The 72,089-nt window shown below is 44.5% G+C and overlaps 1 protein-coding gene and 2 long non-coding RNA genes across 3 annotated transcripts; 1 reads left to right on the top strand and 2 right to left on the bottom strand.

Moving 5' to 3' along the window:
• Positions 1–22,194: 22,194 nt before the first annotated feature.
• LOC116653848 lies at positions 22,195–41,375 on the bottom strand. Its single transcript, XR_004308412.1, has 4 exons — positions 40,843–41,375; positions 34,527–34,615; positions 32,548–32,697; positions 22,195–24,382 (listed from the first exon to the last, which is right to left on the bottom strand). It is a non-coding gene; the product is annotated as an uncharacterized LOC116653848 (long non-coding RNA).
• On the top strand, positions 37,263–38,015 carry LOC116653846. Its single transcript, XR_004308409.1, has 2 exons — positions 37,263–37,397; positions 37,835–38,015. It is a non-coding gene; the product is annotated as an uncharacterized LOC116653846 (long non-coding RNA).
• A 17,053-nt stretch (positions 41,376–58,428) lies between the features above and the next one.
• On the bottom strand, positions 58,429–61,965 carry CDKN1B (cyclin dependent kinase inhibitor 1B). Its single transcript, XM_015871020.2, has 3 exons — positions 60,966–61,965; positions 60,429–60,559; positions 58,429–59,614 (listed from the first exon to the last, which is right to left on the bottom strand). Exons 1-2 carry the CDS (start codon positions 61,438–61,440, stop codon positions 60,438–60,440), a joined length of 597 nt encoding a protein of 198 aa, XP_015726506.1. The 5' UTR covers positions 61,441–61,965; the 3' UTR covers positions 58,429–59,614; positions 60,429–60,437.
• Between the last annotated feature and the right edge of the window lie 10,124 nt (positions 61,966–72,089).

The raw sequence follows: 72,089 nt of genomic DNA, 5'->3' as shown, positions 1-72,089 counted from the left end.
ATGCAGCAAAGGCTGGAAGCAGAGGAAACTTTAGGGTCTTGGGGGAGAATGCATAGGTGATGGTGAGCTCAGACAGGGACCTCAACAAGAGAATGGATGTTCAGTGGAATGAGCTGGGAGTCCTGTTGGTTTGGATGTGCTGATCTGGGGTGTTGTGTTTGGATGCAGTGGAACAGATGGCCATGGCAGCTCTAGCCCTAGCTGTTGCCCATTTTGCAGTGCCATTGCAAAATATCGTGTAGTAATGTCTCTCTTGCAGAGACTCTGGGGATGCCCTTGATCGCCTCCTGCATCCACTGTTCTTTTGTGGCTCCAGGTCATCCATGCTTAGGTTTGCAGTTCGCAAATGAGGGCTGTGTGCTGGGAACAGAAAGCAGGGAAATCCTGTGGTGCTTCCAGTAGCACTGCATGGTGCTCAGCAGCATCTATTCCAGTCCTCCATCTCTATGACATTTTGACTGGTAACACAAACTGGACCATCTTCTTTCCCCTCCTCCATTTTGTGCTGCCTGCCTGGTAACAGCAACCTAGGCACTTTGCATGTAAGCTGTGCAACTCAGCCGTTTTGATCAGCTGGTGTAGAACCACTGTAGGCAGGGAGAGAGTAGAGGTTTAGAAAGGTGATAGCAACTTCATTTGATTTATGGAGTTTAGCTTTTGGTACGAAGCTCCACCAACTCAGCAAACATGTTTGTGGGTTTGCAGATTTACTTCAGTGCTCTAGCAGACGATCTTTCCCTTCTGCTACTCCTCTGGAAATACTTCAAGTCAGCATGTTGTGCGCATAATTGATAGCTGCTTTCCAGCCTCCAAAACAGTATTAAAAAGATAAGCACAACCTGGGGGTGGGAGGTTAAAGGGGGGATTTTCTGGCTTAAAGTGCGAAGATTTGAAGAGATCATGTGCCTGCTCCTAGTTTCATACACACGTATTTTGTTTATAGTGCACATGTGCAAAAACAAGTCAAAGAGCTCTCGGGGGAGTTAGGAATCTGTCCAGCATGTGGCAAATCCTTAGCACGAGACAATCCTCCACACGGCTGCCATTCCGAGGGTCCCCCTTCAACACAAGGCATTTCTGCTGCAGGAGTTCAAGGGATTATTTAGAAAAGGGGTTGAGAATGAGAACCAGCTCCCACAAGCAGAGGTTTATAAAGCAACGACGATTCAAAAGCTAGGCTGGTGTTCAAGGTTAACAGCAGGGACTTGCTGTGTCCCTGAGGGTGACTATCCCAGTTCCCCTTCAGGGCTTGTGGCTCACTGAGCTTTCTGCAAGGAGTTTTCTTTGTCCTGCATGTCACCATGTAATCCAGCCCCTTTCCGGGGGGGCCAAGGGGAGGGGGGTGGGGATGTAAACATTTCAACACCCGTTCAGCTCACCTCATAGCCCCAATAAAAACTGTAATATTTTAAACTGCTTTTGCTGTCTCCTTTCTACAGGGCAGTTGAAAGGATATAAAAGCATTCTAACAATTTTATAGGTCGTCTCTGGAGCTCTTTTGTGATGTAGGAGAACAGGAGTTTTGTTGCCATTTGCCCATGGACAGCTGCCAAACTCACCTGTCTCCAAGGAGCCTGCGAGGGACATATCACATCGCTCTGGAAACTCGGGGCTGGGCGGGATGGCTTCTCACTTTACTCAGCTGAGAAACATGTTGCACAATTTAACCCCTTACCGAGCACCAGCTTGGCTCTGCTACTGAAAACCAGCAGTTCATCCCATTCGCAGTAAGATTTAAGGAAAGCAGAAGCTGCCGGATGGCTGGAGAGAAATCTAAAACCAGACCTTTTTCTCTGAAAAGCCCTTACCCGTGTGAGAAGGCTTTCAGTCCTGCCAGTCATCCTACTGACTTCCGTGAAGCCTTTAAACGTCCACAGCTCTTTTGCCACTCTTTAATCTTGGTAACAAGCCTCCAGAGTTGAACTCTTTTTAGACAGGCTCCAATTTGACAAGGTTCGTAAGAATTTGTCTGCCTAACTGAAGTTTTGCCGGCTTAGTTGCATGTTCAAAGTTAGGCATACGTTAAAGTATCTGAAGCCAGAAATTGGTGGCTTGATCCTGTGTGTAAAATGTAAAAGCTATGGATTAGAAGACCTCTGCCACTGACCACATCTCCTTACAGGTCACTTCGTGTGCAGGATCCCGCTTCTAATCTCAGCAATGACAATTAAACCCCTTCCGTCTATCTGGCTGGCACAGGAGAGATGTGCAGCTCCGTCTGTTGTAAAAACATTTGCAAGTCCTTGCATGGAGGGTCTGACAGAAGCGTAGTGTGATCTACTCCCTGTGTATGAATCTTTTTTTCTCCCTACAAATGAATATTTACAATCTCCAACCTCCTCCTCTTCTGGAAAGAAAAGCACATAGAATTGTTCTCAATCAAGTTCTTTTACTGAGTTGGCGGAGAAATGCAGAAAGTTTAAATTAGATGGAATACATAGGCATAATTTATTAAAAGTTCAAGCACAAAGATCAAAATCTACAAAGTTTTACAAAAGAAAGCCCCAAAAGATCTTTCATCTTTCTGATTTCATTTCCCTGCCTACATCTCTTTTACACTACTATAATGTATTTGTTCAGCTTTAGTTTCTGCTCTGTGCAACGTTTCTGCTTAAGAAAGATTCTGTTGAGTCATTACCAGCCTCAGCCAAACAGGCTTTTCAAGAATGGAGGAGAAAATAAAGGCTGTGGTTTTTAAATTAATTCCATGCTGTTTAACCCTTCAGCCACTAGTGACTTCCAGACTTCCAACCAAATTAATACCTAGAAGATTAGGCTGCTGGTGCACCTGAGAAAACGATGCTTCAGTCAGTGACCATGCTAGGGAGGGTGATGACTGCCACAGCATCACCAACTCTGCCAGCAGGTCATGAGATAAGGGAGAAGACAAAGTTGCCACTGGTGTCACAGGGTCAGGCAGACCAGAAGGCAGATGCCTGTTATCAGGATCTCTTCCCACAACCAAGGAAAATAAAGTAGCTGTGAGAGGAAAACTGAAATCCAGAATGAGAGACGAGCACACCTCCCTTTGTGAGTAGGAGAGTCTCCACTCCTCCTTCCTCCACCTGGCATCAGGTTTTGTATAGGAGAGTAGTTGCCAAGATGATATAGCTTGAATGAGCTTCTGGTAGCTTGAGGTTTGAGAGGCCCCCCCAGTGAGCAGAAGCTTAGAGTGAGAAAAAGCAGAAGAAGGGAAAGTGGATAAGGTGATCTTCTTTGCACTGGTTTTTGAGGCAGTCTCACTCTGCTATACTTTCAGTCCGTGCTGCCAATGGCTATTTCTGTTATCTTTGCACAGAAAAAGGTTGCAATCCTTCTTGCTCTCATTCTCTCTCCCTGGTTAATAAAAGCTCAGTTTAGATCTGATATCGCTCTAAAGGCTCTGCTATCAAAGTTTATTAGACCCACTGGGACAGATCATAGTTTTCAGAGGCTCAGACTTTCACAGGAGATAACTGTAAAATGAACCATCCAATGTTCTTAAAAATGCTCATTTTTTCTTGGGCTCATCTGTTACACAAAGCTGCACTGTATTCAAGCATAATTATAAGCAATCTCAATGGCCTACAAGCTGCTGGCCACAATTTTGCCGTTAAGTAAACTACAGTCATCAGCAGTCCACAGCCTGTCGTGCTGGCTGACATGAAGCCGAGCAGGATGCCATCTGTGGTGAATGCAGGCTTTATCACAGCAATGGGATAATGCCTCTCTTGGGCTCCTAGATATAGGTCATGATTATAAAAAAGTAGTAGGAAGGAATCCAGAGTTGCTTTTCCCTTTTTCTGTCTAGAGACTGCTTGAGCAGATTCATCTGGAGAGCAATGAAGTGAGAATTTGCATATCAGGCCTTCTATACAACAGTTGTTCTTTCTTTGTAATGAAGTCATTGGTATTATTACATGGTTTTCAGTAGGCTACCCTCCTAGCAATGCATGGGAATAAACATAGTACCTGTAGGATCTCTAACTGTATCACAGAGGTATCTATTTACAGTGTGATAGGAGGAGAGCAATTCAGCAATTTAACAACATGGTAATGAAAAGCATAATGTCCTAAAAGTAATGATGTTGATGATTTGGTAAAGGTAGTGAGAGGGGGAAAAAAAGAAAAGAAAGGGAGGGGAAGGGGAAAAGGAAGGGAGAGGGGAAAGGGAAGGGAAGGAGAGGAAAGGGAAAGGGAAAGGAAAGGGAAAGGGAAAGGGAAAGGGAAAGGAAAGGGAAAGGGAAAGGGAAAGGGAAAGGGAAAGGGAAAGGGAAAGGGAAAGGGAAAGGGAAAGGAAACACCTCTCAGGATAAGCCAAAGAGAGAAAGGGAGTTTCAGGGCACTCATTTGAAAGATGCATCATCATTGAGCTGACAACACTGGAATATAGTGCTGGGAGACAAAATGGCTGACAGAGCTAGTCTAGCGCCAGGACCAGCAATGTCCTGCTCTTCTGCTTCTACATAACATTGCTTCACTCCCTTACATGTGACTTCATGGCATTGCTTGGTTTTTGTGTTAGCGATGGAGGCCAGCTAGAGAAAAGTGGAAGAGCTCTTGATTCTGGAAGACTGCAGAGGCCAGCTTTCCCTGTCATGGTTTTCACCAGTGACTGCCTCTCACCAATAGCATGTGTAGCCATTTGACAGTTCATCTGCTTTCTGATTCCTTAACAGGTCATACAGATGGACCAGAAGCTAGATGACATCCTGACCGCACTCCAGGCTCAGTTCAGGGATCAGCCACAAGCACAGATGTCAGGGCCAGCCGCTCCACCTGTCAGACAGCTACAGACAGCCTCAGATTCCTCCCCACTGAACCGGAAAATTTAAAAGCCAGAGGACAGCCACATGCCACCCTCTCATTCTTTTACATCTGGTTATTTTTAAGTCTTGGTGTCTCAGGATTCAGCTGTGTTGTTGGTGAAATGGAATATGCTGCTGTAGTAGATTAAATGAAAAAGAAAGAGAAGCAGCAGCAAAAAGCCAGTCATGCCCCTAGGAGAGCGCATAAGTTTTGCACCTGTTTTATTAGCCACCGTTAGCTAACCTATGTCAGCCTGTGGCAGTCCTTCTCAGCCAACCCCATTTAGGCTGTGGGCACACACACAGACCACTCTGGTAAGGTAAGCACCCAAGCAAGGGTCAGGATGACCCATTCATGGACAAAGGGGAAGAAGGACTGTGTTTTTGGCATCTAAGCACTAAATTTAATTCTCACAGCTTGCCCCAAAGGGGAAAAGAGCCAGCATTTGAACATGAAACAAATGGAAATCAGTGAACAGGAAAATTAAACAGCATGTTTTGACTTCTACCAAGCAGTGAGGATCATAAGAAGGGCAGATTTATATGTTAGTGTGAATGACAATGTAAAGACAACAGGCTACTGATTAAAAATATGGAAGTGTACACAGGCTGGTTGACATATGAAAGAAGCAAAGACTTCAGCTAATTAAAGCTAAGGGTTGCAAATGAGATGAGATGCATGTTGGAACAGACAGGCAAGAGAGATAGTATCTGCGTAGGCTTACTGCACAAGAACGCTCTAATAGCTATCAGCTACACTAATGACTGTTGTGAAAACCGTTCTCAAGCTTTTACCTTCATTCAGCAGTGGTTGTTGAGTCCAGTCGCCTTAACTTTAACATAAGAAGCCTGTACAATTATCAGCTTTGAAATATCTATAAAGCTCAGCTCAAGTCTTTGAGTAACAGTGCTGCAGGAGGGCTGCAGCTATGACTGAGAATGGAAGGGTATCTTAAAGAAAACAAAAACGTGCATACTGATGATGAAAGCTAATCACTGCTTAAATAAACTGCTGCATATAATTTTAAATGCTTGGGGTTTATTTTCCTTGCAATCTGGTTGTAGATGAAATGCATATGCCAGCTGATATACTGTTACTGTGAAGTGAGTCTTACCTTGCACTCCAGAAAAGGGATGATACAACACTTGCTAAATATGTAAATAATAAATTGAGCTAAAAAGGGTGCAGTGCTATTTATTCAAGTCTTTTTCATATATTTACATAATCAAGCATTTGAATGAACAAAAATCAGCAGAGCAAAGACCTGATTCCTGGGAAATGCTAAATATATTCTATTCCCATTCATATCCATGGAAGCAAATCCTGCACTGCATTTAACAGCAACCTGAAAGACTGGTCCCTTAATAAGCATTTATTTGGACCAATGAGTGGTCCATTTCAATGTAATTAAAGTAGCTTGTAAATATTACCTGTCCCTTTAAAACTCTTTCCCAGGTTTGTGCGTCTGGGAATTCAAGCTTGAAAAGAGTACAGTGAGACTGATTCCAATCTTTAGATTGCAGGCGCGTCTTAGAATATTAATGATGTGTGAGAGGCAATTAAAAAAGAAAAAATGTGTTTTTAATTAAATCAGCTGACAAACCACCATCCCATCTTGTCTGATTACTACAGAGTTACTGAACATGACCAAATACAGCACATAACTTTGGAAAACAATGAATAATCATTGTCAGACCACTTATTTGCTCCTGGTTTTGAGACAGGGCCATAAGCTTCAGTAATGGTCTATCATACATGTCAATGACTCTGGCCACTCAAAGCTAAGTAGGCAAATAGACACCAGTGGTAAGTACAATTTCACTAATCACAGGTGAAAAATAACCCTTGGGATCCTATTGCTACAAGGGTTCAGAAGATAGTGCAGCTTTCTGCTTTCTGTAGAAGGTCTCGGGGATTTCTGTGGCTAACACAAAGTGAAACATCCTCTGGTACATGTGGTCACTGTTTTGTAGACTGAGGAGTGCAACTGTACTCACTAATAATTCTCAATTGAATTAATAAAGGACTATGTGTGTAGTGACACCTACTACCTCAATATCAAAAGCCCTTCCTCAGAAAATGCAGCTAAACAAAGTAGGAGAAGGCTCAGCTACAGAGTGTCAGATGGGATGACTGGGTGGGAGGAATGACAAAGAGACTCACAGTGGCCTTTTCAGGAAGAACAAAACAAAACAAAAATGTGTGCAAGTGTGTGTGCCGAACTTTCCCTGGAAAGTCCTCAGTGAAGCCAAAGCTTGAGCCTTTAAAGGTTTGAAAATCTAGCCAGCCACCTGCTTTATGGCCACTGAAAGCACTGCAGCATGGCATAACGTGTTCAGACAGTGCCTTCAACATGTGAAGGCAACCATCACTACTGCAACGATGGAGAGATAAGGGTGTGGCCTGAACACATTGCATTGAGAAAGGAAGAGGCAAGTGGGAGACACCCATTTTCACACCATACAATGAGACTAATGATAATAAAAAATAAAAAAATAATAAAATAAAAAAAAACCATAAAAGCAGCATCTGTTAGCCTTATTTAAGAAAATCTCAATTACTACAACTACAGAAAACAAGGATTGCCACATAGCAAAAGTATTTCTGATTGACCTGGAGTAAATGCGTCTAAAAACAGCACTGATTTGACCATCTGATAATACTCTATTTCTGAATGGAGATACTTAGGCATAGCAAATGGATGGGATATTAATATATTTGTGTATCACTGGCACTGGAGTACCCCGCTACTGAGATGTGCTATCGGCAAACACTGAGCAGCAAGCTATGATTTCCCAAGATAAGAACTCATAGTGTTTTTGTGAGCCTTCACCATCCACAAAGTGGGTAACATCATCAGATCTTGGTCACAGTGTATGCAGCTACAATGAAAAAGAGAAAGCAAAGAAGAATAGGGATCAGTTCCAAGAAATTACAGAAACGTGATGAGTCCTCTTACAATCGCAAGTCACAAAACAATGTCAGGGAAGAAGTCACTAGAAGATCATCAGGTGCACAATAGCAGGTTTTCCTGATTGGCAAAGGGAGCATAGATTAAATGGATGCAATGCTATCAAAAGTGTCTTTTAGAAGAGTTCCATTTAAGAGAGCCTTGCCGTAATTCTTGTATTTCAATTGAAAAGAAATTAAATTCTTCATGAAGGTTTATAAGCTCACACAGGTGACTTCGCTGACAACCTGACATGCCTGAGCTTACTGGTCCATACTGGACTCCTACAGGGAATAAATATCCTTCATTGCTGCAGAGGAAATTTGACATGTTTGTGCCATTGTTTAGCTACATAGGTTGCTCTGAAAGTAATGCCTCCTATTTATTTCCAAGGAAATTATAACAGATACAAAAAGCATAATAACTCTATTTAAAAGAGCAAATTCTCAGCTACAAAACACAGTGTAGTTACCACCATTATCTATGAATTTTTGTCAGTGATAAATAAGAGCCTCCATGCTGTGCTCATAAAAATCTGTATGGGCATTCAGAACATGGCTTGTCTTTCACACTGTCGTTAGTGCCGCTGAAATGCACCACCCACTGCCTCACTGCACTCACATTCATGTTGTGGTCTCCATAAAATTCAGCAAACAGCGATGAATATTAATGGATGCAATCTTTTCTGCATGAAGGATTTCAGTGACGCACCTTTGCTTCATATGTTATGTTCTTCCATGTCAGACACCATCTTGTCACACTACTCTTCTGCTGCCACCTGTCACACAGCAACAACACATAATGACATGCTGACAGGAAGGTCCAACCTCTACTGCCATTACAAATAACATTTGCCACTGATATTTCTGGCCAACATAATAAAATAGGAGGCACTACTTTTGGAGAAGCCATTGTAGTTGTGTGAAACTCTGGTTGAAAGATTATTAGCAGAAGTCCTGTCCACAACTTTAACTTCTCTACTGGCTCATTAAAAGGTAAAGAGCAAAGGTGGACTTATAGGAAGAATTCTGCGTGTGTATTACATGTGTATGATCATCATAACTATCAAAACTTCCCAGAGAAGTCCATTTGTGTGTTTTCATCTCCATGACCACAAATATTTGTGCACTGTGTAGGCTCTAATACTTCAGCAGTGAAGTTCAGCACACACATCACACACCCAACTGTTGACCAAAGACTATATTCAGCCAAGATCATTCCTACATCAAGTGTTCAAGTGTTCAAGTAGTAAAATAATAATACCACAAATTGACATGGTATGATGCAGCTATGTGCACTGTGCAACTAGGTCTTCAATGGTCCCACATTGCGTTTTGATTCAGAATGGAAGCACAGACAGTGTAGCCAAGGTTTCTGAAGGCCACAGTATCAGCAGGTGTGGTTACCAGGAATGCAGTTACTGATGTATATCAAAAGACAAGAGAACAGGAGATCAAGTAATGATAAGCTATTTTCTAAAAGATCACGTTTTTCTACCTGATCCAATTTCTCTGTGAAGATACACAGTGTCCTCCCCTGCTAGAGACAGCAACACCAACCAAAACAAGATTTTCCACATTCCTTTTAATAATGCATGGCATTCTGAAGCCTTCTGTGATGATGCAAGATGTTCAGAAGTCATTACAGCAAAGCCTGAGGGGATTATGTTCTCATTTCCATAATTACACGGTAATATTATCACAAGCCAATCCTATCTCAAAATGTATATGCAGACCTTTAATAATATTTCTGAAGTGATATTTAGGATTAAAGTCCTGTGTATGATAAGGCTCCAGCATGGATGGAGATGAGAAGTTCGGCTTTCATCAACTGAGAGCTTTCATTCCTGAGAAAAGATAGCTGTGCCCCCAAAACAGCAGATATGGTTCACAGGTCAGAAGTCTGCTGCCTCATCTGGAATACTGTTGAGAGTAAAATGTGAGAAAAGATTCTCCAGCCACAGCTGTCTGTTCCAGAAATAGGTCCATTTGGTGGCCCCATCCACTTGCCCGGCTATGGTTACCCCAGAGGAACCTGTGCTGGAAGCCCATTTCCCCTCCATCAGGCAATGTCTCAGCTCCCAGCTCATCAGATATAGAGAGAGAGCAGGATTCTTTGGGTTCTTCTCCTTTCAGTTCTTTGGGTGGTTTTCTCTCTCAATGAAATTTCAAACCTAAGCCCTGAAGAGATTGCACTCATACATACATATATGAGGTGTCATGTCTCATGGAGCTCTACACATAGAATCACAAGGCTGGAAAGGACCTCCAAAATCCTCCAAAATCCAAAGTCCAACCGTCCTCCAATTTCCATTGCTACCACACGCTACTAAACCATATCTTGCAGTTCCTCATCCAGACACCTCTTGAACACCATGAGGAATGGCGACTCCACCACTTCTCTGGGCAGGCCATTCCAGTGCTTGACCACTCTCTGACAGAAGAAGATTTTTCTTATGTCTAAGAAAACGTTTTTCCTTATGTCTAAAACAGCAGAACACATTCAGCACTCTCCAAATAGTATTTCATAGACAGTCTGAACATCTGTATCTAAAAAGAAAAACAACGTTTAGGGAATAAAATGTCATGTGGTGAGGTGTCTCAACCATCAAAATTGCATTGTTTTATTCTTTGAAGGCTAAAATTGTGATGGTTCAGATAAAGCGTGGTGAAGGGCCAGGGTACAGTCCTCTATCCGGCATGAGTTCTACCAAAGCAGAGCCTAGCCATCAAAACTAAACAAGATGTACCTACCCTGGTGGTAGGGAATGATTTGAGTTTGTCTCATCCTGCCTGGAAAGTAACCTCTGCTCTTAGTCATGGGACAGTCAAAAGCAACTCAAAGTATAAAATACACACACCAAAATAAATAGCCTTTTTGAAACTTCTGTTACTGGTCATGATCCTTTTTTCCACTGCAAATCACATGCTTCTCTAAACTCCAGAGAGCCACAAGTTCGGGATTATATTCAAGATATTCGTGCATGTGTATATATGCCCTCTCTCCAGCTCTCTTCTTGTCATACACTCATCAATGTGTCAGAAGCAAAAGAGTAAAATGGCAAAGAACATCTTCTCAACAACTAACTGTTTTACCCAAATACTCACTATGTTGTGTTTAGCCCTTATTATGGTTTACCGTGGCTCTTGAGAGACTCCATAAAAGTACAATGTCTCTGCCTAAATTACTGGCTCAGCACTCATTCGTTTGGATCTGATACATGTGGGTTTGTGAACAGAATTTAACTAATCTTCACGATGTTATATGATCTTTCCTTCAGATGGGTGGAGCAACGTGGAATGGGGAAACTCAACACAAGCTGCAAAGGAAAAAGGGGTTTTGAGCTCTTTGATTAGTGTAACTGCTGCAGCTCATCTGTCCAATCTGACTGGTAAAGCTTGTTACAGAATCATAGAATCATTTGAGTTGGAAGGGACCTTCTAGTCCAACTCTTCTGGAATGAACAGGAATATGTGCAGCTAGGCCAGGTTGCTTGGGACCAGCCTGACCCCAACTCCAGAGGCAGGATATCCACCACCTCTCTGGGCAACTTGTTTCACTACTTCACTATTCTTACTGTAAAGAACTTTTTTCTTATATCCAATCTAAATCTCCCATCTTTTAGTTTGAAACCATTTCTCCTTGTCCTATTGCACCAGACTCAGCAAAAGAATGTCCTCTTTTTTTCTAATAGCCCCCATTTAGAAGCTCAGCCAAAGAGTTTTTGAGAACAAAGCCTTTTGAGTATTTGCCTCAAGCTTGCCTCAGCTATAGTGTGAAAAGAAAAGCTGCGCTTTCAAAAGAAGAATCTATCACACATGTCTTATGCCTAGTTAAATTGTAGCTTTTCTTTAATTTCTTCTACCTTTGGTTGTCACATCTGTTGTTAGGAAAGCCTAAGCATAGCCAAGCATCTTTGTAGGACTTTATACCTATGTTACCTGGGGACCAAGATACAGAGAAGCTAAGTCCCTGGCCTTTCAAATGAAACAACCTCTGGCAAATGAGATACAAATGATCCTAACCAAAAATATCTAAGAGGCTGTTTTCTTTGCTCAATAAAGAGAACCTTGAGTGATGGAGATGTTTACATCACCGATGTCCGTGTGTGAGTGTTACTTCCTACAAAGACATTCAGAACCACAGATGAGCAGAAGGAGCAGGAGTGGCCTCTCTATACATTTCCTGGCTTCTGCTGTGCAAAGCAAGGATTTGTTGAGGCTAACCCATCTTGTCATTCACTCATCCCTGACACCATGCATTATGTGACAGCAGGCAGAGGCAGCGTGTCAGTTCCTCCTTGCTTGCAGCTTGCCCTGTGTCATCATCGTTTGGTGTAATATGAAGCGATTCAGCTCCTGAAGATCGGTGACTTGGGAGACTTTGCAAGTTGCTTCTACACATTGCTCCACAGTACCCAAGGCAACCTTATGGAGAACAACTCTTACTATTTGCAATGCAGAGATAGATCAGGGCCCTTCAGAAAGCTTAGTGTTTATGGTGTCAGGGCTGGTTTTATATATCAGCAAGGTGCAAGGGGTGGGGAAACATCCATTACAGTGCAGATATTCACTGCAGTAGAAGTGCAATTGCCTGATGTGGTGTCCTTGATTTTTTATTTTCTTTGATGAGAATTTCTCCTTTCTGGAATACTAAAAAGCTACTTTCCTCCAAGCTAAACAAACAGTTCTGCCAACAGCTGTTTTTTAATCTTTTCTACTCTAATGGTTGCTACAGTATGTACAACTTTCCCTTTGTTTGACAGCAGGTCAGGAAGCCAAGAAGAGCCAAGGATATAGCTTTTGTGACACAGCAATACTGCACCAAATTCTTCACTGTGGCTATACCAGGGATGTCATCACTTTTGGATTCCACCATCCCAGCTGGTCAGCTCCTGGGAGGCTCCTGCTTTTGTCAGAGATGAGGAATGAGAAGCAAAAGACCATCAGTCGCCATCCTCAGAGCCATGTATGTCTCTTTTGCTGTTCTGATGCTTCCCCAAAGAACAGTCCAGTCAAGCCAGCCTTCTACATCCTTGTGACAGGAAAGCGATTACAACAAACTGTAGCATAGTCCAAAGGGCAGTCATGCTCTATGAGGTGATGAAAAAAGCACTAGAAAGAAGAAGAAAAATATGTGTCGAGATACAGACCACTGACATTTTATTTACTTGAAAGGTCTGTGGTCAAAACAGGCTAAATTTAATTTAGATATGAAAATAATGAAGTCAACAGAATTAGAACACAGTTTAGTTTGGTTTGATCTCTCTTTCTGTGTTTAAATGAATACTCAGTATAATAAAATAAGGCTTGGTTTGACTGACCTTGCTGGGGCTCTGAATTAGAGTCAAAATTATGCAATGGTCTGAAAAACACAAATATTTTCATGGTATGTTGTAATTTTTATTCCACAGAAAATGCACATTTGGAAGTAAATATAGATTAATAAGACAGGAGCTGCCCAATAGCTGTGATAATTTTCACAATAGCATAGCTTTGAGTGGGTTCCAAATCCTTGGGCTTCCCTTTTGTTTTAATGTATGAATGAACCAAAGAAAATAAAAATGAAATTGCACCAGAACTTGCACATTCTGCCTGACTTGGGATCAAAAACTATGTGTCGCTATGTGTTATATGCTGAATTAAAACAGTAACATTGAAAATATGTCTGTAATTATCAGGTGTCAGAAAAGCTTGCAAATTATCTGGGTCCTGTACATGTACCCATTTCATAAAAATAACACTGTATTTGTAAAAATAACATCATATTCACTTACCTGAGTATCAGCTGCTACATAAACTCGCCCTCCATACAACCCACTATCAAATTCAGTGTACTCAACATTGTTGACCTTTCAGCAAACAGCCCACATTGACACAACTTGTTTGGAGAATCATTGCCCCCTTAGAGCCATGAATCACTAGGAATGTAATAGCAGAATGAGGTTAGGTCTGCTTCTGCCTTGCTAAATAACCTGGAGTAGGTAGAGAAGGGCCATGAGGGCTAGATGCTGTGCACAAGGAGGGGAACCAGATGCCTGTTATGATAAAAGGGCTGGCAGGGGGAAGCAGAGACTAGGTCTCACAGGGTTCAGTCAAGAGTAGCAAAGCATGTCTGATGATGGCAAGCAGTGAAATGTACTTGCTGTCCTTCCTGCCACTGCCATCCTGCAAACCTGGCCGTGACATGGCACAGTGCCTGTTTCAGGGGACAGGGAATCCCTGGGTATCAGCAAAGTAAACAGTAGGCCGAATGGAAAGGCTGGACGCACTCAAATGGCTTTGCTTTCAGAATGAATTTTTTTTTTTTTTTAGACTGTTGGTTCTATTTTTCTTCTTTATCTCTCCCCAGCAGCCTCTGACAGATGACCTTTAAAGCCCGGGAGAGCCACACCAGCAGGTGATTTACTAACAGCTGTGCCAGTCAGCAAAACAGAGCAGGGGCAGAGGTCGCCGCCAGCTTGGGCTGCCCAAAGAATTCAAGGGTGGGATTTAATTAAAGAAAGATACATTACACTTTTTATTGATTTGCCTGAATGCACCAGCCACTCTTATTTCTTTTCTTTTTTAAGTATGTGTTCCCACTCCCTGCACCTGGACATTTCATCCTGGATGTGTCAGCCTGGCTGGCCATGCTCTGCTCTTTCCATGCCCCACAAGATGCTGCTCACTGAAATCTCAGTCACACACTTGCAGAGAGCTGGGAACAGGTGTGGAGGAGGCAAGCGGGGGAAAAATTGGCAGCTGGCAGTGCATGGCATCCCTGCTCATTTCTCCATGTGGACAAGGCCCTGCCTGGTTCTTCTGGGGGATGCTGGTTTGTGGGGTTTTTTTCCCCTTTCTCTCTACAATAAACCTTTGCCCTTATCTTCCAGATGATTCAATAGGAGAGGGGTGGTTTTTTTAAGCATTAGGAGGGCAAGTTATGGTCTCTTCAATTCTATCAGATGGAGAGATTTTGGATTTGTGAAATGCAGAGGAAACTGGAAATTCAGTGGTTCTATGTTCACAAGCCAGTTTAATTCATTACTTTCACACATATGCATCTAATCTCCTTTTTCAGCTCAGATTTTTGTTACAATTGTTCTGTTATTCTTGTTGGATTTTTGAAACAGAAAATCCATGTGGATTAGAATTTAAACTAGGAGAAGGAATGAACTAGTCTTTAAAGGCTTTAAACAAGGAGAAATTGAAGAAAGAGCATGCCCAGTACCATCTCACTTAAAACATTTTTGTTGAGAGGTGAATCCTACTCTGCATCATGGAACCAGTTTATTTAGAGCTCAAGACTGTGAATGAGACCATAGTTCCCAAAAAGCATAGTGCACATGATGCTGACCTGTGCTAAAACACAAATATTATGGAGTGGCCACATATTAAGTACTTTTTGAAATCAGGCCCCATCGTGTTCTTAAGCACACTATACAGTTCTGCTTGGGGCCTCCAGGTCCCATCAAAAGATAGGAGAGAGCCTACGTTCTTAATTTAATTCTATTTAAATATGTGTTGTATCTACTATATTGACTTGATTTCATTAGCTTGAAATGGCTGGCTAGTAAATTTGCAGGATACTGGAAGAGCTCCAATCCAAGAATTCTTTTGTATGAGGAAATATTCAGCCTTAAGAGAAACACCACAAGAAATTTTTAGGCAGTATTTGGCAAAATTCTATTTGGCTTTCCCAACTTGTGAGTTTAAATAGCGCTGTGACCATCTTGTCCCTCTGCTACTTAACAATATGTGCTTTGCTCCACACAGAATAACAGTGTGCACAGCTCCACACAGAACTCCAGAATCAGCCTCAACACTTCTGCCTGGCTAAAGCCACAACTTCAAGAAAAGCTTCAGTACTGCTGTCAAATTTTTAAATGATGAAGAATTCACTGTAGGTCCCTTTGTTGTTCCAGGTTAATCTTTCTCAAACATGAATGTGATTTTGTGTCCTATCCCTATTCTAAATTTGTCCAAGGGCAGTTAAATCTTAGAGTAAAATCAAGGAAATAAACTAAGAAAAAGTCAGCTTGCTTCCTGTCACTTCCCACATAGATATCGCTAATAAATCACTTTGTAGCCTTCTCTTTAGTAAAACATATGGATGGAGTTTCTGAAGACTCTCAATGTAAGGAATATTTTCTAGGCTTCAGATCATTTGGTGAGCTCTTTTCTGAACACATTCCAATTTTCCAGAGTCCTTTCTCTGCCTTATTGGTCTCTTTCCAAAACACAGTGGTTGTTATTGGCCTAAATTCCTGTGACAGGCTAGGTTTCTATGGACCTAGGTGCTCCACACATAGCTGCCAAATTTTGCTTAAAAGAGTTCTCTTCAGACAGACAGCCCAAGCCTAGGTATCCAGTTGCGATGCAATCAAGTCTTGGTGGGTTTCAGATGGCTTCCACAAAAGGCAAGAGGGAGCCACATGCAATGAGGACAAAGGAGATTTCAGAGTAATCAAGATTCTATGGGCTTACATTTCCTTTTCACTCTGTTTTCTAACAATTTATTTTTATATCCTTACACTGACCAAAGACATGGTTTTTAGGTCTGAATTCTGCAGCCCTAACTTGAGGTAAACTATCTCCAAAAATGAATGTTCTCGGCTGAGCAAACTGGCCTGGAATGTCTAGATCTATACTAATTACACATTTGTCACAGACTTCCCAATATCCTGCCAAAACTGGGGTGCCTGTGTTTGGCGGAGACTTTCAACACAACCAAGGGATCTGTATGGACAGTTCTGTTTAAAATGCATGGGAAATAAACATCCAGCATCACTACATGGCTTAGAAAAAAATCCCCCAGCCGTCTCTAACCCTTGCCCTCCATCTTTAAAACAAGAATAACATCAATTCCTACCCCATATCTGCTTTATCAGTCTTGTCTATGCAGACCACTAAGTTCTACGAGACATTAACTGGCTGCTACTAAATATAGGTACAATGTCTAGCACAGTTTTTATTAGAGCCCCCAGGCACTACAGTCCCATAAATAACCATGTTGACTTTTTCCAGATTAAGAACACATCAATGAGAGCTTTGCTTGAACAAGAACTGCAGGATCTGGCACCGGTGCTTTTAAACCCTAATAGGAATGAAAGAGTCTGAAGCTTCTTCCAGACTCATTCACTGGTATCAGTGTTTTTAATGCCAAGTCAGCTGTTGTGACATAAAGAGTATGTTCCTCCTGGTGCTGTTTCTTGGAACTGAAGAGCCCTCCTGAAGTTTTCATTTACTTTACTGAAAAGCCCTGCTATGGCAAATCATCAACTCACCAAATTTATAGGAGGCACAGCACTTGGTATGTCACATCTCTGAGCCCAGCCTAATGATTCACTTACTTATGCTTTCGTTCCTTCACTTTATAGTTCCCTTGATTTCAGCAANTCCATGTGGCTTGCTAACTCAAAGGCACCCTACTATTCCAGTTATCATTGCCCTGATAAAATGTTTATTACTGGCTGAGTGGCTGCACAGAGCGGTAAAATGACCTGAACTTCATGAATTTTCCTTCAAGTCTCCAGGGCCTCACAATTCTTAAAAGAATAGAAAGAAAGAAAAAAAATAAATTTAGTTATAGATAAAGGCTAAAGTCAAGTGTTTTTTTTTTTCTGCAATAGCAGATTTCTACACTGGCTTTGGAGTCCCCATGCTCATCTTTTATAAGACAAGCACCCTGAAAGAGTCCTAAAATGCTAGTGACTGCCTGGGTGTTTGGGTTCTGTAATCGAATTAAGGTTTGTGGTAGGTGCACTGTAAAAAACGTAAAAGAAGAAGGAAAGAAAATAAAATAAAAGAAGAAAGGCAGAGAGGGGGGAGGGAGTGGAGAGAAACAAGCCACACATGTATCACCCAGTGATCAATACAGGATAATACACAGATGTGTAAATAAGTGTGGGAAGATTTCGAAAACATAGACAATGCCTATCTTTTATCAGTGGCTTCTTTTTCCTCTGGCTAACATTCTCAAAAGTGGTTGTCTACAGTTAGTCTCTTCTGGGTTAAAAGCTTCAGAAGTATCTTAGTAACACAGGAATTGAAGTGCCCAGTAGAACACTCCCTAAAGGTTCTGCAAAACCTCAGCCTTCCATCTACATCTTGAAATGTAGATGGAATAAGTGCTTTATGCTCACAGTAGCTGCTAGTTCAGCTGAAGATGAGAATTCTGGAGAGACTAAGAAAGGGGGGCCATCTGTTACATTTTGTCTCCTGGCCTGTGACTTTCGGGGGGAAAAAAAAGCAACAAACCTAACAAAGATATACATGCTCAACACAAGTCAAGCCTTAAATTTCAACGTTTTAAAATCCTGGAATTTGTTTCCATGCTATTATTGATGCTTTAGGGTGGCATTTTCATTTACAGATCAGACCACAAGTACTGCCATTTGTGGAAGATTCACAGCACTGTTATTCTTCTGCCCACCATTGCTGTCATATGTACTAGCTCTAGGCAATTAGAGATTATAAAGGGAAACAAATGCACAAGCATGAATCATTCCCTCAAGCAAATTTTATTACAGCTTTATGAGAGGACTGTAAAAAATTTTTGAGCTTAGCTGCTTCTTATGGAAAAAATATTTTATAGTACTAAAACAAAAACAAAGATTCTACTTCGGGAAGATGAGTAGAAGCTCCTGGCACAGCTATTTTGGAGTAAGCTTTTACACACTCTTTATTTTAGTGGAACTCCCGACAGAAAACATAGAGTAAAGGGTTTTTTTTTTATGATAAGAAAACTCAGGGAGAGTACAACAAAGTTGTTAGGATATGCAGGGAGAAAATTATGAAGGCAAAAGCCAAGCTTGAATTCAACCTACCAATTGGGGTAAAGGCAAACACGAAACTTGTTTACAAATATATTAACAGTGAGAGGAGGGCTAAGGAGAATCTGAGAATCTCCATTTATTAATGGATGCAGTGAGGAACACAACCACCTGTATGGGAAACTGGTAATCACAGCCTGAACCTCTGATTAATCAGCTGAGGCAAGTGTTGGGTCAGCTGTGGGAGCACAGGTGAAAGTAATCTAGCTGTGCTCCTGGAAGGGGTGGAGCTCTACTGCACCTCCTCTGAGACCTCATTTAAGGGCTGACCCCCACTAAGGCAGCATCTCTTGGGGATTACTCCTTGGTGGAGATTGCTCCGGCTTTTCTAGCCAAGGTATCAATATTAGTGAGTTTTCCTTTACAAATAACCTTTTGAATTATCTTTGCTACCATCTTCATATTATTCAACCTTACACCACCCAAGATAAAGAAAAGGCTGAGGTTCTCAATGCCTTCTTCACATTTGTCTTTGAAAGTCAGACCAGTTATCCTCAGGATACTCTACTCCCTGACCTGGAAGCCTGGGATGAGGAATAAACCTCCTGTAATTCAGGTGGGCGCAGAGATTTACTACTCCATGTGGACTGTCACAAGTCCATGGGGGCAGATGGAATCCACCTAAGGGTGCTGTGGGAGCTAGCAGAGGTGACTGCCAAGCCCCTTTCTGCTATCTGACAGCATTCCTTGTCAACTGGTTCTAGAGGATTGGAGGCTTGCCAGTGTGATTCCCATCTACAAGAAGGGTCATAACAAGGATGAAGGGAACAACAGGCCCGTTAGCATGACTTTGGTGCCATGGAAGTATATGGAACAGATCATCTTGAGTGAGATAACATGGTACGTGCAGGACAACACAGGGATCAGGCCTAGCCAGCATGGGTTCATGAAAGGCAGGCCCTGCTTTACCAACCTGATCTTCTATGATTGAGTGACTCACCTGGTTGATGAGGGAAAGGCAGTTGATGCTGTCTACCCAGACTTCAGCAAAGCCTTTGACACTGTCTCCCACAGTACTGTCCTGAGGAAGCTGGCAGCCCACAGTTAGGACAGGTAAATTCTTTGCTGGTCAAAGAGCTGGCTGGAGGGCCAGGCTCAGAGACTGGAGTTAAACACAGGTGGTGGTCTCCATGGGCTGGTACTGGGACCTGTTCTGTTTAATATCTTTATTGATTACCTGAAGGAGGGCACTGAGTGCACTCTCAGTAAGTTTGCAGATGACACCAAGTTGGGAGGAAGTGTTGAAGGCCCTGCAGAGGGATCTGGACAGGCAGGGTCACTGGGCTGTGGCCAAGTGCTGGGTCCTGAACTTTGGCCACAATAGCCCCACACAGGATTTGGGCAGAGAGGCTGGAACGCTGTGTAGAGGAAATGGACCTGGGAGTGTTGGTTGACACTCAATTAACATGAGCCAGCAGTGTGCCCGGGTGGCCAAAGAGGCCATTGGCATCCTGGATTATGTCAGAACAAGTGTTGCCAGCAGAAGCAGAGAAGCCATCATCACTCTGTACTCAGCCGTAGTGAGGCCACACCTCAAATACTGTGTTCAGTTTTGGGTCTCTCACTACAAGTAAGACATTGAGGCCCTGGAGTGTGTTCAGAGAAGGGCAGCAAGGCTGGTGAGAGGTACTCCTTACTAAGTATGGAACAACAATCAATATCTGTGGAGAGTTCGTATTTGGCACATTTACACAAATATTTATGCCCTCTTTGTTGTCAAGAAACAACTACTACATCATGTACTTGGTATAATTAATTGTGGGAACGTTGCTCATGCCAGCATAGCATGACATCTTCTGCTACGTGACATCTTTCTCTCATTTGTCAGGGAAGAACTGATTTTTGTATCTTTGACATGTTTATCATTGTGAAGTTAAGTTAGTTAAATGGGCCTGCTCTCTAGTTCTCAGAGATGACATATTATGGTATCACATAAAAGTCACATATGCCTTGTTATTACAGCTGCATCTTGAAAGGAAAGCAAATAGAAGAATCTCCACCACACAAGATCTGTAAGATGAAGTTTTGTTCAACAAAACAGTGGTTTCCAATGTTGTTTTAGGCTATTGTAATTTATGAACAGTTATTTGGTATTTGATTTTCCCAGCATTTTTTAAAGTCTCAACACTGGAAAATTTGACACACATTTCCATAGTCCTACATGAGCTCCAACTGATCAGCATCTTTCTTTGTGGGTGGGATTTACCTCACCTAATCTGAGACATCTATCTAAAACTTAGGCATTTGCTGTCAATTTGGAACTCAGGTTAAGTCATCAGTGACAGACAGATGCTTCTTGTGAGGTGACTTATGCCACCTGGTTTTGTCTCAAAGTTTATAACAGGTGTCCAGCCCCCTTCCATATGCATCCAGAACAAGGCAAAAACAAATGCTTTTCTCAGGCAAGACTGTTGTTATAAACCCATCAGTACTGCTCTACTCTGCAATAGTGGTTCCAGATAAGGAAAGCATTACAAAGGAGGCATCAAGGAAGTAAAAATTCAAACACAAGTAATATTTAAGGATTCAACATATCCTCTTTGTAATGAAAAAAAAACCCTTTGCATCTCAAAATCAAAACTTACAACATTTTTATCATTAGAATTCTCAATTACACATACTCAGAAAGAGCTGTGAGCAAGCAGAGTGCCTTTGTAGCTAAGAAGGCTAATGGTATCCTGGGGTGCACTTGAAAGTGTGGCCAGCAGGTCAAGGAGGTCCTCCTCTCCCTCTACTCTTCCCTGGTGAGGCTTCATCTAGCCAGGCTCTTTTCACCTGCACCCCATGACAGAACAAGGGGCAGTGAGCAAAAACTGGAACATAAGAATTTCCATCTGAACATGAAGAAAAAAAAATCATTACTTAACACCAAAACAAGCTGTCCAGAGAGGTTTTGGAAACTCCTCTATGGAGATCTTCAAAACCCATCTGGACACCTTCCTACATTAATTAAAAAAAAAAACAAAAAACAAAAAACAAAAAACAAAAAAAAAAAACAAAAAACAAAAACAAAAAAAAACAAAAACAAAAAAAAAAACCTACAATTCTATGATTCTGTGATCCAGGCTAGGATTATCATCATAGAATTCCAGTGAACTTTGTGTACAAAGTTCAACACACCATGTGGATCAAGAAAACTATTTTGAAACACTTCTCTAGATTTTGTGGTTTTCGGTGGCTAACTTACCTACTGAAACATAGAATCACAGAATCATAAAGAGACTGGAGATTGACCTCTGGAGATCATCTAGTCCAACCGCCTTGCTCTAAGCAAGTTCCCTTGACAGGTTACACAGGAAAGTGTCCAGAAGGGTTTTGAATATCTCCAGAGAAGAAGTCTTACAAATTTCCATGCTCCAGTTGGCATCCATTGCCCCTTGTCCTATTACCAGGCACCACTGGGAAAAGTCTGGCCATATCCTTTTGTCTCCTGCCCATTATATATTTATAAGCACTGATGAGATCCCCTCTCAGTCTTTTCATCTTCTCTAGGCCTGACAGTTACAGGTCTCAGCCTTTCCTCATAAGACCTCCAGGTCCCTACTCATCATTACAGCCCTCTGCAGGAATCTCTCCAGTAGTTTCCTGTTTTTCCTGAACAGAGAAGTCCAGAACTGGACACTGTATTCCAGATGGGGCTTCACTAGGGTAGAGTAGAGAGGGAGGAGAACCTCCCTTGACCTGCTATCTACAATCTTTTCAATGCATCCCAGGATACCTGATTGACCTTCTTGGCCACAAGGGTACATTGGTGACTTATGGTCAACCTGTTGTCCAGCAATAAAGCCAGGGCCTTCTCTGCAGAGCTTCTTTCCATCAGGTCAGCCTCTAACCTGTACTAACGTATGCAGTTACTCCTTCCTGGGTGTAGGACTTTGAACTTGCTCTCGTGGAACCTCATCAGTTTCCTTTCTGCCCAACTCTCCAGACTATCCAGGTCTTGATGAATGACAGCAAGGCGTTCTGGTGTGAGCCACTCCTCCCAGCTTCATATCATCATCAAACTTTCTGGGGAAGTATCCTATCCCTTTGCTCAGGTCACTGATAAAGATGTTAAACAAACCAAACCCAGAACGAACCCCTCGGTAACACCACTAACTACAGGCCTCCACCTAGACGCTGTGTGCCACTGATCACTACATTTTGAGCTCTGACAGTCAACCAGTTCTTATTTAATCCACCTCACTGTCCACTCATGTATCCCATACTTCCTAAGCTTACCTACAAGGAAGTTGTGAGAGATAGTGCCAAAAGCCTCGCTGAAGTCAAAGAAGACAATATCCACTGCTTTCCCCTCATCTACCCAGTCTGTCATGAATATATGATGTTAGCTACGGCTCATATGCCAAAAGAACTCAGAAGCCCAAGTGAATGGTCAGAGGAAGAGCTGACCTTAATAAGCTTTATTCATTGGGTGAATGGAGTATCACTTTCCTGCAGTCCTGGAGTTTACAAAATAATCAGGACCATGAAAAGATCTGCATGAAGTTTAGTACAGGCACTAATGGAAATTCGTCCAGCAATTTGAATGAGAACCTAAAATTGTATTTGTTTATGGAGTGTTAACTCAGGGAAAAAATGGGAATCTGAGATTTGGGAAAATATAGAAGTCTGACGTGATGGCCTAGGATATTTTTCACCAGCAGACTCAGACAAAAACATGTGAAGGTTTCTTTCAGATTCCTTTGCACAGAAAAACAGTTCTACATCAAAATCCTTGAGGCCAGTATTCTTGCTTGCAAGCACACTGGTGTTTTGCCTAGCTCTATTCATTCCACAGTTGCTTTTACTGGTAAAGGCAGAGCTGCAGAGGCCAAGATAAGTTAGTGTTCAGTTCAGTAACTGTTGAATTCTTCAGCCTAGAAACTGTCCTGCACAGGCAGGGCAATGAACTGCATGAAATCTCTTTCCATCTTTGCACAGCATAACCTTCTGGAAATACAACCTAGTGCTTTTCATTAGGGTTATTGTTATGATAATTACTTGTTTATTAATACTTAATGCTTGCACACCGTTTCAACTCCAACAGTACTGCTTTCTTTATTTTGCTGTAGGAAGAATTAGAAGACTTTTCCTTCAAAAAAAAGGACATGCATAATTTTTTTTCTCCATTACAGGGACCCTTGGAGAACAGCCTAAAAGTTAGACTCAAGAACTAATCTATAATTTGAATTAATCTGTACTTGCCACCACTACATGTGCAGTTTCTTGTATTGATAAATTGTGTATGGAAGTAAAAAAGCAGGACACATATAGGACTAGTGCTCAAAACATCAGTACAGATTAGTTTTCTCTTCCATAGATCACAGCGAAGGATTATCAACATCCTGACAGGACTAACTAGTATTGTAACTGGTACCCTCCTCACCAGATTTTTATTTATCCATACCCATAGCATCTTCAGCTATTAAGCAGTTTTCCAATTATTAGTATTAACAAATCACTTTCTCTGTCTCAGCCATTTTTTCTTCCTTGTTTGTATAGCTGACTTATAGCATATAGCTCCCATGGAAGCTGGAACCCACTGAAAGTTGCCAGCATCCCTGGGCAGGGGCTCCCTGGTTACTCCACATGCTCTGTGAGATGGACAGGATCTTCTGTCTCTGCAACTATCCACCACCACATTTGTGCTTTGTCTCCAAGATACACGGCCAGCCCCCTTCCGTTCTCCCTGAAGCTTCTTTCTGCAATAGTGACTCAGCTATTCATTTCCTTCTTCCCGCTTCTTCTTTCATTCAGTGAGCAAGACTCTCCCATGCTGCTATGCAGCAAGAGGAAGGTGAGAGACTCTGTTTTCTTCCATGCCAGCAGGTAGAGAGAGACTGAGACTGTTAGAAAAAGAAAGGAGAGAAATTAGGGTCCTTTTTGCACCCAGCCATCCTGCTTCTCACTCTCAAAATAAAACCAAACACCCTTAAAAAGTTGATATAACAAGCTTTTGGATCGCCTTCACACTGTGTGCCCCGTGTGTTTCCTGCTCGCAGCTGGTGGTGGAAGAAGAAAACAAAAATATCATGAGAGAAACTAGTCTTCTGGCTGAAACCAGAAAGTATGCATCCCAAATTAGAGGCTCAGACTTCTCAGATACACTCCCGAACCAACTGCCATCCCTGCTGCCAAATACATCCTTTCCCAGCTATCCCGAAAAAGCTACCTGAGGACTTTCACCAACCATTTCATATGTCCTGAGGAGACGAATGTCACCCTCAACTCAAAATAAGGAATGTCACAAAATAATACGCAGGAATCCGAACCCGAAAAAAAACAGACAAACAAACAAAAAAACCCTGCAATGAACAGAGTGGTTCCAGCACACCTGTTTCAACTTTCACTAAAGCAGTAAAGCAGAGGAACGAGCTGTGCAAATCTCCACACAAAAGCTTCTCTGTCCGACTCTATCACCTGCATCAAAACAGCTTATGAGGGAGCCTTACTCAGAGCAGCAGGCGGATGGGCAGGTCTCAGCTCCCAGTCAGCTTCTAGGTCCAACAAAGCAGAGCTAAGAGGCACCCTGTTTTATCCACTCTATGGTAGCTCTGGCATGCCTGAGAAAAGAAGATGCTCTAACACAGCAGGAACAGTAGCACTAAAAAGAACACTTGTGTGTTAAATCATCAGGGAAAAAATATATATATGTATTTTTTTCTTCTTTGTGTTCTTTTCACTTTTCTGCCAAAATAGCAGTTTTCTTGATGTGCGAGGCAAACTTTTAAAGTCAAAGTTTAAAGTCAAAGGGAAAACAATTCCTGAGCAAGTAACTCAAAACAAATAGCTGGAGGAAGTAAAGGTTGGAAGGTAGGCTGTGGAAAGACCAACTGATGCATTTTCAGTGTTTGCTGAATTAAGCCTTGAAGTAGCAGGATAGATGAAGAGTAGCCATCCCTGTGATCAAGAAATGCTCTGCTTGCTTTGGTGAGCAACAAAATGCTTAAAGTTACATCCCAAATTTCACTGGCCTGAAAGTGTCACTAACCCACAGCTAAGCTCCAGATGTTCTAGGGGGCCTGAATTCACACACAAAAACATGTCCTATCTCTAGCCAATCTGAAAGAGAACAGTGGAGAAGCTCAAAATGCTGGCTTTGCACAACCGTCTGCAATTCAAGATTATATTTTATACATTTTCAAGACAGAGAAGCATGTGCATCCAAACAGTCCCTTGGTTTTTGTGGGATTTGATTGTGGCCTAAAGCTGTCTGCAGAGCCTGGGGATGCTACTGAAGACTCAGCTGCAGCAAGTGGCCAAAGAACTCATGATGGAATCTTACCATCCCACTCTGTAGAGGCAGGAAAGTCACAGCCCAGCATTCTAGAGGCAGGACATGGGTCTGATCCAGTATGGCCATGTATACCACAGCAGACCCATAGTCTGTTGGCCAAGCTCAGCAGGGGATCTGTATAAGATTGTTTTCCTTCTTTGCACACCCTTTGCTGAGATCATGGCAGGAAAAATATCATCTTGTAATATTTGCCAAGGGCCTGACTTGGATACACATGTCCATTTGGGGTAAAAAGCATATTCTTGGTCCGACATGGGCAGTACTTGATGCCAGTCATTTCTAAGAAGCAAATCTGAGGGCTTTTCTGCAGGACTGTGGGTATGAGAAAAGCAACAGAGAGCAAATACGGGCAGCTGGCCCTCTGGGCATCGGCATCCAGGCTCTCTGGGTGGTTCTCCAGATCTTGGGGTCATGCTGAGAGCCAAGCTGTTTTGTTTTCAGTCCCTGTGTGCATTCCTCTATGTGACTGGGTCCTTTAGTCAGCAAGCCAGCATCTCTTGTTGTTGGACTCTCCCACCACATTGGACTCCTGATCAGAATATTGCCTTCCTTACTTAGTTACTTTTAATTTGAAAAATGAGCTGCACTCCCCACCTATTAGCCCACAAAAGAGCCTTCCTCTTTTTCCTTAACTCCACTGTAACCACAATAGATACTACATTAGAAGAACCAACTTGCATTTACAATGCTACCAAATTTTTCCTCCTCCTTCCTTAAAAAGGAAAGGTGTCTTCTGATGCAGTGAGCTGAAAATCATGCTGTTTCAAATACAAAACAGCAGCAAACTGAAAGAGACCTGCAGTAATAGGATTAAGGGCTACAATTCAGGCCATGCTTCTGGAATCAGCTGTTTCTTATCTGGGTTTCTTTGTAGAAGCTCTGATCTCATTTGTACGAGGTTGTGTTACTGGGCTACCTAACCAGTGCTATTCTTGGCTGACTGTACAAATGCCATATATAAAAGCTGACTTTCTAGGAGAGCTGCTTCATGACTGAACAGTCAAAATGCAGGTGCTGTAACTGGTGAAGTAAGAGTATCCTTTCCTCCCCAGACTTTGCTAAGAATGTTGTCTCAAAGGACAGATTGCATTTTCTCTCAGCTCCTCCATACCACACACGGAAGATTACTTTACTTTACCACAATTAAGTCCGAGAGCTATTTTGAATTCCCACACACAGACAGTCCAGTACAACAGGCATTATGCATACACGCTTCCACATGCCTTCTGTTTACTACCAGGCACACCAGTATAACCCATACCATGAACATTTGTTCACCTATCGTGTCCTAAACAGATATTTCATTTTCCATCATCATAAAGTTACAGCTCATATGAAAAACAAGCAAGTGAGCTTAACACAGTGGCATAAAAATGACATGCTGGTGCCTCTTCTCTTGTTCTCCCAGAACAAGTGCAGCCATTTCTCCTCCACCTAATAAAGCAGTTAACCAGTGTGTTTTGCCTGGTGGGAAGCTGCTAGTCCATAGAGGGAGCAGAGCGGATGAAGGCTGTGGGACGCTGATTATGCTCCCTTCACTGCATAGCTACTAGTCCCGAATCCAAGCCCAGTGCAGAGCTGGGAGAGAGATAAGGATAAGAAAGTGCCAAGACTTACTTATTCCCCCTTTCCTCCACCTGCCACCTGCACATAACCTGATTTTATGAAATGATCTGGGAGACTTTCATAGGCAAAAGCACAATGATTTCTATTCTACTCACTCCCAACCCTTTTACTCCACAAGTAAGAGTTGATAACTATCTCCTGTAATTCTATAAGCTTCATATCGTCTCCAGGAAATAATTGAACCCTTTGTGGCTTTGAGAGCAGCGTTTTGGTATTTTTCCTGGCATTGAAATACTGTTGGATTCTGTTTAAATGGAAGAGATGGCCAATCCAAATTAAATGGGAGAAGAGAGAAGGCCAGGAAGAAAAGTCTGCTGCCTGCAAATAAACAGAGTGAGTGGGAGAGACCAACTGCTCCAGATGGGAAGAACAAGTTCTTCCACCATGTGTTAACTGGCCTTACTCTGTCTCACCCTAAAAATAGATGCACTGGGATTCTGAGCCAAAACCCTCAATTTCACTAGTCCCCCACTTCATTCTGTACCAAAATAACCTGACATGTTCCTGTTATGACACAGGTTTCTCTCACTCCATCATCAGCACTGTACTTCTGCAAAATAAGTCATTCCGGTAGGTACTGGAATTCCAGATGGCATATGCAAGGAAAATGTAGAGGAAATAGCTGTCTGGTCTTACGAAGTCCATGCCCAAAGTATCATTAGCTACTTATTGACTGTTGTGCACTTGTTGGATATGGGATATCCCTTGATATTTTTAGCCTGAAGATGGGAGTCCCACCCCACGGTCAGCCTTCAGTATTTACAAGGTAGCCCCCATGATGGCTACATGCTATCATAACTTTTACACAACCTCACAGACATTTAATACACTGATACTCAAATGCATTCCTGCTAGGCTTTCCTGCCACATCCTCCTGCCTGCCTGTCATTAATTTCATGCCTTGTCTCCTCACTTCGGTGCCCACAGGCTTCTGTTGGAAGCATTAGTGAGAGCAATGTGCAAACAAATGTGAAAAAATAATCTCTAATGCTGCTGGCTCAGAAGCCAGCAGAAACCGGAGGATGTTTTCTGGCAAAACAGAAGCAATGAGAGCTATTATCTAAATAAATCATGACTCAGGGCATACAAGCTTAGCATTAGCAAGGAGATCACGGTCTGAAGACACTCTAACCGGTGTTTCTTACCACTTCCAGGGAAGTACTGACACAAGAACCTGCCATTATATTATACACTGAGGACACTGGCTGGTATTTGGATCTATTGACCAAAATTCATTGAACACTCACAATTACTGGAATCTTTGCATTTCTTCTTGCCTTTGTAAAGTACACTTTACTTTGCTAAAGAGTAGTTAAATGTTATCATCCCCGTTTTACACAGGAGGTAAAAACACCTCAGAAGGGTTACACCCAAGTGACTCCTCTATGAGCATGCAGGAAAACAAAAGTATAACAAAGCTACAAGCCTGACACAACTCTCACCATCAGCAAAACCATGACTTTCAGCCCATTCTTCTTTGACTACAGGCACCATAGGGCAGATCACAGGGATGAAGTGTCTACCTGCCCTCCTTTCAGTGACCATAAACTCACTGCAGCCCCCTTGAGCTCCTTCGCTGCCCAGAAACAAGCACAGGGTTGGGAACATGAGGCTTTCAAGAATGCCACCACATGGGGTTTTCTCTCTCAGCTCCAGCCACTGGGGTCCATACAGCAAAGGGTGAATAGCTCATTGGGAAGCACGGGGGCTTCTCATTTGCTGCCATACTTTGCACAGAGTGTTTATGACAGTTGTCTAGAGGGTTGTGACCACTCTATATGACTCATACTAGAGCTGGTGAGGTAGAGGAAACCAAAACCAATGGCCCATTTGTTGCTGGCCCTGATAGACCTCCTATTGATAGCTCTGTGTCACACTGGGACAGCTGCTTCAATACCAGAAATTCTTCACAGCCCCTCTAGCCCTCATGGTGCTACCAGGAAAGCTCCAGTTTCAGTTAAGAATTTGATGGCTGGCAAGTGTATAAATCATAAAAGTAGCTTTGTTCTGTAACACTTCAAACCTACTAGGTTCTCTAACATTGCTGCAGTTTGCTGGCACTTGCTGTTCAATTTATATAAGCTAAGCTGTGCAAACTCATGCCTTTCCAACCTCTAGACAGCTTGTTATACTGCAGAGAGATGCTGCTCCTTTACTCCATGCTGTGTTTTCCTGACAGTGTGGCCTTCTGGGGAAAAGTGCAGCCACTTATTTTGGGGGAGATTTCATTTCACAGGAATCCCAGACAACTGCAGGTTTTTAATACTGATTCAAACAGAGTCAAATCAGGAAGCTACATCCGAGCTGATTCCTTTCAGTAAGTCCTGTGCCTTAGCAAGGGCTGGAAAGCAAAACAAGGGCACTGGCAGCTGGATGCCAAGGAGGAGGCAACGTGCCCTTTGCAGACATAGCCTCAGGTGAAGGCTGAGCTCCAGTTTGTGGATACTTCCCCAGGGTGCTGCCCTGACAGCCAAGAGAGAGCACCCGGGCAGAGGCTGCCCTGCCCCATGGTCCCACCCTGTCCCTACCCACTGTTTTACCCAGGTGGGAAAGCAGTGATCCGTGGGCAAGAGGGGTGGGACCAGCCTTTCATCTGGTGTGAACTTCTGCAGTGCCTTTGATGTTCCTGGGTCTGGCACGTAGGTTGGAGTGGGAGCCCCACAATAATAATGTGAAGCCAGTGGAACCTGCTCAGATGCTCAGATCCTCTGAAAATCTGGGGTGTGTGGGGCTGCTGAGCATAGGGATCATTTGAATAGCATGACTTGTGGCTGTACAGATGCTCAACCTGCAGGCATCTAATAAATGAGCAAAGAACTGGAAAGAAAAACAGAAGCTTTAATTTGCAGCAAAATCTCCAAATTTCTTCCTGATGCAAAGCACAGAGTGCTGACAGTATTCAGAAGAAAAAAAAAAAAAGAAAAAAAAAAAAAAAAAAAAAAAAAAAAAAAAACCACTTAAAAATACGTAGGAGGGTGGGGGTTGCACAAGCTAATATCAGCTCCAGCTCAGCACATATTGCCCTCTCACCTCCCTCATGACTGAACTGCTGGACTCTCCCCTCATGCAGGTTGTCAGAGCAGCCTGCTAGGAAGCCTTCTGATTGTTTTCTAGGACCCGCAGTGCTTAGCAGTGTGGCACGGACCTGCCATATTTCCCCACTGTTATGCTGAGTGATAAGCTGAGCTGGGACAATCAGCCAGCACAGCTGAAAGCCATCCATACCCAGGCTCTTATGGCCAAAGCAAGTCATCACACGTGACCATGATAGAAAACTCTCTTTGTAAGTAGAGTTTAAGGCCTCCATGGACCCCTAGAGTCAAGGAGATAGCTCATCTTGTGGAGTTTTATCCTCCATCCCAAGAGCCAAGAGAGCCCATGGGTTGGGGTGCAATGAAAAAGCATTATTTGGGGACCCAGATGGAAAAATATTTCAAAGCTCAAGCCATGTATATATATTTATAGATGTGCATCAGTGTTTGTATATACATAAGCCCCTCTTTCTGTCACAGAGATGTACAAACCTACATGCCCACGCATGTCCAATAATTGACCCTTCATTAAGTGCAGCCCAGTGACACATTGCTGCCTGCCACTGTGACACTCCAACACCCGCAGTCAGAGCTAAGTAGAGATGGCCAAAAGCCAAAGAGCTAATTTTACTGGTTTCCAATTTAGTGATGCTCAGGCCTTCATGCTTGGTGGGAGACTGCAGTCCCAGAGCACTGCCAGCCCTCTTGCATGCAACATGTAATGTACATGTTGCTGACAAGTTTAAAAGTTCTCAGTAACCAGACCATTTCACCTCCCTCGCTCCATTCAGTCTACCATACCAGGCAGACCGTTAAACACATCATTGTGGTACATCTCACCACCTATTTTTATTGCACTATCAGATGACATGCAGTGACATGTAAAGATGCACTCTTTACCAATTGCAAAATCAACACGGACAAGCTGGTTTGCACCTATTGAGGAAAGTGCAGCAATTGGAGTCTTAATTCTCCTCTTATTTACCAATATTTATCTGGAAATCAATGAGATCCAAAGGAGTTCATAATCTCAAGTGTCAGTTAGGGTCACAGTAATACTCTAAAGTGAAGGAAAGGCCCAATAGGGGAGGAGAGGAAAAATAACAACAAATGTTTCCAACAGGAAATTAAAACTTTTAAGTCATTGAATATTTGTTATTGTGCATGCCCACCTAAGCCTGTGTCAGGAAGAAGAAATAAAAGATTGGGGGAAGGGAACAGGAGGTAGAACAGGAATAGTGCTCGATAACCAATGGTTTGTGCTCAAGTTTCAAACCACCCCCTCCTCCCCCCCCCCCTTTCAAACCTCAGGGCATGAGCACTGCAACAAGGCTTTGGCAGCCAAGGCTTGTGCCAGTGCTGCAGGCACTTGTAAACCATTTCAGTGGGTAACATCCTGGCTCAGGGACCGTAATGCATTTGGGCACCCACATTTTGCACGTGGAGCAAAGGGACAACACAAATACCCTGCAAATCCCAGACATGCGAAGGTTGCTTCCTTTAGGGTGGATGAAGGGGCAGTAACAGTCCATTGTAGGGCCATGAGTAAAGAGCAGAATGGCCAAAACTGCACAGAAGAGTCACTGTGTATAAACAACAAATCTGTAGGTGGGTAGGGAAGGACTGGGAATAGCTGCAAAGACAAACACATTGCTCATGTCTCATAAACTCAAAAGCCAAAGGAAGTTTCCCTAGGGGAAGCCCTTGATTCTTACTGCAATCTTCCCCACCAGAGTTTTTAGATGCTCTCTCCACTCTTTTTTTTTTTTCATTTTATGAGGAAAGACCCTCCCCCCATTTGTAATTAACACTGCATTCTTATCACTCTACAGGATAAGGCCTTCAGTGGCAATTTCTGCAAAAGGCCAACAAAATGCAGAAATACTTTCACCCATCTGATGCTGCTTCTCTGAGCTGTTAAGGAAAACTGCCTCACCAGGAGCATCCACGTTGGAGTGAGCAGCCCATCAGACCCTCAGCATCTTTCATCCCTGGTGATGAAACTCTCAACTCTCCTTTATTATGTGAGGTACAAGAGCCTTCCTGACCATTGTACCTGCAGCTCAGAGCATCTTCAAACACTCCACTCAGTCCTTGAAGAAGCAGTGGTCCCAGAAAGAAGCTGCAGATTTCCTTTCCATTGCCACTGTGTTCTTCCTGATGGTCTGAGGGATAATCACTCAGCTGTCTCCTCACAGAGAAAGTGCTAGAAGAGACAGATACAAGTTTTCTGAATTTCTGATCATTAGAGTAAGCTCCTACTATCATTCTCATTTCTCCACGTATTTTTCCTCCACAACTGTTTTCTTACTTTTTATCCCTCACAGGCCTCCTTATCCTCACAGTGCATCATTTCCCTTGGGCCTAATCTGGAGGACAACAAATTGCATGCAGTTTCCCATTGTTTCTGGCAGGTTTCGTGCATGTGCAGCACCTCTGCAGATTAGGGGTGAAACCTCTGCCCAAATCACAGCACGTAATATAATAGAGGGGGAGGGCAGGATTTCTTCTGCTCCCAAAACAGCCACTCCATCAGATGATGTCTTTTGTTTTTTTCCCTCTAAACTTAGAACTGGAAAGTCATTGTGCAAGGATCCCTTGAAACTGATGTTTAGTGTTCCATCTGAGTGGTCAGGAACCAGACCTTGGCAAGCAGACAGAAGCTTGTGGTGTGAGTCTGATCTAGTGCTGTCATCTGCAAAAGGAGGGATGTCCTGACTCTCACACTCCACCTCCATATATCAGGCCAATCCTAGTTTTCACAGGCCAAAGTTTGGCTTCCAGACACAGCATCCAGACACTGCAAGCAGCATCTGCATGCAGCAGATGGGATAGACTCTTGCAGGGTGTATTTTAATAGGAGAAGGGGAAATGGTTTTAAACTGAAAGACAAGAGATTTAGATTGGATATAATGAAGTTTTTTTTTACAATAACAATGGTGAAGCACTGGAACAGGCTGCCCAGAGAGGTGGTGGACACCTCATCCCCAGACACATTCAGGCAGGCTGGACCAGGCTCTGAGCAACCTGATCTTGCTGTAGATGTCCCTGTTCATTGCAGGGGAGATGGACTAGATGACCTTCAGCTCTTCCAACTCAACTGATTCTATGATTCATGTAAAGCGCAAGCACCTCACGCAACACTGACCTTGAGCTCTTTACCATGACTCATTCATGTGCACAAAAAACTAAGAAAAACAGTTTATCACTTGTGCCCTGGAAGATGCTTGAATAATAAATAATATTTATAAAATGAACTAAAAATAGAGATCACAGCCCATCATTACATCCCACAAACTCTGAGGCAACATTCTGATGGACCTTGAGAAGAAATAGGATCTTTGATTTTAAGCTGGTGAGCTGGACACAAGATGGGGTGAATTCATAAAGCAGACCAGAACATTCCAGAAGACTGCAAATCTAATGAAGTTTGCTGACTGATGCGATTCATAGCACTGAGTTAGCAAGTTCACTGCCTCCAGGCTGCTCACTGCAAGCTAAGTGCCTGGAGATGGGAAAGCTACTTAGGTTCATGATATAGATGAAGAAAAAGTCGAGGGAGAAGAAATGTAGTACCAACGACAATCTAGTTTGCAGGATACTTATCCAGGAGTGCAACAATTGACATCCAGGTCCCAGTCTGAAGGCCAGCTCAGGATGATACCCAAATGCAAGAGCTTCAATTTCTAGGGCTGAGAAAGCCCAGGTTTGACCTTTCAAGAGCCTTGGTATCAACATGCTCACCTGGCATACACAGGATAAATTGCCCTGAGGCCAAAGGACTTGATAGGATTTACGACAGCCTCTGTGAGCACACTCCCCAAAAGGCTATGGGATAAAAGTCAGGGGAGCATTTCATGTTGACAAAAAAGTTGTCAGAAATGTACAGAAAGCAAGGTCAAAACAAGTAAGACAGGCAATAGTTGATTTAGTAGAACTGAATGGCAATAGTCAAGAGACACCATGCCTGTGCTGTGAGTAATGCATATATATACACGTATGACATGCTTTGGATATTAGTAGCAACATACTCACTGTGGGTACCCAAGCAATGCAGAATTGTGTGGGCAACATGCATGAGCATTTGGGTCCCTCTGCATCCCCTGTGTCCTCCTATCAAACACCTAGCGAAAGAAAGAGTAAAATCAAGAGTGATATATCACACCCATATATTTTTAAGCATGGGGGGGGAAAAAAGTAGAACATCTCTTAAGTAGTATTTTAAAAGTTTAGCACCTTCTGACTCTGTCATCACAGCTCTATATTTTAGGAAGGTGCTACAGTGGGAAAGATTCAAGTTCCATCCTGTTCAGTATCCAGAGAATTCAAAAGAAGATGCATATTATGAGCATGTGTCTGGCCTTGGCTCTGATGTGCTACATTTACTGCTTTCTGCTTGGAGAACACCTTCAGATTTCTGATTTACCCTGGGAGGGGATAATTTTCTGTATTCCATGGGATTTACCTCCAGAACGACTCAGAGCTCTGAAAGTCTTTTTACTTTACTGGATCTCAAATAAGCTTTAGCCAGAGCCCATCTCAGTATAAACTGTATTTTTATTGCTAACTAATTAGGAATGGGGCTGTAAATAAGAGATACCACGCTTGCTCTCTGCCAGATTAGCAGTAATCCAAACAGCATTTTGTCAGCAGCCTGAAGCTTGTCCCTGAAAGGCTGAAGTGAAGATGCAGTGAGCATCTGCCCTCTTCTTCAATTGCAGAGTAAGACCTAAAGAAATGACAGGTCTCTCCATTCAGCTCAGACATTTCAACCTGAGCATATCTCTGTTCTGGAGGAAGCAGAAACTGGCCCCTGGGATTCCAAATATCAGGACTGTCAAGAGCATGAACAGGCTGCACTGGGAGATTCTTATGGGCCCACAAAGATTGGGACGAGGCTGGAAGTGAAACTGCAGCATCCAGGCTTTGGGGAGGAAACATTCACCAAGAGAAAAAAACATGATCCAGTAAAAAAACAGCGGTGACAGGGAGCCACACTTGCAGGCAGCAACACTGAACAGACATCCTCGGAGCCAGCAAGAATTTTTAATAACCAATTTCATTGAACCCAGATAACATGCTCATAAATAAATAAGTAAATAAAGAGCAGCTGCTCTGAAGTTGCCCATGAGTTTTTGTGCTAAGGGTGGAGCATGGTGACAGGATCTGTCAGGATCAGTTTTAACCTCATGCAGTGAATTTCACAAGGCATTCATCGGGGAAACAAGGAGTCTTCAGCCAAGCAAGAATGGAGTCAGTGACTACTTCTCTTCACGTGGTCCTCTCTTCCCTCTGCCCCTTCACCCACAAATCCAGGCCAGAGCCAAATACTGAATAAGTTCAAATTATGTTTGAATGTGATGCAAGTTTGCATGTGCACCATACATGTGTGAGATTAAAACCCACAGGTGAAAAAAGCTACAGAATCAAGAACTCCGATGCCATCTGTCATACCCCATTTCTGTCTTTCAGGATGAATATTTTGCTGAATAGGAGGCTTCATTTCGTCAGGGCAAAATGCTCAGGGACTAGGTTTTAATATAATTAGGAAATACTACTGAGAAGGAAGAGTACTTTTTTCCTAGAGTTATGTGGTTTTTTTGTTAACCAAGACAAATAGTTAGAACTAGAGGAACTTTTCAAAGGCTATTCCCTCTTCTCAGGGATGCTACAACCACAATTGACTGACTCTATCAGAGTACTGCATTCCTCTTCAAAGAGGGCACTGTGTGAGAAAATTATAAATAGACTCAAAAGAAATAATTATTCTTGCAAATTGACACCTGTGGCAAAATGAGACATGCAAACGACCTTCCTGAAATCAGAGAGGAATAAAGCAATTCTGAAGGGCTTCAAGAGTCCTTGTGGCTTCTTTGGCAGGTGCTTTCTCCCAAGGGTGAGTGGGATGACAGATAGTCCCAGAATATTAAAAGTCAGCAGAATATCAGGAAAGATAACATCACCTTATATTTTCACACCTCTCATCAGGCTCAGGTAAGCACTAGACCGAAGGAGAGCATTTATCTTGATTTACCAAATCAGTTTGTTACTACAAATGGCATTTGCTCAGTGTTTCATCCATCACACAACTGGAGTTTTTCTATTTCCTTTCTGTTCAGGAAAAGGCCTAGACATCTGAGTCTTAAGGTAAGGGGATAGCAATGTGGTTTTGCTGAGGAAACAACTTACTTCCTTTCCTGCTCTTCCTCTCCCCATATTTGGGGAACTCTGCTATTGTTCTTGCTTTGTCACTTGCAGGGAAATAAAGGCCTTGGAAGCCAGGATAAAGTAACCCATGAGCCACAAGAAGCAAAGGACAGCCAGCTGAAGAAAGAGAAAACCAGGAGGTTTGCCTGTTCCCTCTTCTGAGAGCTCCCCATCAGGAAACACAATGCCTTGGCAGATCCCAGTCATCAGGTACGAGGCCCTGACTGCACGCAGCCCCAGCTCACAGATTCACTCCCATCCTTTCACGCCTTCCGTCTCCCCTCTCTCTTTCCTTTCTTCCATCCCCACTTCCTGGTTCCCTCTTCCTAAACGGTGGCTTCTGACCATCATCCATGGTGAAGTTCAGGAAAGCTCTGCAAAACCTCCAGCGGCCTTGAAGCAGGACAAAAGCTTCCCTACTGAGGCCTTCCTCTTGTAGTAAAAGAAGCCACCAAAAGTAAACTCCTGCTGCAATCAGCACTGGGGAAAGAGAGGAAACTGCAATCTTGCACTGACTGCAGAGAACAGTCCTTCAGGACACCTCACCTACAGGTCTAGTGGTAGAACACACAGCAGCATGACATCACAAAGGCTTTCCAAGTTCTGGAAAGGCATTGCCCTTTTCAGTGCACTTTGCAAAAGAACGTCCTTGCCCAGAAATCACTACCAGCATTATGATTTCATCTGCAGCAACAGCAGGTATGTGCATTTTATTAACAAAGGCTTCTAGTCTTTAACCGTTTCTAGTGAGAGAAAGGAAACAAAAAACAAACAACAACAACAAAATCAATGCTGTGTGCTGTGAAGTGGTTTGCTGTGTTCATGTTCTGCACACCATGTGCACACATGCTGGCAAGCAGGACTTTACTTGTGACGTGAGTTGTGGTCACCAGAGGAAGCTAAAAAAGGAACTTGGGGTTTCTATTAATCAAATGGGGGGATATTAGCTTACTGGAATCTAGGATGTGTTACTGCTGATTTACATACAGCATAGGAGATATGTGCCTCAGAGATATGCCACAGATCACCAAGAATAAGCCAACCTATAAACTGAAAGCATCTTCCAAGAACTGCTGTTGCTTAGAATATTCATGGAAGAACTACATCTGCTTTCTTGCCCCTCTTGGATGTTTCAGGTGTGGGACACAATTCCTTTGAGAAGGACCAGAAATCAATTGGATGTGCAGACAGCACAGAGCAACACAGCCATGTCTCCAAATCTGGCAGAAATCCTGAGCTCTGAACCCTGGATGAGGAACAGCCCAATGCCCACTACCAATCAATCTGGCCCTGCAAGGTCTCAAGAGACAAAAGAAAGCCTTTGCTTTAAGCAATTCCTTTGACTTCCCCTCAGCAGAATTAGACTTTGTATAGATAGTAAGAACTGGGTCTTTTCAGTTCGTAAACATTTCATAAGAATTTTCTTTTATCCTTCTAGTTGAGGTTAATTATCTCAGTAACAACATGATTTCTCCTGAGAATCACTGTGTTTGGAGATTGACTTATCTATTTGGAACAGTCAGACTTCATAATTCTTCTCTTTGGAAATTCCCTGAACTTAACTGAATTTGATAGGAAAAATAAGTTAAAGTAGCGATGCTTCAAAGAACTAATACAATTTCTGTAGCATCTTCATATCCTCTGATTAACACAGAACTTTCTTCTCCATAAGAAAAAGGCAGTCATTCATTCTTGCAGAAATTCTATGGTCCTGTCCAACCAACAATTGTTTTCTTAGTGATGGCAGAGACTGGAGAAGTTCCCCTTCCTGAAGATGATCAAAATGCTGCCAAATTTGGGATCAGTATAAGCTACTCTCATTTGTCATTTGTATTGGATTATGAGTTAAACCCACGAGTTAGACCACAAATCTCACCACCTCTTAGGCTGATCCCTGCAAGAACTTAATGTTTGAATTTTTTTTCCTCTCTGATGAACTTACTGTCTCTGTCCCTAAAGAACATTAAAATTGCCAATAAGTTGTTTTGGGGGCATATTAGGGGCTAGGGATGAGACCAACAGCTGTCATGACATCAACCTCAGGTAATGGACAAGGGAGCAGCTTATCTCACACTGCCACAGGAAACTCAAGGTCTTGAGCACTGGTCAGGCACTGCCTTTAACCCGAAATTCAGTCCCTTACCTGCCAATCTGGGTGGAATAAAGCCAGTAAGGGAAATCCTTACTCTCATGTTTCTACCATTTCAGGCAGCACATCCACATCAGTGACTTACCTAATCCTCACTGCTTTCATATGTAGCCTTTCTTTTGCTGCAAATGACTGTTTCATGGCACCTGCCATAGGAGTATAGATGTTTTCTGACAGCATCCTGGCCAGACTCTAATACATTCCTTTCACCTGAATTCCCTCTGCAGGTTCAATCAAATACAGACATTAGTCTTCCTTGGCAAAGAGTTTTCTTGTACAGTGTAAAGCAGTTGCCATGCTTCACACTAGAAGCATGTAAGCACAAGGAAAATAACTTGTGTCATAGGACTGAGGCATTCTGTAAAGCATGGCAGGTCATCCAAAGTACGAGACAGTTTTGAAATGATAGACACTGAGATCTGCATATCCTCCATCCCCCACTCCACCCACCCCCCTTCCCATTACTGAGGGAATCAAAATGTCTCAATGTGAGCTGATCCCAGGCAGGTTATACTGCCACAGGAATATCAGATGGGCCAGCATGAAGGGATAAGGTCAGGAGGGAGAACTAATAAGGACTTGTCCCTCCATTGATAGGCAAAGATATTTATAGGTCAGTATCAGTGCAGGTGGGTGGATGTGAGGAGGAGCTGCGTACAGAGCCAAACCTTGTGTACCAGGGGAGACACAGCAGTAGGTTTCAGGGAGCTGAGCTTGCCAAAGGTGTTGTTTTTTTTTAACAGCCAGCTAAGAAAACAGCTATGATTTTAACAGCCAGCTCCACAAAATAAGCCCAAAGTGGCTTTAGCACAGCCCTCACCCTAACAGCATCTGAACTGTCTCTGAAAGCCTCCCTTGACCCTGCTCTGCATTTAAAATGAATTCCAAGGAACATTATAATCTGGACAAAGCAGAACAGAATTAGATTTAGGAGAGAGCAATGAAGGTGACTGCCCAAGGCCCAAAGCTGGAGGGGAGCTCTGCTAATGCACATCAGCAGCAGCAGAAGTCAGCCACTTTGAGGGGCAGGCAAGGAGCTGCCTTTGCCCTATGCCCCCAGAGTTTAATGCTGGCTGTGCTGTGAGAGCAGCAGGGCCAGGTCAACATTAGCAAGTGAGGCAGGAAACAAAGACCCCACACAGGATAGCAGTGAGGTGACTTAAACATTTACAGGCTTGCTGCAGGCAGGGGGTAAGGAGAAGTCAAGTTTTGTGCAAGAAGGCAGTAAATTTCCTGTTCAGATCTGTACATTGTTTTTTCCCAGAAGTAAAGCTGCTATTTTCAAATTCGGCACTGCCCTGATGTACAGAGCAGTGTCTGGGTTACTGTTGCTGTGTGGCTGGTTGCAAGCACCACAGACACTTCCAGTCTAATTTTGCCATGAGCAGCTCTGGATGAGCAAAGCAAGTTTTGAAAACCTCTTTGGATCACTGCATGTCAGTGTGCTCTGGGCACATCTCACCACCCATTTGCCCTTCAGACTGAAAAAATACAGAGGGAGAGAGGGGAGCACCATAGCCACCTAGATCACTCGTATTGATGTTGTGCTCCACCAAGAAGCCATCCACTAGAGATGTGGAAGAAGCTTGGTGGCAAAACAAGCTCTGGGGTCACACTCCAGATGACACAAGAGAAGACAGTATTGAGAGGTATGAGAAAAAGCGAAGACATCCTGTTTTCAGTTCCAGCCACAAGAACAGTTCACAAGGTGAACCTGAACCCGACCCAAATTACATGAATTTGCATCACAATGAAAACACACTGTTGCAACTTGTGTCCTGCCTTCTCCTCCCTATACAATTTTCTGGGAAAAAAAAAAGTTTCTATAGCATGAAGTTTTGCTCAATATACCACTTCCTCATTCATCCCCAGCTACTTCTCCATCCAGGGCTATGTGGTCTCAGCCCTAGTCTGGGGCATGGGATGCCATCCCCAAAGAGAAATAAAGGGCTTCAAGTGCATGGGGAGGGGAAACTAGAGAGAAAAATCACTCACTCTTCCCAATCAGCTTGGAGGGAGAGCATGGACTTTCCACAGGCAAAGAACATCCCTTGTGCACCCCAGCTGTTTCTGAAACCTTGTCATCTAGACTCTGTTGGCATGTAGTTACTTCCGTGTCCTTCAAGGATGTTGCCCCCATAGTCCACTCAAAAGAGAGAAAGGAAATACACAGAAATATGCTCAACCGGTCATGTTCTCAATAACATATCGAACAAAATTTGCATGCAAACTTTATCTTGATAAATGTAAATTCATTGTGAAATTTCAGTTCGAGAGAAAGATTTCTGCGCAAAGAGGGAAATGAGTGGTGCCATGCCAGCCATGCTGCTCACAGGCACCTGAGGTCCTCACTATGCATTTCTCAGTATCTTGTGCAAGTATCAGCTGAAAAGATGTTTAAAGTGTACACTATGGAGTGGCTACTTCCAGAGCTTGGCTCTGGGCTCGGTATAAACCAGTACAGATAATTTTGGTTCATACACAGAGGTTACACCCACTGTCACCCCCACAGACAGAGCAGAACAACCTTTCTTCTGAGATTTAACAATGGCTTATTCTCTTTGCTTTCCTGCTTCCAGGTATTGTGATAAAGTAGGTTAAAATCAGACTACAACGTTCTGAGACATGTGATATTTCCTGTTTCTGCCATACCCTACTGCCTGCAGAGGCTCCTTGCTTGTAAGAATAGGCCACAGGTAAAGCATCAGCTTAGTATGGATGCGATTGGTCTTCAAATCCTTGTTCAGCAATATATATCTTCCACAGACTCAAAAGCAATGTCAAGTCTTTGGTTCTCATAGCAAAACCCACACCACTGTGCCTTCCAAGTCACCATACAAGGCCATAAAGCATCACTGGATGGAGGTTACACACAAAATACAATATATAAAGGTACGTTAAATGCCTACACAGCTCGTGACTCTGGTTTCACAGCCCTACCACACACTTGCAGACCTGTGACATTAGGTCACACGTGCAGATCAAAGACATAGTGAGCCCTATAGGAACTTCAGAACGGTGTGCAATGGGCCGCTGCTGGATCTTGGTGGTGGCTATCCCTGCTTTATGTAATACTTGCTTCTTTCTTATCTTTTCTATCAGCTGCTTTCCCTTCCCCATCACCCTAATTCATAACAGCCACTGGCCTCCCCCTCCCCATCTCCCTGATTGATTAAGATTTTTAATAATCTGTTTGGACCAACACGGCTGTTTTTTCCTAATCTTGTGTCAGGTATACATATATCAAAGAATCCCATCTCCCTCCTATAAACTGAAGTGAGACACCATCCCAACCCATCCATATGACAGAAATACATGTGTTTCATAAAAACTTCATAGCTATCACTGGCTGTAAAACCAATACAAAGAGGACATCTTACCCAATCATTGCAAAGTCAAAGAAAGGAGGAAAAAATTTTGCTGACTCTTCAACCTTAGCTATGACACTCCTAAGGGCTCCCACTGCAAGATGCACAGCAGCTGGCCTGCTGACTGTGGCATCTCCTTGAGCTCTGAGACCACGGCACTGTCTGATCCTCCTTACACAGCCACAGGATCTCAACTAATACCACGTTATAGGCCTTATTACCACCCTGAGCTGTGTTACTGGCCTCTTTACCTTGACTCATTTTATTCCAGTATTGGTCATATAAGGCGGAATGATACAAAAGATGGTAACAACACAAGAAGAATAGTAATAGATATCCAAAAGGTTATATATAGGAAAAACTCACCAAAAACCTTCAGTCTGACTGGAAAATGCTGAGGCTGGCTATCCAAAAACCACAGAGGAGCAGTCTCAAATAGATGCCACCTTAGTGATGGTCAGCCCTTAAATGAAGTCTAGGAGAGGTGGAGTCAAGCTCCACACCTTCCGGGAGCACAGCTAAATTACTCTCACCTGTGCTCCCACAGCTGACCCAACACTTGCCTCAGCTGATTAATCAGCGGTTCAGGCTGTGATTACTAGTTTCCCATACAGGTCCCCATTCTGCTGGTAAGGCAGAGATTATGCTTGTTGGTACTCCTATATAATAAACAAAAAATCTGAAGGACTACCATGAGTATGAGCTCATATGTTGCAAAATCAGTGAGTGAATTCTCAGTCACCAAAAGTGTTCGATCTGCCTGTCACTAGTGAGGTGCCTTTCTCTCACTAGCACCAGCTAACAGAAATGCTTGCAATGCTGTGCCACGTAGCCACGCTACAACCCACTACCAGCTGGCAGACGGGAAGAAGGGAGCATGGGATTTCATCAGTACTGATGCCCAAATGGGGGAGCAAGCAAACATAATTTAGGAAACTACAGCAACTCTTCTTGTGCTGTTGTGTTTCTGCTTGTACGAAGAGGAGGAAATGCTCTTAAAGCTCATTTCCCAGAATGAATCACCCCTGATGGAAGGAGGCCCTGATGAACCTCCCTGCACTCATCCTACCTCCACAAAGCCTCCCTGCCTGCACACAGGCAATGCAGGGTCACCTCTGGGTGACTTTGCTGAGCTCCATTCAGTTGGAAAAAGAAAATGGATAAAAAGAGTTTTTGGAATCTGCTAAATGATCCCTCTGCCAACACTGATAGTGTAACACAGCGGTTTTGCACTCAACTTTTACAAAAGCAGTGAAACTTCCCATTCTTGTGGCACCACAGCCAGTTTCATAGGCTTCACTGACCAGCATTCCCACAAGATTTGGTCCTTGTTTGCACTTTTCCTTCAAGGAAATGATAACATGGGGTAGATTTCTTACAAGACTGGCCATAGATTGTTGGACATGCAGTCTCAATAAAGGTTTTGAAAAATAACAGCCAGTGACTCACAGCCACATGACTTAGCCTAGTCTCTCATTCCCACCTCAGTGTTACCCTATAGCTTAGTGTGGCAGTGTCAGAGCAAGTCATCTCCCAAGCCACAAGAAGTGTCTAAAAAAGCCCTGGAGACGGTGACAGCAACTATTTCCTAGTTCATGAAGAACAAGCTAATGTGTGGTTTTTTTCATGGTAAACAGCTGCTTCCTCACTTATGCTGAAGAAAGTCCTGCCAAAGCTTTTCTATTTAACTTCTGAAGCAAAACAAAATGAAAAACAGAGACAAATGTGCAAGGCTGCATACACACACACACACACACACAAACACACGTTTGTTTGTTTGTTTGTTTGCAGTGGTAGAAACCAATTAAATTAAAAATAAAAATAAAATAAAAATAAAAATAAAAATAAAAATAAAAATAAAAATAAAAATAAAAATAAAAATAAAAATGAGGAGGAGATAAACCAGACCTAGAGTACACTATTCAGCTCAGGCAAAGAATTCTGGAGGTGATAGCTGCCAGGATGACATAGGGATAGTGATGTGTCTGACCGGGAATCTTTGGGTAGCAAAGAGCCATGTAGCATGTAGAGAGAAGGGTGTATATTTTTTGTACACACAACTTGTTGTTCAGGGTGCATACGCCCAAGCTGACGCACACAGACAGTAAAGCTGCAAACTTTGCCTGTGTGTCTCGGTTAGGTGGAGCAAGGAACTCTGCCTACCAGAGGTCACCCAACACTTTCCATAAGAATGTGTTTCAGTTTGCCTTCAACTTTGCCAGATTTCAACTGTTTGGGCTGGATTTTTTCCATGCATGCTGTCTGCCCCAGGGTAAGTGGTTTTTGGGAAAGTTTCAGCAAAATGATTCAGGCTTTTCTCAGCACAAGAGTAAGGAGAAAATATATTTTGACCCTGTTAAGGGCTATAGATATGAAAAGAGCTCTTTGCAGGCCTCTATAATTGCTCCATGCACTGGAAAAGGAATATGGTATTTGTGTGGACAAAACTGGGACTTCTGCTGGCCCCGTGTGATCTTGCTCAAACCAGGAGCAATGTAAGCTTCCCATAAAACTCAGTTCATACAGGCTCTGAGGAGACTTCCCAGGGTTTGAACACTCCACCTGTGTGTTTCATCGTGCGTCTGAACCATGAAGGAAACAAAAGGCATTTGAATAAGAGGATGGGATATCACTGAGCTGTTGTCCAAGCTCTGAGTTCTGTGAGAACTTCCAGCTCACATAAAGCAAGTTGTTAATTAAACAGTCATTGCTAGAGAGGCAAAATCTCCAAACCCAATAACTTCCTTCCTGGTCACATGCTTAGACTCTTTTTTTGGGAAGCATAGTATAGCATGTCTTCTGGTAATGGTGGCAACCACTGCTACAAAAACAAAAAAGGAATGGGACTATTCCTGGAGTCAAAAAGAGTATATACACATCCCTCTGGAATAAGAAGTGATGTCTTCAGTCTCACGTCTACTCATAGCAAAATCTATCAGTCAGCAGGCTTTCCTCTGGGAATGGCTCCAGGCAGAGGTTAACCTAGAGAAAACAGTCCCTGACGCCTCCCTGGCTGCCCTAGGAAATATGTTGTGGGAAACATGCTGCATACAAAAATAATAATAATAATAATAAAAATCCTAACCGGAAAGAGAAAGTGGCAAGGTCAAGCCCCCAGTAGTTAAGAATTCCAAAAGTGAAGTTATCTTGTGCTTGGGTCTCAGAATGGCTCTTTCCTATGCATTTTTAAAATGCACTTTGATGAGATGTACTCAGCTATCAGCACACACAGTATTGTGGATATTTTTTGCAAGTAAACTGAAATTAAGCACTAATCTAAATAGGATCCCGCCACTCAAGAATGCAACAAGTTTCACTATTCAGCCTCAAATTTAGTATGTAAATACATAGGAATTACAATTAGAATAAAAAGATGAGCCCCATTACCTTGCAAGGCCCCATAATCCTGAGAAAAAAACATATAATTTATGCAAAAATATCATGGTAAGAGCAAGAAATATCACATCAATATCACTCTTGTAGTACATACCCTCCTTTTTCTAAAGAATTAGTAAAATTATTATGGAATGCCAGGATTCATTAAGCAGAACTAGAAGTACAGCTGATTCCCTTGTGCACTTGCTGGAAACAGCAAGAATTGATGGGAACATCTTAAATATTAGCCTTCCACTGCTCATTTGAAAATCAGTTTTTGTTTATTCCTCGTTCTACAAGATTTTCCCATCCAACTTGACTGGAATAATACAAGCCCAGCTCTCTGCATTGATAACCCATTAGTTGACACCAAGGAAAACTTGATATTGGTTGTATAATTTATGTTTTATGGTGACCATGTGAACAGACATCTCTGGTGGTAAACTTAGTCTCTGAAATTAAGGACAGTACATCATGAGCCTGCCTCTAGGAGTTGTGTATATTTTATAGAGAAAACCTTTTTGTTAATGAGTCACAGATGACTACTGAAGATATTTTTGGTCCAACCTAGAAAGACAAAAGAAATGGGAGGGCTTTGCAATGTATTTAAAACAACAGACCAACATTCCTCAGTGGCATTTCTGCAAATGTTCCAGGCAAAGAAAAACTGGCCATTTTATCTTCACTTCAGTTAAAATAAGTGGGCATCTGGATTCCTGTCTAGGAAAGAAGATTTACACATTTGTCACTAAGAGAGGCTTATAAGGCAGAACATACCCTGTGCTTTAAATATCCAAGTGTATGGGAAACTGTTGATCACAGCAATGAGTCAGCTGTAGGACCATAGATGAGGGCAATTCAGCTGGGCTATCGGAAGGGGTGGAGCTTGGCTCCTCCTCTCCCAGATCTCATTTAAGGGCTGATCACCACTAAGGCAGGATTTTTTTCTCTGGAGATTCCTTCTGTGTGGAGTTTACTGCAAACCTTCAACACTAGTGAGCATTTTCCTTTTATCTTTCAATTACAGTGACCTTTTGTATGTAACATCTGGTTTAATCTCTGTTTATCAGCTGTACAATTGTATAACTGTGCACCAAGTGAAGTGCTGTTTTGATCTGACAGAAAAGTACCTGGTTTTCCTTTTAAACTAATTGTTTCTCTGAATATGGTGCTGCTGTTGCTTCTTCATTTCTGCTTTTTGGGGACAGCTAGGTAGCCATTGCCAGAGTGCTGCACTCGCAACATCAGAACAACAAATCTACAGATGGCTCTCACCTTCTGCAAAATCTCTGTCTGATTTCCCAAAAACATAAGCCTTGAGACTGTGTAGCATGTAGGTGAGTCCATGTGTTTGTGGTTATCTGCCTCTTCTGCCCTTTCCCTTCACCCTCATGGAAGGTTTTAAGCTGCTTAGGGATATTTCCAATAAAAATGGCAGTGTCTTGAAGTTTATAGGAAGCCTCTGAGTTTGTGCACGCATGTGGCCAAGTAGAAGAAAGGAACTGCCGTGATGTTCCTGTTGATGGTCAGGCTGGAGTAACAAGGGAGTAACTTGCCCTATACTAGACATTATAGACTACAGGACCAAGGCCAAGCAGGCTTATTTCCAACAATGGCAGATCTTGCACAGTGAGACATTTATATTTTTATGCCAAAGGAACCTGCAGTGAATGTTTTGATGGATGGGAGTAAGGATGGATCAAGGAAAGGCAAATCTAGGAAACTGTGCATGCTCCTTCTGCCCTGACTGCACAGTTATCTAAAAAGCAACAATCTTTCTACTTTTTGTTCCCTCCTCACCTTGACTAATTTTGTTCTCTAATTATGACTCCTGGCAACTTCCAGTGTAAATGAGTATTTTCCTCCTTTAGGTAAGGCATGTTCTTGGCTCTAAGGAGGAGGCTTGTCTGTCAAAATGTTAGCTACTTCTTTTATATGTTAAGTATTAATTCCATTTATCTTCAAATTATTTTCAAATACTGGAGGCATTCTCTGTATTGGAATGAAATAAGTGCTTAATTTCAGGTTTTTATGTTATTCTTGCTCAGATATGAGGCCAAAAATGACTAATTAAATTCCCATTTAAACCCCATTTCCTTAAATACACCCCTTCTCTTCCCACACACAGCCTCTGTGCTAGCCCTGTGTTCTCTCACATAAGGCCCGCAGCCTACAACCTCCCTGCAGATGGACCGTAACCACATTATTATTATTCCACCATTTACCAGGGCACACTAATACATGTGTTAATGAATAGATGTGTTAATGTGCAACAGACCAAAGGTGCTCAAGAGACTTATTTGTCCTCAGCAAGGGAATAATTTCTTGTCCCTGAAGCAAGGGATGAAATGAAAAGCTTACTGCCACCTAAGGCCAAGGCTTTGGTCTCCTCACAGACTTCCCAGTGACAGCCTCCACATGTCTGGAACTACCACATATATATTTCCAGCAAATAGAAAAGAAAGCAAGGGGTTAAAACATGGAGTGATGTGGGGGAAACAGAGAAATAGAGGTGATTTGATTAATCCATACATTCAGGGCAAAAGATAGTACTAGCAGTCTAGCAGCATGATTCTATGCTGAACAGTCTCCTGGTCCTTCGGTGCCTCCAGTGCCCACTGGCACATCCTCTTACTAAGGGCTTCTACCTGTGAGCCAAAGAAAGGGAGCTGCAACATTTCTTGCTGCCAAAGCCATGACTCTTCTGAATAAACTGAACTCAACCATCACCTGCTTTCATTCTGTCCAGAGGAAGAGAAGCTTTGGATAACATGTTCACCACCAGCCAGTTCTAATCCCTGCTGAAACATCAGAGGATGCAACTTCAATGCTTTGAGGTATTCAGTATCCCAGATCCTAAAGACGTATTTAAAGGGCTGTAAAATGCAAGCAAAACTTAAGCAAGGGGCACAGGCATAGACTCTTGTGTCCATAGCAACACCAAAATATAAGAATCGGTGGACTCCAGCACCCTTTTCTCTCAGGGCTCCAGCAAAGGCCTCCTTGGGATAAAGGATGAACACTTGAAGAGCAGCTTGCACTTCAGAAATAGTTTTCCAAACTACTTGGAGGAGAAAGTCTCCATCGGAAGGAAAGCACTTTGAGGCTTGTGCCACCTTCCTGTTTTCCAACAGGCAGCCTGCCTTGTGGAACAGCCGAGCATCATGGTTGTGAATCCATGCCTTCAAGTTGTGAGGTGGAATGTAACTCACAGTTCCTGTCATGACCCAGTGACTTGTGACATCCAAAAAGTGAGCACGACTAGTGAGGCTTTTCAACAAACAGTCAACAATTCATTGCTAGCTGCAACAGTCTACTCCATGAACTGCAACAGTTTGAGAGCTTTTCTTTCATCGTCTTTTCTTATTCATACTCAAAGAGCACAGTCATGAGCAAAACATGCTATGTCTAACGTTATGTTCTCACCCAAGCTAAGCCTGGAAGGGCCTATGGAGGTCTGAGCAACATCTTTGTGTTTTCATCACATTTCCCAAAGCCTGTCGGATATCGTTATTAAAAATACTCAGAAGGAAACTAAATCCTTTAGAAAACTGCTTTGATTTTAGTAATCTGCTCATTGAGAGGCAGCACCATCCCCATTTAGAAGTGGGGAGGGAAACAGCTTTGCATAGAGATTGTGCTAAGTGTATTCAGGAGCTTCCTGCTCAGCAAAAGAAGAGACTTAGAGCCTGAGCTCTGGCATCTGGGCTATACCTACTTCACAGCCATTCCATGCCATCCTGCAGCCTTGTCCTTTCCTTTTTAATCTTTGCTAGTTCTTCAAGAGTAGCAAGCCGCTTTCCAATATCAGTCACAAGGAACAGTCATGAATAATACCTCATTCTGGCTATCAAAAAGCAATCATCTGCTAAAAGCTTTTGGTTTATTTCCTATGGTGCCAGGTTCAGATTTGTGAAAGTAAGAAAACTTGCTAATATGTTTTCAGATTAAATTGACCTTTTCTTCTCTCAATGAATGTGCCTAAAAATAATAAGAGTTACACAGTCAGATCAAGAGATGAAATTACCCTGAAGTCTGCAGAGAAATTACAGTTGCCTGAAAACAATATGCGTGTACTTCATTCAGCTATAGTATGCTTAGTCAAGACAAATTTGGGTAGTCATGAAGACTGCTTTGTTACTCTATTAGTCCACTGCTTGTGAAATGCTGCATCAAAACAAAACTCTGCGAGTTGCCTGACATCCACAGACGAGTCTGTCACAATAATCACTCTGTCCAAAGCAGATCCTAATATCATCATGAGGGACATGGCTTAGTGGGAGCTATTGGTAATAGGTGAACAGTTGCACTGGATGATCTTGTAGGTCTTTTCCAACCTTGGTGATTCTATGATTCTATGATCAGAACCACCAGGCTCATTCCAGTGTCCATGTTCCAAAGGGCTGTTGTACACGGCACAGTGCGGGCGGACCTTGACATCTCTGGAAAGTAGGTTGTGATGAATTTGAGCCATTTTTAGGCATGAGTGACCAGTATTTTAAGTATAGACATTTGGTATTTTAAGGATAGACATTTGGTATTTAGACACCTAGTATGACACATCATGGTCTAAGTCCTGGTTAGGACTTTAGGATTTTACCTGCAGCAGTCATGCCCCTTCAGCAGTCTGTCCTCCCAACCAGACAAAGCCACTCAAGACACATGCCAGCACCTCAGGAGTGTAAGAGAGTATTAGCAGAAAATATTAGTCCTGAACATTAGCACAGATCATGTAAGACTCAGAGTTCAATTCCAGGTTGAATTAAGATTATAGAGAAAATAAGGACATTCTTATATTCTTCTTGCAGAGAATACAAGGACATACTGGATGACTAGAAACAGTAGATGAACAAGGGGTAACACAAAGACATCTGAGCGCTAGTAGGACTTGTGTTTCTCTAGAATGATTCAGCCCTACCTGAAAAGCTTTACCCTGAACTTCCATTTTTTCCTTCACCTGAGCTCCAGATCAAAGGAACAGCAGTGCAGGCCTGATGCCCCTTCCCAGGAACCTTAGGTCAGGAAGGGATTAACACAGAGCCACTCTGTTTTGCACCCTGCTTCATCTCCACTTGTGTGTATTTTCAGTGAGAAGTAGCTGATGGAGCAGCTGAGTCCCTCATCTTGCACTTTCTGCCAGCAGAGTCCCCTCTGTGAGGGGAATTTGCTGCTGCCCATCTGCAGCCAAAATTGCATGGTATCCATTGATACTCATTTGCCCAGAAAAGTTCACTTCAAAGGCAACAGCTGCTCTTCAAAGAGGCAACAAATTGCAGTGAAGTGGAGAATCAATGCCTTCTCCAGACTTGGCCAGAGATCCTGCAAGGCATCAGAGGAGCCTGGGCCCAGACTACACAGAAACAACCCAAAGCTGAGGAAAGGTGGAGGAAGTGGGTTGTTTGTATGTTTTCTTAAAGAGAACACACACAAAAACAACTTCTATGCTTTCTTGGAAACGCAGTTTGTTATTTCTAATCCATTTCAGTGTAGATTAAAGATGAGGTGTTATCTACTTTTATCACACAGAAAATAGCAATGGCCAATGGCCATCTGTCAGTTCTGAGCATCCCTGTAAAATTATAGATATCCAGCTTCTTGAGTGGTAATAATGAAAACTGATTTTTTGCCCATCATCTGAGCCAATGAAGTACATAATTCTTTAAGGCTCCTGTAAAAAATAAAACTAATTTTTTTAAAAAATAGAAAACTATATTCAGATTTTTTAGCATGATCCAGGTGTCCCTCACTTTCTTTTAGTCCTTTAAGATTGCTGAGCTGCGTTACCATCGTGTGCTACCAAAAGGCCATGTGTGACAACAACAGGAGCCTCCAGACAGAGACATTTTGGCAGCCTGGAAAAAACTTCACCATCCTGTGTTCTGTCTTACACGACTGCAAAAGGGTTTGCTGTATATGAGAAATCTTTACATTTATCAAATCAAAACACACACAAAAAAACCTCAATTTACATTTCATATGTTTTTCATAACTTGCTTGGCCTGCTTTTGTTCACTGTCTAAAAAAACCATATATTTGCATTTAATCAAAGACTTCGAGTTCCCATTATCCCACTGTCTCTCTCCCTGTAGTCTCTTCCCCTTTCTGACTGTGTATCTAGAAGAGTGGCTGTGCTTAGGACCCAAGCTCTGCAAATAAAGCTCTAAAGAAGAGCTCTCCACAAATACAAAATGCTGTCTCACCAAACGCTTCATTTTTTTTTCCTAAAAGGATACAGAGAGTCTACAGAAATGGGAACTCAGCACACTGAGCTGTTTAGCAGATGAAGAGAAAGAACAAAGAACATAAGGTGTGTATTCACAACACTTGTTCCAGGCTTCAAGCAAAAGCCATGCAGGAGGACATCCAGGAACAGGGGAAAAAAAGAAAAACTGCTCAGAAGAACCTGCTCCCAGCTGAAATATGCTGCTGTGATAGCAGTACTGGCAGGCTTTTGAATTAGAGCAGTTCTCTCTTTTACATGCCTGGTTTGCACATCAGCAAAGCTTCCATGAGCACATCTTGTCTTTTGTCACTCGGAAGTAATACGGAGCTCAAAATGCAGCATGACACTGCAGCTTCATAGCAAAGAAAATTTCTCCAGATGGCACTCCTCTTCTGTGTGTTTATTAACCCTCCACCCCCCCCTCTGCTGCCCTCCCCCCTCCCCTGCCAGTGCTTTCTCTACCAGATATGTTCCATTTACTAGAAAAATGTTTCTCTTTTCTAGTCCAGCTATATTTGCAATACCACCCACCTCACCACAGAATCTGAGCAGGTTCCAGAACTGCATTAAGCAACACGCCTAACATCTGTCATATGTGGTTTTTCTCTCTCTCTCTCTCTCTCTCATCCTCCTTCCCAGTGAAGGTCTATGAGTTCAGTAGCTTGTTTCACTTGGCAAGGGGTAGTTTTATTTTTAAAGGTGCTTATGGATGTTCTTTAGAGAAGTCAGCACCAGGAAGCGTATCTTAAACAGAGAGCAGAAGGAAATACGCCTTATATTCTCCTTGGGGGGAATTTCTGCTGTGTGGTCTTGCAGCAGCCCTTGAGAAGCCCTCTGTCTCCTGGAAGACAAGCTTACAGGTTCACCTGGATCAGAACAGTTTTGAATATGATCTTCAGAAAGGAATTCAGATAACATTATGCACCCAGAATATAAACATAAAAACCATGAGCTTGATACAGTTCTCCTGCTCCAAACCAATGAGATCACAAACACAAGGCATACGTTCATCAGAAGAAGCAGTGATTCCTTAAATCCCATTAAACCACCTGTACATGATCAAACAGTACAGCTCTCTGGGACACACTTACTAACTGCTGAGCATGAATGAGGAGTATACTATCTGTTCCATTACCACCCAAAGAAAACAAACAAAGAAACAAACAAACAAAAAATCCAGAAATCCTCCTTCTCATTTGTGCTGAACAAATTAGCCGCAGCAGAATTGCCAGGTCACGAAGCAATGGTTGAGCACCAAGTGAGAAGGCATGGCTAACCCAGGGAGCTCAGGTGCAAGCAATGCACCTGAGTGACTGGAAGGGGTGGAGCCTGGATCCACCCCTCCTCACCCTCATTTAAGGGTTAGCAGCCAAGGGAGTAGTATCTCTCTGGATGGAGACTGCATTCCTCTTAAGTTGTCACCTGTTGTTGGAAGGGATGAGCCATTTTTCCTTCTTTGTTACCTGCTGTTGTTTCATTGTGCTCTTCTCTCATTGGAAGGCACTGTCATAATCTTCTTTTACCATATGTTAGCTAAGCAAAATGTGATCGGTATGGATGACCTCAGACTAGAACCACACTTTAGAGTGAGTTTAAGAGGTAAGACATGACATGCTGGCACCAAGGGATGTTGCTTAGTAAATAAAGAGGTACAAATATAGATAAGAAGAAGCAGACAGAAAGGGCATTAACTAAAGAGCAGGAAGCTTGAGAGAGCAAGTGCATGTTTTTATCTTGGCTTATAATTGAGCGTGACAAAGGGCTTAACTAGCTATGTGTAGCCTTCAACCACCCAGGATTTGAACTGTTTTTTCAAGTTTTTCTTCTCATTAGAGCCTCAAAGATTTATACAGAGAGAAGGAAAAGGAAGGGGGAAAAAAAACCAAAAAAACCAGCATTTCAAATATTCAGCTTAGAAGAAGCTACACGTTCTAGCTACTGGCCAAAAGACTTCTCAAGAATAAACAGTGAATTTTTCACTCTTTTTCATATGATGTAACAGCTCACAAGGACACAAGGACCCAGGTCAGCCAGTAACTCGTTACCCTGGACACTCCAGAGAGAAAACAAACTTTAGTCCCTCAGGTCGAGAAAGCAATAGATGTCTTCTAAACAGCGGTATACTAACCATGCAGTCATTGGCAAAAGGGGAACAGAAGGGAGAGTGGAAGGAAAGGGCATGAAAGCTGGTGATGGAGCAACTTCTTTCAGTGAGTTTTGAAAGACAGTGCTTTTGCTATGGAGGTCTCTCAGTATACTGAGAGAATCTACTACTCCAAGCTGTCCAAAGATGCTAAGCAGGTTTTCTGTCTTTTCACCCTACACACTAGGGTACTTTCCTACAAAAGTACCACAACCTGGTAGATGTCTCTGTAATATCTCCATGATGAAGGTCTCCTGACAAACAATCACAAAACTATAGGCCATCGGCACTGCTCTACCCTCTGTTTCCCTTACCACACAGCTTGCAGGTCATTTGTGGAGCAGATTTAGCTGGCCAGAAGTGTAAGATGAAATCTGGAAGGTAGAGCCCTGAGCTGCACTGCTGCATGGCACCATCTAGGAAGCCTCCTTGCTGTAAGCTGGATGGTAGTTTCCCTTCACAAGGCTATTAGGTTTTGCTTTGATGCAAAGCCAGAAGAAGACAGTACCAACTCCCAGGTTGCAATTTTGTGGCAGTGCTGCTAAATTGCTCCCTCTCCCACCTACTGTGCTGTTAAGATCTGTTGGTGCAGTTCTGTAATGAACTAGACAAGAAATCTTCCCAGCTGGGAAAAAACAAAAAACAAAACCAATAACAACAAAAAAACACCAAAGCATAGAAAGTGTGAAATCTCTGCCAGCTCCGTTCCCTGATCCAGTTCCTCATGTAACTTTCCTGGCAGGCTGAAGGATGAGTGGGCTGGATGAGGAAGGAAAGGGATGCCTAAGCCCATGTGTAGGCAGTACCAGCTGTGAAACTACTGCCTACATTGCATTAGGTGAAACTGGAAGGTCAGGATTTCATGGCCTTCCACTCCCAGACAGCTATGACTTGCCCAGCCCCACCTGCTTGCAAACACCAAGCCCTCTTTTGCCGTGCTTGTGCTCAGATACAGGTGGCTTTACAGGAAGAAGGAAAAAAACCACTAAATCTAGTTATTCCTCAAACCAAGAAGACAAGCATTCCCTCACTGCTGACCCCAGGCATGGCCTCAAGTAGGAACTGACCTCCATCCAATTGTCTGGCAGCAGGGGCAGGTTGCTAAATGCTGACCCAAGAGGGACAGCTGGCAAAGCCATCCTGCTGCCTGCTGGGAGAAAGGACAGAAAGGGAATAAAAGGCGACTGAAATCAATGAAGCAGGTGAAAACAGCCTGTTGTCCTGTGGTACCAGCAAGCCTCTAATTCTCTCCCATGCTTCAGTGCCCAAGCTTCACCCCTTCCAAAAGAAACAAGCCACTTTGCTTACTGCATTGAGCACTGTTACCAATCCGGTTGCTGGAGTCCTAAGTGACATGCTAGACTTTTTTTTTTTTTTTTTAATAGGAAAAAACAAAAACAAAAAACAAAAAAACAAAAGGTTTGTTTTTCAGCTTTTCTTGAGTGTGACCCAAGAGGTCATTTTCAGAGTAGGTAGAGTGAGAGCAAGCAAGAAACCCCCTGCAGCAACTCGGCTGCAGACAGACTCACTGACAGAGCCAGGCAGCAGCTCCTCGAGTGCAGCCAGTAGAGGTCTCTCCTCCCCGAGCCTCGTAACACAACAATTACCTGCCCATAGAGGTGAGTACATATGTGCCTTCTTTTCTGAATCTGATCTCCAAGCAGAATGACATTAATAAAGTGGGAAGCTGGTGGCTCAGATGGGAACTCAAGGGGAAAGAAAAGAAGAGAAAAATAATAATAATAATAAAGAGAAAGATTGGGGTCTGCTAGATGGCAAAACCTGCAGCATCAACTCCATCTGGCAAGAAAAATGCACAGCACAGTCAGCCCTGGACCTCTGGCTTCTCTCCACGTGGAGAGCCTCCTACTAGAGCTCTTGTACCCTGCCCCAGCATTAAGGTATAGGGACCTTGCTTTGCACATCAAGTCCCCACATTCAGTCTGTGTGGAGTTGGTCCCAACAGCAAGCCTGAGTTGTAGTTCTGGCCTCCACGTAAGGGCCGCTCTCACACTTACATACATGTGTCTATACCACACAGCCTTGGCCATAAGCCCTGGGACAGGGACTCGGCTCACATGCTGCATTGGCCTTGTAGGGCTGGAAGTTGACCCTGTAACAAGTAGCAAAGGTTCCCATCTATCACAGCACCCTGTCACCAGAGAGCTGGGAACAGGGCAGCTCCCAACTTTGTTTCCACCTGCTGCCTGTCAGCAAGATTTCTGTCGGCACTGCAAGGCACGGGCTTTTGCCTCTTGTTTTTGTTGCTCTGAGACTCCGGCAGGCACCCTGCCAAATCTGGGCTCCCCACTACATCTGGACGCCCCACAAATTCAGAGCACCCCACAGAATCAAAGGCCCTCACTTCATCTGGGCTTATTAACACATCCAGACTGCAGCTCCAGTGCCACCAGAGGATGATAAAGGAAGATGGGCAAAGCTCTGCAGCTCTTTCACTTTTCAGTGCTAATTTTACCTCATTGGCAACCTCCTCTAAGAGGATTTTTCTAACTGCTTTTTCTAACTGCTCCCTGTTGTGTTTTGCTTCTTTAGGCAGTAGTAGAGGAAGAGCGGGTGGGAACTGATACTTTAAGAAATCTAATAAAGAAGAGGATGTCTTCAAGGATTTACCAGCAAAACGAAACCAGAAAATACCTCACAGACCGGGCAAAACACCTTGCACAATATAATGGAATTACCGTATTGCAGAGCTGACATTTTGTTTTTGTCATCCTGCTGTAAATATTTAACGCGTTGGCATTTCTGAAGTGGGAAGTTTTCTTTCGAAAACTACAACATTCTTTTGCTCCAAGTTTTGTCACACTTGGAGCTTTTCAGAGGCACAGGTAGTGACGGCCATCTGAAAACTTCACGTTGCACCAAACCCGAAACCTTTTCCCGCTGTTCTCGCCTCGAGAGCGAGCAGAGCGAGCCGTGAACGCGCATGGACGTGAGACGGGGTGGAGGGGGTGGGGGGTGCAGCCCTGCAGCCGCGCCTATTGCATCAGTCGGGGCGGCCCGGGCCGGGCCCTGCACGCCGCGCCCCGTCCACGCCCGCCTCCCCCCGCCGTGCCGGGAGCGGCGCTGTTGGAGCGGAGCAGCGGGGCAAGGTTGCCTCCAGCCGCCCGAAGAGGAAAGGTTGAGACGAGGGAAGAGGCGGGGAGCAATCAAGTGATTTTTACAAATAATGATTAAAAAAATAAAATAAATAAATAAATAAAATATTGCTTTTCCTCGGCTCAACCCCGCGCTACTCGCGCCACCTTAAATCCCCCCCCAACACGTCCCGGTCCGCCCGCTTCCTCTCGCGGAGGCTCCGCCGCCCCGGGCCCCTCCACAACAACAACCCGAACCGGGGGGGAGAGGGGCTGTCCCCTCCCCCGGTCCCGCCAAACGGGCTGGGCGAAGGGGGCTGCCAGAGAGCGGGGGCGGAAAGCCTTATCGCCTACAAGAAAAAAAACAGCGAGGCGGCCGACTTCTTGCAGCGGCTCCTCCGAGCACTTTGTTCGTGTTGGATGGGGAAAAAAAACAACACTCGTTAATCCCCGGGAAGCTCCAACTCTACGCTCTCCTCGGCCGGGGACAAAGCCGAGTGGCTGTCCCGTCCCTCCCCGCTTTAGTGCGGTGTTTTCGGGCGGTTCCAATGCGAGGGCGAGCCCGAGCGCAACCGCGATCAACAGCCGGATCGAGTTGCAGGGCGGGGGGGAACTCGGAGGAGACTCGCCCAGGGCTTCCCCCACCCCCCGCCCCCTTCGATCGCGCTGCGCTCGTTTTCGCGTGATGCGAATCCTCTCCTTTCGCTGTGCTCCTGGAGGGACGGGGTGCACCCGCACCTTGCGACCCCAAGTGCCGGGCTCGCCCCGATCTGTGGCAGCCGGGCAGCCCGCGGACAGGGACAAGGGCTGAGCCGGGGGCTGCGCGCTGCGGTGCTGGGGCAGCGGGTCCGGGCGCCATCTTGGTTAGCGCCGAGGCGGCGGGAGAGGGTGGGACACGGCTCTGCTCGGCGCCAGGCCGCGGGCGGACAGGGCCCGGGGACAGAGCTCGGGTTTGGGCGCCTGGCAGCACGGAAACGGCTGCACTCTGGGACCACAGGGGAAAGTTTTATCTCAGGCCTACCCGGGGAGAGGGGCTGGTGGGGAACCGGGGCACAGAACCGGCATGCTGGGCTCGGGGTCGAGGCGTTTCCCTCGGCTCTACACCAAAACAACAGCATCTCGGAGCTGCTTCATCATCACGTTAAAAAAAAGTTAGAAGTGGTGATGGAGGACATTCCACAAGTTAGAACTTAGGAGGGCACGTTCATCCCCAGCTGTCACCGAGAAGCAGCACAGCACAGAGGCCTGCATCCCTCCACCTGTGCCAGGCCGACACCCCGAGCAGCACACACACACTCAGGAAGGACATGGCTCTTACAGATGGCACTTCTCTTTATTGATTACTCGCTGTGAAACAACATCGATCTGCTTTTTTTCCCTCTCTTTTTTTTCCCCCAAACATTACAAAAAGAAAAAATACGGAATTGGCTCAGTCTGCAATCCTTTAAGCACAGCCGTATGATCAGGAAGGAGAAAAAAAAACCAAAACCAAAACAACCAGAAAAGTAAAAAAAAGACCCCCCCCCCACCCCACCAAAAAAACACCCTTTTAAGAAGTCTACCAAATAGAGCATTTACAAATGCACAAAAACACGCCGCTTTGACTTTATGGGGAAAAAAAAATACTGTTTTCTAGATTAAAAAAAAAATCTTTTAAACATAAATAAGTTAGTATAATTTCTCAGTGTCTTTACAGAGTTATGTACACAGGTACACTTCAAACTTTCTTCTTTTTATTTTTACATACAGGTACACAGGCAATGTAGAAATACTGTTTAAAGATGTAGTATCCCTTTCCCTCACACAAGGACCAAAGGATGTGGGCCAGGTGAGAAATACAGCAACGTGGAGAGATTGGGAACAAGTGCCCTCCAGATTCCTTTCCATAAAAATCAAAAGAATTAATCCGGCGATGTAGCAAATAGGGGTGAATTTGTGAGACCGTAGAGGCATTCCAATTTCCTACAAGGGATCTGAGGTGGAGGATCACCCCACCTCCCACCCCTTCAGCCCAGCACAGAGAGGAGGGCTGTGAAGGTGGCCCGCAGGCATCTGCTGTGAGCAGCACTTACCACCGTGGTGCGAGGAAAAAAGTAAAAACACGGGGGACCCACGTAAAGGGACAATACATCTTTAAGGAATAAAAAGCCTACACTGCTTCTCTTCATTTCTTTGCTTGCTAGATGGCGAAAGCAAGTCTCCATCGGTCGCCCTCTTCCACTCCCCCCCCCCTTCCCAAAACGTTTATGTGCTACATAAGGTAAAAACTATATACACAGGTAGTACAATGAAGCAAATAAGGAAACACCTAATTGCACAATGCTACATCCGATGCTTTTAGAGGCAGGTCTTTTTTTAAGAGTGTCTAAACTTTTAGTGTTATTGTCTGCTTTTTTTTGTTTGTTTTGCTGAAGTTGTTTTTCAGTGCTTGCACAGGGTCCCCATCCCATGGAGACCGACGATATGTATTCATCTCTACTACGACTTTTTTTTTGTTTGTTTGTTTGTTTATCTTCCTGGCTTCACCGCCCCCCGATGAGCAAGGAAACACGAGTCCTCCGCCCTGCAACGGGAAGAAGACGGGGAGAAGACATTAGAGAGGCTGAAAGCGACGCGCTCCCTTCAACGGGCTCGTACCGCTCCCCGCAGCAGGGAAGGCCCGGCCCGGTCACGGCCCGTGCGTCGTCCCAGCCCCGCGGCACTCTAAGCCCGGCCGCCCCAGGGCCGTCGGCCGCCTCCGCTCGGAGCCCGTGGGGCCGGGCCGCCACCGGGCCGCGGAGCTGCCCCCGCCCCGAAGGAGCGGGCGGTGGTGCGCTATTTGCATAGAGGCGAGGGCTGACGCCTAACCCTAACCCCCCCACCCCCCACAGCAGGAGTAATTTGTTGCAACTTCTGCTTTGCAGCTTAATCTCTTCGGCACAATCGCGAACCGCGTTCGCAAACCTTCCCGCTAAACCCCGGCCCCGAAACCGCCGGCGCGATGTACCACCTCCCTCCGCCCCAGCCCTCGCGCTGAAACAAAACAACAACAAGAACACCACACACGGCTGCCATTAACCCGCTCCCTTCCCTGGAAACTCAGCCAGCGCCTGAAACTAAAACCACAACGACCGGGGAGGAGAAAAATAAAAAAAAAAAGAGAAAAACAACACAAAACCGGAGCACAAGCTCTCCTCTCTCAGCCCAAGAGGCTCCCGCTCAGCCCCGCTTTTATCCAGAGCCCTCCTGGGCCGGAGCTCCCTGCCACGGTGGGACAGTGCGAACGGCGCCGAGGCGGGGCAGCCCCCCAGCACCACGACGCCGCGTGAAGCCCGGTCCCGAGCTCGGGGCGGACACCCCCGAGGCATCCTAATGCCCAGAGCCCGAAGGGAACCTACTCGGGGAGTTTACGTTTGATGTCGTCTCGGGCTCGATTTCTTGGGCGTTTGCTCCACTGAACTGGCACTGGGGGAGTCTTCTGAAACCTCCTCTTCTGTTGTGTTGGCTCTTTTATTTTGAGGAGAGGAATCTAGGAGGGGAAAATTAAAAAACAGGGGGGGGGGAGAAGACCGGTTTAAAACGCTGTCCCGCAAGGTGCTCGCTCGGCACCCGGGGGCGGGAGGAGAGACGGGGCCGGGGCTTATTCCCGCACGTCCCCGCATCCCTACGTCAGCTACCGGGCTACGCGAAGGTGGGCGCGGACGGGCTTTTCTCTGGGCAAAGAGACGCGCGTTTTAGTTTCGCCCCGACTCCGGCGCTCGGAGCGTCCCCTCTTCTCCTCCGCAGAGGGGCTGCCCGAGGGGCGCCACTCGGTCCCGCCGCTCACCCGCGGTCCCCGCCGAGCGCGGAGCTCCGGGCGCTCGCGGGCGGCACCGGGGGCGTTCGGGCGGGAGGAGGCGGGGGCCGGGCCCGGCGCTGCCCGCGGGGTACGTTACCGTCGGCGGCGGGTCTTTTCCTCTGCCCGGCGCACTGCTCTGCAAAGTCCGTCTGACCGCCAGCAACACTGGTCTTCCCGCCTGCACAGTGGGTATCCTCTGAGATTCCCTGAGAAGAGGCGCAAATTGCTGTTTGGCAATTCTTGTTTTCATCCAGGCTCTGACAGACGATGGACTTGCATATGGCTTTGGGTAGCCTCAGTGGTCTGAAGGACAAGTCGGGCGAGCTCCCCTTCTCCACGGCTTGCCACTCGTACCTGCCTTCCAGCGGCTTGTGGTTCTGGAAATCGAAATTCCACTTCCTCTGGCATGCCTCTTCCATTTCCTTGCGGTGCTTCTTCAAGTCCCTGTTTAACTCTTCGTGGTTTATCGGCCCGAAGAGGTTCCTGCAGGCCGACGGCTTCGGGTACTCCGACTGTCGCGCCTCCATGCGCTCCAGGGTAGGGCTCCCATTAGAAATGCGGACGTTTGACATCTCCCCCTCCCTTTCTGCCGTCGCCGATGGCGCTGGGCTTTCTCGCGGCTCTCCCCGCTCTTCCTCTCCGCTCCTTACCCGCGGCCGCTCGCAGGTTCTCCTCCGCGGTCTGTCTCCGTACGGCCCCCTCTCTGCGGCCCCGCCTCGGCCCGCGGAGGAGAGGCGGCGGCGCGCAATTGCATAAGCGCCGGGCCGGCCGAACCCCGACAGCCGCCGCCGCCGGGCAGCCCGGGCGGCTCCGGAGGGGAGCGGCCGAGCGGGGAGCGGCGCTGCCCTCCGCGGCCCCGGGGGCGGCCTCGCGCTGCCGTCGGCACGGCCCCACCGCTGCCCGCACGGCCCCGCCGCTCTCCCCACGGCCACGTCGTACGGGCGGAGAGGGAAAAAAAACAAGGCGAGACGAGCCCTTTTCTCAGTTGCCCAATATGGCGATTGAAGGGAGGTTGACGAAGGAGAAAATGATTGACAGGACGAGTCTATTTAAACAGCGGAGCCGAGCCATTGGTTACGGCGGCCGGCACCGCCCCGTCGGCACGGCCATACCTCGCCGCCGCCGCCGGCTCTAAAGGTGGCCCTGGCCGCCGGCCGCCCCTCGGCGGGCGGGCAGAGCGTGGGGGGCACGGCACGGCTCCGCTCCGCGCACGTGAGCCCGCCTCCCCCTGCGGAACATAAGCCTGGTGAAAGTCACGCGAGTCGAGGGGACTAGCTGCATTTTGACTCGTTGTGGCTATCGCTCTGCTTGCACAGGGTTGGGCGGGCTGGGAGCTGCGCTCCGGCTGAGGCGGGGGAGAGGGTCACTGCCCAGCATCCTCGTAGTGCTGCCCGCAGGAGGAAAGGGAGAAAGCGAGGGGTGGCTTCTGCTGCACTGCCGGCAAGGAGGGCCCAGGTGTGGAAGGAGCTGTAAGAATTCTCAGCAGGGAGCTGTATTCTCAGTAAGCAGGGGAAAGAGAATGAAAACCTTCAAGTTTGTGTGTTTTGAAAGGTTAGTTGAGCCAGGAGTCATGGGCAGGGATTTTTGAGCTGTTTTTCTGATTGCTGCAGCAGGTCCGCTGGAGTTAAGAGCAGTGCAGGGTTCTCCTCTGGGCTCTCCTTGTTCACACTCACTCACACTACAGTCAGCATCTCTTGCTCAGCAGGACAGCCCCACACACTGCAGGATCTTTTCAGACACTGGAGGTTTGGGACTTCCCCAGGGCCCAGGTAACCTGGATACTACAGACCCCACATACCAAAGTGTCTGGCCTGGCACCCTCCACAAAGTCCAGCTGTCCAAAATCTTGTGGCCTTAAAGCTTTGGAGCTTTTGCCCCATCTGTACTCAGACACACACTTTGCTTCAGGCCTTGCAGTTGCAGTGGGCCACCAAAACCTACCCTGTAGTTGGTGCGTTTTGAACTGGAGCCTCACCTGTGCAGGCACTGGAAAGGGAACAAGATCAGCATTTAATGCTTATCCCCAGAGTATGGTTGTCTGTGGGCCTCCTTCCCTAAGGCAGCAGCCCCCTGCCTTGCTCAGCCTTCTGTCCTGGGTCAGCCTCTTGTCAGCACCGAGTTCAAAAAGGGATGTGAGCATCCAAAGAGAAAAATAAAAACACTTAAAAAACACAAGGTTGAAATAAAATGTCAGCCCTGCTATTTTTGTTTGCCAGAACTTTTACCACAAGTTGTTTTCCAGCTCCTTTCAGCAACCACAGGATCTACCCATTCACAGAGACTTGAAGCTGACATCCTGATGTCTGCATCTTTAGGTGTTTGCTGTTGGGATTTCTGGGTTGTTGGGTTCCTTTGCTTTGTTTTTTGAAGTTGCAACTCTGTAGAAGAAAAAAAAAAAGCCTGTGTGAGGTGGCAAAGTGGGACCTACTCATCTGCTTCATTCGAGGGCTTCTCTTTTTATTCTCCAGGCTTTCCTGTCTTTAACTTAGCCACCAGAGTTTTCCACTTCTCATGTGAGGTGTGGGACACTTGGGTTGTTCCCTTTAGCTGTGCACATGAGTGGCTATACAGCAGGAACATGCTCTGCACATCTGTGGTGCAGCTCCCCTGTAACCTGCTGAAACCTGCTGAGATAGAGAGTTCCCACTGCCCCATCCCTGCCTTGCTGGGAGCCGCTGCCTGATTCCTGTAACCAGAAAAGTCCTTGACGGCAGGATTATGACACAGTGCAAAACCACGCCAATAATAATAACGATGATGATGATGATCGGTGATAATAGGAAGCAAACGCTGGAAAATACAGCGTAGCCTCACAGATAAACACCCGCAGACGTGATGGCAGCAGAAAAAAGCACCGATTTATCTCCCCGTAGCACTTGGAAAAGGAAAGAAAAGAAAAACACGAGTTCCTTTCGAGCAAAAACCTTTCTGCTTTGGTCGCTTCGTGCTGCCCCCGGGATCAGCAGCTTCTGCGTACCAACCCTCTGCAGCCCCGCCCCCGGCATTGTCAAACCACCTTAAATCGCTGCGGCCGCGAAGGAGAAAGGCTGTGTCTGCAGCGACCTTGCCATGATCTAAAGTGTTTTGTTTACAGTCAGCTCTCCCCCTCCCCCCCCCTCCCCGATGGCCGTAGCAAATGGTGAGAGAGGCAGGCGCGCCTGCCCGTAGTAAGCGGCGAACCGTGAAAGAAAGAAAAAAAAAAAAAAAAAAAAGAAGGAAAAAAAAATACTAGGAAAAAAAAAATACTATTGGGTCGTGGAGGAGAAATGTGGCAAGACGAGAGCGCCATCGCCTTGCAAAAGATAGACACGGCAGCCGGGCGGGGAGAAGGGTTTGCGCGGAGCTCCTCCCCAGCGCTTAATACGGTTGGCAAGTGGAGCGGTGAGAGAGTCTGAGCCATAAACACGGAGAGTGGGGGTTACCCGGCCTATTCAATACACAGCCGGGAGTAAGGTTTTTATGTTCCCTTACAAATCGAGAATGATTCTTGGGCTGCTCCACGGGGTGCATCCTCCCGCACTGAGGATGAAGGCAAGGCCGAGGCATAAGCCATTGGAAAGCCAGAAGTTCTCGCCTCCCTCAACTCTTTCCGGGCCGATGCTGTTTCCCCACCAATCTCCGTTTATCCCAGCACGCCCATAAGTTCTCGGGAGGTTTGGAGTCGGAGGCGCAGGCCCTAAGAACTGAGCCGGAGCCTCGGGGGCTGCTCCCCGCAGCCGCAGCGCCCCGAGAGGCCGTGGGCAGGCCGAGCCGAAGGCTTTGCGAGGCCTGTGTCAACTCTAGAGGGAGCCTAAGGACAGGGATCGGCCCGGCGAGCCCGGCACCCTGCCAGCCTCGGGTACAGGGTGAGGGTACTGAGCTGCTCCCGAGGCAGGTGAGGCTGGCAGCGTCCTGAAGGCAACAGCGATGTTCCCCTCTGGGCAATGGGCTCTTCCACTTTCTGGGGGCAAGGAAGAGAATGTCTGTATACATTCCTGTGTTTAGCTACCCCAGCGAGCAGTACTGTTGTGGGGATGAAGTGTAAATCAGTATAACAGTTTATTTCTGGCCTTGTTTCTCCAAACAAAACACATCATATGAACAGAAGTATTTGCAAACCAGTGTAGTTCCATATATGCATCACCTATTGCTTATCACTTTGCTCAAACAGCAAATTGTTCGCAGGAGAATCTGAACTGGAGGCTTCTCATGACAACTGAAGAGCCTCCTAGCTCTTTCCCCTTCCTTTTCTTTCTCCTCTGCCCCCACATTCCATGCCAATCATATAAAATACTCAGGTAATAATTGGGAAAAGCTCTCTAGACTGATCTCAAAACTAAAGATTATCTCCACTGCAGCTGTACCTCAGGCTGGCCAACAGCAGCTTGTGCTCTGGGGAGCCCATCCTGGTGAGGGGCAGCACCCCTGCACCCATCCTACACAGAGGCAGTAGCACTTTGCACCTCTCAGAAGTGCTTAGAGTATTATCCGCTTCACGTCTGTAAAGTGCTCTGAGGATGGAAAGTGCTCGGCAGGAGCTAAGTAGTAATAATAACGATGGGTTATTATTTGTTACTATGAGGTTCAACAGTTTTCCAGCTACTTGCTCAGCAACCTGTGCCTTTAAGAAAGTTTCTCAACAGATTAATTATATTCAGAGGAAATGAGTTGTTCTGTTTTTCTACAAAGCCTGAAGTGAACCTTTCGGGAAGGGGATGGTATTTTGTAGCAGTGTTTTCTCAAGCACAATTCTTCAGGTTCCCAAGTGATGACATATTGTACAGCAACTCTCCCGGCACACCATGTTCATCTATGAGAGGGGACGCTGGCCCCATTTTTTAAAGCCATCCGTTAAATACAAACACCCTATGTCATATGTTATGTCCTTCCGACATGTTTAAAGTTTTTTGTGCATGAAATCATATGGTGCCGGGATTCTTTTTTATTTTTTATTTTTTTTTTTTTTTAATTTATTTTCCAGAATACAGCACTAATCTCTAGCTCAGTTACTGAACGCTGTTGGAAGAGCTGGCTATTTTTTTCTTAGCGTGTGTTTTGTTTTCTCTTGGTGCGATCCCAACTTTATGCAATAGGCTTTTTTAGAAATACAGAACTATGTAAATGTGACGCTTACAACTGACCACAAAGAGGCCACTCCCCCCATCCTCCCCTCCCCCCCCAAAAAAAAGAACAACAACCCACAAAACAAACAAACAATCAATGATACCCTAACAATTTTTAGGCATTCTGGGTGCCATTTACATGAGATTCTAGCCCAGAATCCCCCTCCTCCTCTCACGGACTATCAATTGCCCTAGGATCAAGAGGTCTACAAACATCTTCATATAAACAGAGGAACTGGTCTGAGTACTTTCTAAATCCTCTAAGGGAGCTGACCTGTCTCACATGGCAAAATGGTGACATTAAGTCTGTGTTCTGATTCTGATTTTCCTGGGTCAGGTTATGCACGCTGCTGCAGCTCCTCTCACCTGTATTTCTCCCCTCCAGCTTTTCCTGTCTGCTTAGACTTTAAGCTGCTGGAAATGCTCTGTTCCTGGTACAGGGGGGACTTCAATCTCAGTCAAGGTCTCTAGATGCTAAGGTAATTACAAATACAAAAGTGCTGATTACATTTCAAGCTTATCACATATTGTTGATGATAGCAATCCTAGCAAGCGAATTGTACAGCCCCAACATGCAAAAACCATTAATGTACAACAGCACAACGTTATCACAGAGAAAGACAGTAAGTGGATTCTGCAAGACTCTGGCAACAAGAATATTTGCGTACGGCAGGTGGCAGGTACTTCAAGATAAAAGAAAAAGGACCTTGTCATACTAGATACCCCACACTGGAACCACAGTTTTGGGAGCACTGCTTAGAAAAAATCATTTCCTTTATGATGACTCTCTCATAAGCAACCTGCACAGCAGGTTCAGAAATATTCCTTCTCTTCTCCCAGCCCCGTAGGAGTTAAATGTTTCTCATTGTAGAGGCCTAACCTGCTGTGGTTTTTGACTTGATAGCTGTCTTGTTATTTCCTTTGCTCTGGCTGCCAGCAGCTAAACTGGGACCTCTGCTCAAAGACAAGTACCTGAAGGCACCATTACAAAAGGTTTGTCACCTTGTTATCTCTAGTTTTCAGAACAACTTCTGCTCTGGACAAAGTCAGCATTGCCTGTAATGTATGTATAAATTACCTTTACTGAATGGCAAAGATGAAGCATAGGAGATGCTGCAAGAGGCCAGGCTGAAACATGTCCTTTCACTCTGGCCATTGACAGTCCAGGTACCCAGACTGACCACCCGCTCTTCATTTGGTGCCCTGAGAAGAGCAATAAACTGGAACTGTTTCTCTTTGGTGTGGGAGATGATACACAGAATCCAAGTTCCTGTACTCCTCCAGAAGAGCAGCCTAGCTCAGATCATACCATGACGCTTCCACTTTCTTTCTGTACTTGTGCTTTGTAAAGAATCCCATACTCCATCTCTTTGTCACAGCTGCAAGAATCGTAAATAAACAGATTTTGTTTCATGTTCCTACTCACAAACACACCTTGCTTTAGAGGAGGTGACGTGATTCACAGAGGCACCACATGGCATAAGGCTTGATAGAATAACCAGGAGTCAGCAGAATTTTTTCACCTATTATATGAAGCTTCACCTTTATTTGCCATGAAAACTATGTGTTTTCATGCCGTGCTACAGCATTTTAGAACTGATTTTCAGCACACACACATAGGATTTCCAAATCTTATTAAAATAAATGGGAGCTGCACATGTTTTCCATCAAGTCAGGCCCTGAGCGTACACACAACTGACATTCTCTTCCTAAAGGCTCTAATAAAGGAAAATATACCTGGCAGAAGAGAAAGACATTGTATGTTATCATTCTTTTTGCTGTTGCCCCTCACCCTAAGTCTGTAACAGATAGGTGGGAAACCACAGAAGCAGCAAAAGCCACAGTTTCACTCAGTACCTGCTCTTCAGATCTTCATATTAAAGTCCTAAAGAAAGTTCTTCTCTTTGTGGTTGAAAGTTATGCATAACCTCATACAACTTTTGTCCTTCTCCCCATAAAATATATATAAATATATATTTTATATGCATATATATGTTACTTATTTACTAAGAGAGAGAGATTCTCTCTTTCTAACGTATGTATATACACAAGCTCTCACATGGCTTTGTGGATGTTTGAACATATTTTTGAGCCCACAGCATGCCAGTGTTTCAGAACAGCCATAAGAACCTGCAAGCCACCAAAGCTCCTCAGGCTTATAGGAGCCCTTTCAAGTTCCTTGCATGTTCCTTGCAAGTCTTCAGATCATTACAGCTTGCTAGACCCTTCCATTAATTCCCTTTATATTCTGCTGTAGTTGGCTAGCTCAACCCAATTTAGAAACAGAAAGCCCAACTCCCAACAATCAACAACTCAACAATATCAGCAAAACTGTAGCTACATCATTTTTTTATTATTCTGCATGTGAAAATGATTTTGATTTGAGTTGATTTAAGGTTGCTATTAGCTCCTCTGTGAGTACTGTTAATGACATTTTACAATATCCATTTATTTCTCCTTACTAATAGCTTCTTATTTGAAACGGTGGTTTAGTAGAATCTTTCAGTGAGAACCAACAATATCTGCTCCAGCTTTCTTGTCTCTCTACAAATTATTGGCAAGAAAATTTGATGATAATTCTAATAAACTGTTCCTCTTTTATACATTCTAACATCTGTAGCTTGAGTCTTGGAGGCTACTTGTTTCTGCACAGCTATAGAATTTTTGTTTTTAATTAATAAGTAATTTAATTGTTTCCCTTCTTCAGCCTTTAACGAGTGATAACAGCATATACTTCAGAAAGTCAAGCATGGTACTTTCTTTTCCACAGGAGGTACTTAGCTCCAGGCCTGGAAAATGGCCAGAGCACACAGGGACACTGTTCCACAGTAACATTTTGTACCTTATTAAAAACAAAAAGCAAAAAAGCAACAACAACAGCCAACACTCACATGAATAAAATGCCTTTCTTCTGCTCCCTCTCTTAATACACAAATATTCATTTATTCATTATACTTTCTGTATAAATGCTGGCACGCATGCGTATTCACACTGCCTTCTGCTGAAATTTTCTAGTGAACAAATGATGTGCTAAGATGTCTTGTATTATTTTTATGAGTTTAGTTTGGCTTACATCAACCACCACGAAAGCTCCCTGATCTCCAGGGCTCTGGGGCAAGGGCTTTCTGGGTAATCAATCAGTGGCTTGGATTACTTCAGTTTAGGGGTGCTTCTCTAAAAGAATCTGTGGAAATTCATCGTTTTTAAGGTGTCTCATATCAGGCATCATAGTGCCAAGAGGCTGCCAAGTCACTATGGAAAATAGTGGTCTGGAAGATTTCAGCCATCTATGCCAGTATACCGCAATCCAATTAAACCAGCAGACTTCACAATTATTTGCAGACTTTCACAACCCAGCAGCAGCAAGCAGATACAGCCCATATTGCACAAGAGTTGTCATAAGCAAGTGTGTCCCACAGCCTGGCAAATATCTCCTGGGATGTGGTGGAGGCATGCTGGACAGTCAGGAAGGGCATAACGCAAGTTGCTGGGCCCACAAGCCATGATGGCCCAGCTGCCTACAACTCCTTGTAACTTGGTGCACAACCCATTTTACTACAGTGACAGAACCACAGGTTGGCAGAGAAGCTGGCAGGAACCTCTGCATTTATTTGGTGCAACTCCTTGTCAAGCAGGGCCATCCAGAACAGAGTGCCCAGGACATGTCACAGGGCCAATCTGAGAGGTTGCCATCTTTTGTTATCTTTGATCACTCATTGCCAGTTTAGCCCAAAAAATGCTTTTACAGCTGTGCTGCAAACATTTGCACTTTCACATCTGAGGAGGAGGGAAATAGAGGGCAAGGTGTGATCTTTTCTGAGGAAAGATTGGCCATCCTCAAGCATAAACTCAAGCACAGTCCTAGGACAACTTCCCTGACCTGACTCAGCATAGAGCTGCACTAGTATTTGTGATAGGGCAGCAGAGCACATATTTGGACAACAGAGAAGGGACATATCTATGCAGCCTCTGATCTGTTGTCACTAGCAAAGGTGCCACTGTACTCTGCAATATGGGCACACATGAGGAGGAGTTTATAGGAAATGCTGAGATGAAAAACACTGGCCTGAGGTCTGGTGCCCAGAAGACCTCTGGCAGCCACTGCCCATGGTGAGCATGAAGCTCCGTGCAGGCCACGAAACCCACTGGATGAGACAAGGGAGGTGAAATTTCATGAACACATTTGGGATACCCAGCTGAGCCATTCAGGCATCTGGCTCTAGGCTTCTAGGCTCTTGGAGGTGCTTACTTCACAGAATCACAGAATGATTGGGGATGGAAGTGATCCCTGTGTCCCTTTGGTCCAGCTCCTGCACAAGCCAGGCCACCTCCAGCATTTCTTCTCAGGACCCACCACTGTAAAAGTGCCCAATCCCTTCGTTTTGAGAAAAGAGGAGGAATCAGTTTTTTCAGATCATGGCCATATCCTCTCCCACATCACAGAGCTCATACAGCACTCCCATGGTAGATCCCATCTGCCTCGCACCCACCTTGCTCTCCTGGGTCACATACAGCCAGTCTTTGTCTTTGGGGTTGTTTCTTGTTCAGAGACTGAAACTTGGGTATTTTTTTTTACACCAAAATAATTTCTAGCTATTTCTTTACACCAAGCAAAATGATTTTATTTTTTTTTTCCACCAAAGAATTATGGAGATAAGGACAATGATGTTCAAGTGATGTACTATAAGCATTTCCCTAGAAACAAGGGAAAAAATGGGCATGGATATTAATGAAAAAAGAGAAAGGAGGAATTGGAAATGTCAAACAGAATTGTTCCTTCTCTATCTAGTTTACACAGTTAAGGTTTTTAATCCAAAGAATGGGGTTTATCCCTTCTTGATGATACAGCCCTCTTTTTTTCTTTTTTCTTTTCTATTTTATTCCTTTGAAGTCTCACCTTGCCAGTTCCTTCATTATTTCCTGAGAACAAGCTGAACTTTCCTGCTAAGCAAAAGATCCCAAACTCTGTCAGTTAAGAGCCCCTGGAGGTGCCATTAGCACTAGCTCATCACTTCCGCAGCAGTTTCTGGTGGTCTGTGAAAATGAGAATGGTCACAAACCACCTAATTTTAGCTGCCTAATTTGGAATTGCTAGTGTCAGCCACACACCTGCACAAAAATGGAGCTCTGTCAGAGGGCAAGGCATCCCTCTTACCTCTGACACCAACTCGGGTGATGAATCACTCTCTGGACAGCCCTGTGTCTCCTCACAGTCTGCACAGATCACCTATACACCTAGTTCTGTCTGGGTGCAAATTTCCAGTCCATCAAAGTTAAGAAAGATGAGTCCTACCCATAGTGTTGGCATCTCCCCATGGTTTCCATTTGCAGCAGTGCCGTAACAGATGCTGAGAATACATTAAATGCTTTCCTAATGTCACATTCCCATGTCTGCAGTTATGGTAATTGCCTCAGCGAAGTTTTGCAATTGCAAACTAGCAGGAAGCCATCTGCAAAGGAATCTGTCTGTTACGATGCGGCCCTTACTCTGAAAGTGCTTGAAAAGCCCCAGTACATTTCTTGGGCTAAAGATATAAAAGAAAAATAAAGGTCAGACTCCTGCAGCAATATGGAAAGTGTCCAGAATGCACTCTAGTGATCCAAGGAATAGACTGACTTTTGCTTCAGGACTGGGCTAATTAAATATTGCTAACTACATCTGAATAGAATTAAGTCTAATTTAAGGCCCTTTTTAAGCTCCAGGCAATGTAGGCTTGTCCTAAAAAAAGAAATTACCAACTGCTGACAACAGGTGTCAGCAACAGAAGAGGCTGAACCAACACTGAATGTGAATTAGCTACGAGTGTAGACAAGGACAACGTTCTGTACTACTTCCACTGCCCTGGCAAAGACTTCATTTAGAAATAGGGAGGAACATGAGGAGCAAGACAGATATGAACCAAGGCAGTTCCGAGTACTGCTGTCCTTGACAGTGTTTGCAGATAACCAGCATGGCTCTGACATATGTGGTGCAGATAAGGTTTGTTTCTGAACCACCCATGCCAAAAAGCATCTTTGGTTCCTGTATGAGGTCCTGGGCGGTGGTCAAAGAGACTTTTCAAAGTGCATTTGTTTCCTTCCTCTTATTTCTTCTTCCAGCCCTACAGTCATCAAGCTGG

This window comes from Coturnix japonica, chromosome 1, assembly GCF_001577835.2.
Source record: "Coturnix japonica isolate 7356 chromosome 1, Coturnix japonica 2.1, whole genome shotgun sequence".
Lineage (NCBI taxonomy): Eukaryota > Metazoa > Chordata > Aves > Galliformes > Phasianidae > Coturnix > Coturnix japonica.
The sequence above is the reverse complement of the archived record's forward strand: the minus strand, read 5'-3'. Positions and strand labels throughout refer to the sequence as shown.

What these genes read in the sequence shown, in the direction of transcription:
- CDKN1B (XM_015871020.2), bottom strand. Translation starts at nt 61,440, where the DNA reads ATGTCAAACGTCCGCATTTCTAATGGGAGCCCTACCCTGGAGCGCATG. An exon ending in GAAAAGACCCGCCGCCGACG is followed by an intron (nt 60,560 to 60,965) that starts GTAACGTACCCC and finishes TTCCCCTCCTAG; the next exon opens with ATTCCTCTCCTCAAAATAAA.